The following is a 72089-nucleotide window of genomic DNA, read 5'->3' on the forward strand; positions in this document are numbered from 1 at the left end:
CACATCACATCATAAGGTGCTGAGATAGTCTAATCTTACATCACATAATCAAGAACTAACAATGTGTTGGCATAATGTTTAGATAGGATCACAACACGTATCGCCAAATAAAGTGCTGACATAACGGCTTACTAATCACGGTAGAAGAGTTTGGATATGCAGTTATGGCGTTCCGTATTTATTTTACTCCAGTGGCATGTATAAAGAGTAAGTAAACGATACGAAAAATTAATCCATTAACTAGAAGTAAAGTTTATGCAATTAGAGCCGAACGTGAACGAAACTTTTGTTTTATTCATATCTATAAATATTGCATATGGAGTTTCCTATAAAATATATTGTGGAATGGATGTTTTAAAAAAATGAAATTGAATTTTGTTGAGAATCGATATCAGTTTTAATAACTTTACATAGAAAAGCTTTCCCAGACTGTCTCCTGAAAGCTTCGTGTTAAAATTTTGAAATTAAAAAGTACTAATTAACTCTGAATTATATTTATATCCAGCCTAAGATACCTTTCCCTCGCAAGCTTGTGAATTCCACAAGGATTTTTGTAAAGTTCTTCTAGATAACATCAAATAATTTCTCAGGGCTCTGAAATGAACGTTTTGTCGCCGAATGGAATCGATACTAACAGTGTCGCAAGGGTATACTTTACAGTCATTGTATAATTCAAACAACCCTTTTTAATACACATGCAGGGATCATAGACAAGGCAACTAGATTAAAGACATACAAATACATTAAGCTAAACGAGAGTTCATCGTCATTTTGATCAGCAGAGAATGGTCCATTTATGTATATATACATCATTAGATATTGAACAATTCATTAAGTCTGTACTGGCAGACTCAGCTTCAGCGGCGACAAATAAGCTTTTTGATCATACTTAGGAAAAATAATCGATTCCGAATTTTATTTTGACGACATCTGTTATTGCGTAAGTCTGTTTATATAAAAAAAAAAAGTCGTCCACCCTTTCAAATATACATTCAAATTAAATATTAAATATTCATGTAAGAATGCTATTATATCGTTTGTGAGAAGCCCGAATATGGAATCGATTGATTTCATCGTCACCATAAAAGAAACCTCCCAAACACTATCAGGAGCTCTGAACAGTCAGTCAAGCAACAGACAGGATTTGTGTAGAGGCTCGCAGAAAAGGAATTCCTAGCTGTGGAAGAATGTAGAGTTTTTGTTAATGTCATATTTTTCGATGTGAGTTGTTAAATCGATTCACAAGGAGGAAACAAATGAATTGTTAAATAACAAATGCTGACGCAAGGTATTCCAACGTCTGATTCCTCACCGGTCAGACCCAGAACCCCCGCCTTGTCCGAGTTTGTCTGCGGACCATGTAGTTTCAGTCGGATTTATTCGAGAGGGACGTTCTACTGCCCCGTATGTAAGGAGCTCTTTTGTCACAATTGTGCCAAGCTCCATCGAATGAAGGAATGGTCACAAAATCACGCCATAGTACTTCTAGACAAAGCTAATTCAAAGCAGCTAAAGGCTATCGCATCGCAAAAAATTTCAAAATCCGAACGGGAATCGTCACAGCGGCCACAGCGGTGGGGGAGGAGGGCACCACTTAACGAAGGGTTTGAATCCAAGTCCAAATATCTGAACGCCTTGGCCAGTAACCACGATCACGAGACAGAGGACTTGGAGAATGAATTGTACTGTCCGGAGCATGATGTTGTCTTCTGTCTGCGCTGTAAAGACCCCCACTCTGAGTGTAAAGGGACGGTTCCTATTGTTTCATTGGCAAAAAAGATTGAAATCGCTCAAGTTATTTCAAACTACAAGAGATGTGTTAAATTCGCGGATATCATGTTAGAGGATCGACTTGAACAGAAGAAACAGGTCGAATCACAGAGAAGCGAGATAATTCCAAACATTCAGTCTATGAAGAACCATTTTGGTAACATGATAAGTAAAAAGGCTACAGTGATAGAAAATGAAGTTTCTATCAAAATAGAACAAAATATTAAGAAAATTCATCAACATATGGAAAAATGTAAGCGTGTGAAATACATGGCACAGTCTGATCTAGACAGTCTTCTATCTACCGTAGAAAGAGCAGTGCCAGGACCCATTGTTAAAGTGTATCTCCGACTGAAAGTCAAATATTCGGTCTTTGAGAAATATCTTAGAGAGTTATATAACGACACAGAGTACGTATCCTACCAGTTTGTGCCAAATGAAGAGATAATGACTCTACCAAACATCATCTCATCTATTGGAACTCTGAAGGAAACCAAAAGTTCCTCAAAGTTACCTCCCTTTATGTCGGTAGACAATGTCAAACCTTTCAAAGAAAGGTCGCTAACTTATCGTAAAAACGGTGACATTCGGCTGTTTGGACTCGGTGTTCTTGGAAAGGGAGGAATCACATCCATGCGATGTACGGCAAACTATATAATGGCAGTGGCTCGGAGCACGTGCGAGTTTCGCGTGTTCACGTTACGTGGCTGGACCTTTGCCCATTTAACGCTCTCATCACTGCCATGGGATTTTACTATGATATCTGAAAAAGAGGCTATTGTCAGTCTCCCTGGTGATAAGAAATTGGTGACCTTGACCATTGATTTCACACTACGTAGAGTAACACAGACAAGGGAAATTATTCTGGATGAGGCATGTTGGGGATTGACAGAATTTAAGGGAAAGTTGATCGGCACATTCTTGCCTTTTGAATTAGACGCTCATTTAAGGGTCATGACCTATGACGGAACCATGGAGAGAAAAATTGAAATCCAGGATTCTCCAGTGGCGTTTCGAGCACCACAATATGTGTTGTATCATGAGGATAAAGTGTACATTTCGGACAGTTATTCACATGCACTGATTATCATTGACCTAGATGGACACGTAACGTTTGCCTTCAAAGTCGCCGAGTTCGAGAATCCGGCGGGAATGACCGTTGATGATCAGGGGAACGTTTATGTTTGTGGGAAGACGTCACATAACGTTTTCCAGATCTCGAGGGAGGGGGAAATCCGGGAAATTCTATCCCAGGAGGACTGCCCCTCGCGACCTTGCTGTATTGGTCTGCTGGGGGACGGATCCACTTTACTAGTAGGATATTCAAACTCCAACGTGTTAAAATCATTTCAGTTTAAATAATGGATTTTTTTCTTTTACAATATATAAGTACAAGTATTTTGTTACATGTATTTATAAACTGCCACTGGCATTGTGATACTGTGATTACCAGTTGGCATACATAGTTTATTTTTAATGCAATATCGCCGATAGTAAACGCTGAACAATTTTTTGTGTTATTTTTACAGTCTTCTATTGGAATATAAAGAAAAAATAATAATACTGCCCTGTACATTTTCAGGCAAGAGTTTTTTTTTGGGGGGGGGGGTTAAATACTTTAAAAGTATAAACTAATTAGTCAGGATCTTAAAAATGATAAAAGGCAAAGTCCCAATAAATGATGTTAAAAAGTCGATAAACCATTTGTTACTTTTTTTTAAATCTATTTATTTATTTATTTATTTTTCTTCAAATTTTTAAATTTTTTGCCATTTAATTTCCAAATCTTGCCTATTATGATGTAAACTTTAAGTTCCTTCTAGTAAATTCAAGTGATTAAAATGTTGTCTAATCCGGAATGTTGTAAAATCCAGCCAATTTCTATGGAACCAGTAACGTCCGGATTAGACATGTTTCTCCGCTCTGTTTATCCCGCATAATCTGGTAACAACAAGTTGTTCCTAAGACTTAAGAAAGTATCAAATTAATGTATTATTTATCCAATAGTATTATTAACATAGACAATAATTTTATATTTATTTATTTTTTTCTCCACCCCTTTTGTGTAGGAAAGCATGTTAAGCCCCTGTCAACCCTTAATAAAAAATATTTACAATTCCAAATATTTTTCCATAAGATTCTTTGCAAATTAAAAAAGTTCATGTTCTCATGAACTACCGTGGGATGAGTAAGAATATTTCCATTGTGATGTGACTGAAGTCAAAAAATAGTGCAAACTTTTTTTTTCAAACATGATCGTTGAATGACAAAAATATGTGGCAAGTCATCAGAAAAATAATGTAAATATAAGATATGAATTTAATTATTGAGAATTCATGAGGTACATGAACTACAACGCTTCACTCCACGCCTGCATATTTATCATGAAGCGCTAGTTAACACGCTTCATGAAATATGCAGGCGTGAAGCGTCATAGTTCATGTCCTCATGAATTCTCAAAAATTAAATTCATCTCTTAAAAGGTTAAGATATAAGGACAACCTTTTAAAGGTTGCGATGATTTCAATATTTTACCCTTAATGTACGTAAATTACCCATAATGTAAATAAATAAATTACCCTTAGTGTAAGAATCTGATCACACTAAAACAGACAAGTGCACAGTATTCAATTAACGTGAGGTATAGATAGATTGGATATGTAATAAAGCTTGATATATATATATATATAAATATATATATATATATATATATATATATATATATATATATATATATATATATATATATATATATATATATATATATATATATATATAGTCAAATTAAAAATGCACTTAACAGTGTAGAAGTACAAAGCCTGTGCAGGATTAACAAAACCTATTGCAATTAATGCTGATGGCTGCTATTTGGAGCTTTGAAATTTGCATAAAACCGTTTGAACTATAAATAGACTTTCATTAATTTCTCTGATGACGCAAATTGGAAAGCCCATGAGATGGGAAGAAATTATCTTTAGGGGGAAAAAAGTTTCAGAAATTTATTCAAATTATTTTGAAAATCTGTCATTCATTGTCTTTTATCTCCATAGCAACCAACCAACTGTGGTAGATTCCTTTGTTTGATATTAAAATTTGTACATGTATTTACTGACTAGAACACAATTTCTTTAAAACAAACCAAAAAATAAACCAAATTAGAGTTTAGCTCTTACTTAAAGAAACTATTCAATATATTTTATCGAACCTTACAAGCTGATACATACTGGTGAAAACTATTTAACTTCATCAACTTTTTTTGACCTTGACCTTTCCTTTGATCTTGATCTCACTTTTCTTAAAATAGTGTTAAGCTCAGTTTCAAAAAAAAAAAAACTATTCAAGATATCAATTCTATCGTGCTTATACACATTGGTAAGAGCTGTTCGACTGCATCATTGTGTTTTACTTTGATCTTTCCTTCTATCTTGACTTCAAATTTGTGTTTAGCTAAATTTCAAAGAAACTATTCAAGATATTTTTATCAAACGTCAAATACTTATATATATATTGAAGAGAGCTATTCAACTGCATCAGCATTTTTGACCTTGAACTTCACTTTGACCTTAAACTCACTTTTTTAGATTGTGTATTTAGCTCAGTTTCAAAGAAACTATTCAAGATATTTTTTATGTAAGCTTATGCACTGATACATTATTTGGTAAGAATTTATTAATTGTGTCCAATTTGCTTTTTACCTTGACCTTCCCAATGACCTTTGACTTTGCTATTTATTGTGTATAAAACTCAGTTTTAAAAAATATTCAGGATATTTTCATCAAACTCCATACACTAATACAAATTTTCATGTTTCATTACTAATGAATTTGAGCGGGGCATTTGTCCTATGCACATATTTCTAGTTTTTTGTTTTTGTTTGTTTGGTTGGTTGGTTTTTGTTTTGTTTGATTTTGTTTTGAACTCATTCACTTTTATATCTAGTACTGTACACGAACTCCATTCGTTTTGTGAACTGCTGACTTTAAAGGTGCTTGGACACAGATTTGAAGTTAATATTTTCTCAAATTTTCTGTAAAATTTCAAGACTTATATGTTGCTATAGCATTTCATACTAAAAAAGAATAAAAATCTTATTTCATCTCGTAGTTATTGAAACTTCAAATTTCTGAACGCGTTTGATTGACACATCCTTGCACTTTCACAAATTTTAATTTTATTCTTAATACTTAAGAAAAGTGGCAATTTTGTTGTGTATTCATGAAAAATATTTAAACTATAATCCAGAAAATTCAGAGTAGAAATGTTCGAAAGCAAAACCCACTCACAGTATTGTCAGTTCGTGCTCAGTGGTGTGTGCAGACTTTAACAATTGAACACACCCGGTGAATCGTAAACATTAACAATAGCAGAGCTCGTGCCCTGTTTACAAAAACAGTTTACGTTTCACGGGTGTATTCAATTTGTTAAACTCTGTACACAACACTGAGCACGGGCTGACGATATTAGTGAGAGGATTTGCTTTCGCACATTTCTACTCTGAATTTTCTGGATTATAGATGCAATGTTTTTCATTAATATACATACATCAAAATCGCTTCTTTTCTTAAATGTTAGGGATAAAGATAAAATTTGTGAAAGTGCAAGGATGTGTAAATCAAACGCGTCCAGGAATTCGTAGTTCCAATAATTTCAAGATAAAATAAGTTTTTAATTATATTTTCGTGTGAAATGCTATTGCAATATATAAGTCGTGATATTATACAGAAAATTTGAGAAAATATTAACTTCAAATCTGTGTCTAAGCACCTTTAAACTAGACTATTGAAAGCCCTGTAACATCAACTAGATATAAACTAAGCTTCAAGGGCAGAATGGGACTGTTAATAAATCATGGATTTACTTTAACAATTTATTGCTCTCTTGTAATCCTGTAAATTATATTCACGCCAGGTATAAATGATGATTTATCAAGGTTAGAATAGCACTATTAATAAATCATGGATTTACTTTAACTATTTATGGCTCTCATTATTTCACGCCAATTATAAATGATGTCCTTGACGTACTGACGAGGGAAACTCTAAAATGAGGAATCCTCCCTTTGGGAACTCAATACACATTAAAATTAAACATTAATAATCCTAGACCAATCACAGACATGAAATATGAAATATGGCGATCACGAACAGTATTCAAGCTCAAAGTCCATTTAAACAATACAAATCGGGAGCAGAGCAAACATGGACCTCCAAAATCATCAGAGGGGGATCAGGTGCCATTGAGGAGCGAGCATCCCCTGCCGACCGGTCACACCCGCCGTGTGCTCCTTGTCATGAATGGGAAAACGGAAAAATCCGTAGGCAATTAAGTGTGTTAGTAATGGCCTAACATTAGTATGAAAAAAGGTCAGTCAGCATTTGACTTAAGATGGGTTGTATTTGCTGACAAGGTCATTCTATCGACCATAAAACTTGTAAAACGATGACTTCAGACGAGATTGTTGATATCCTTGTTTCATCAACTTGTTTGTCAATAACTTGCCTCGTTTTAGAAATTGTTCATACGTAGAGCTTGCTCTTGCCTATCGAATCAACTGGGAGACAAAAACCCCATGTGCAGGTGATAAGGGTATATTGCTATAGAAGTAAGGAAAGTTGACGATTGAAAAATTGAAGTCATCAAGTTTGTCATAAAGCTTTGTAGTTAGGTTACTATTAAAGTCTTTTTTCAAGTAAAATATCCAAATATGAAACAGATGTGTCAGACTCTGTGGTATCTTTTATTTCAAGCTCACTGGGATATATCGAGTCGACAAATGAATGGAAGTAACTATTGTTAATTGATAATACGTCGTCGATATATCTAAATGTCGAGTTGAAGGCCACGACAAGTGTTTTCTTCTTCTCATGTAGAAGTTTTTTTAAAAATAAATTCTGCTTCATATGAATACAAAAATAGGTCTGTTAACAAGGGGGCGCAATTGGTACCAATTGGAATTCCAGCAGATTGTTGAAAGATCTGATCTCCAAAAACTACATAGATCGTCGATCAGAAACTCAAGCATCTTTTCAATATCAGAGTACTTGTGTGTACAATCAGAATGCTTTTTAACGAAATAATTTTGCAAATGACCAATGAAAAGTAAGTATATTTACGAGTTCCATTTTTATTGAAAAAGCAGCTGTCAGTGATGTCAAAAAGCCTGGACTTTAATTTATTGTGGGGAATGGTTGTATAATGTGTTGAAAAGTTGTACGTTTTGATGTTATTGATTTTGTTAAAATTTTTTGATTTCAAATTTTCTAAAAATTCCTTGGAGTTTTTAAGTATCCACATCTGATTTACACCACTTCTCGAATATACTGTTGCACAGTACTCTTGAAGTTTCTCCTTCAATGCTGTAAATATTTTAGTGAGGAGTAAAGAAAGAGGCTTGGTAGAACATTTACTGAAACCTGCTATGTATCTTTGTTTGTAAAGATTTTATGGAGTTTTGGAATCCAGTATCGGTATGGTAATTCAAATTCATTTTGATTGTTGGGAATATTTAAAACTGATATATTGTTTTTGAAGAATTTCCTCCTTAGAAAGTGAGCTATGGGTATAAGTTGGATGACCAATTGCAGAATTAAATCCTAATTCCTCTAAAAAACAATTCAAATAATGAGCCTTACAAACAAAGACAATGTTGTTAACTGCTTCGTCACCGGGGACCAGTGCATACTGATCGTTTAATAAATCTAATTCTTGTTTCACATCTGCATTGTCGAAGACAGAAGGATGGATGGTTGTCATATTGCCCCTCAGTCGCTTAATCCGCGATTTCAACATACATCTGATACATTTAATCCATTCTGACAAAGTGTCAAGGTCTTCTTTTTCTTATTTAGTCCATCGCCTGGCGTAATCTTCCACTGAATTTATAATATTTATGAAATTATGACGCCAGTTGAAAGATCGAGGTTCCCTAAACTTAGGCCCTCTTATAATTACTATATTTACGTCATCAGTAATGACGTGTCCAGAAGGACTATAGTTGTAGGGTGAAGGAGAATATGATCACGTTGGAGGATTGTGTTTCAGATGCTCGATATCTAGGCACTGTAGAGTTTTTTTTTAATAATTAAAAAGTTTGAAAGCAATTGTCGATGTATATTTGTTAGAAATACAAGGTGTTGACTTCAACTTGAAATATGGTGGAATACAAAACTGTACCTTTTTGTGATTAAGAATATTACTTATATTAACTGCGTTAATTCCTTTCTTGGTATATTGAAGTTAAAGAAACAAACGGGTTGCTTGATTGGTTTAAATTTTGGTCCAAAACTCTATGTCCGACTTATAGGCGAGTCCTAGAAAGATTGGTATTTTTCTGGACGGCGAAATATATATTTTTAAAGAACTCTGATGATTACCGTTCACAAAAGTCTGGACTATTATTTTATTTTTGTATTCTAACATTATGCATAAAAGTACGAGCATTGCATAATACGCTAGCTAGCTTTATATATATATATTAAAAAAAATATGCCAGACTATAGTATATTACTCACATGCAATTAAAATATGATAGGATATTTGTTAATTAAATGTGTTAAAGAAGCATTAAATATTTAAGAAAACAACGTTGTGGGGTGTTATTTACGAAGGATGACTGATCTTCGGTAACTGTGATGCATTATCTTAATTAAAATGTCATGATCTTGAATGAGTTAGAAGCACGAAATTTCACCATTTGTATTGTGTTGTGTTATACTCTGATTAGGATTGACTTGAAAGTTACAGCGGTTTCTATCTATTTTAAAATCTCGATTCAGTGACAGCATAAGTAATAGGAAATATATATGAAATACCTATAGTGAGTTATTCCCAAGTTATTTCTTCAAAAAGCGACTTTATTTACCAAACTAAGATCCTTTAAGAGTAACGAACTCATTACTACTCATCACATATGATTTTGGGCGTGCTGAGAATAGATCAAAAACAATTGTTCAATTCAGTTAGAAAAAAAGAGTATTGTCTAAATATATCAAGTTGTCTAGGTGCTATTTCAATAAATAAATAAATAAATAAATAAATAAATACTCAGGTATGACAAGTTCAAAAATATCGCACACTGGAATCGTCCTTTCTTTTGAAGTCGACTCAGAAAAACAACAAAACGAGAAAAATATTGATTCTACCATTGAAGAAACAGCTATTCTGTGTTGTTCTTGAAAAGAAAATTCAATTTCAATTCATTTTGCTGCTCTTTGAAATTAATGAAGACGGATAAAATATTGTAGTTCGCGTTTAGCTCTTAGATCAGTGAAGAAAATTTAATTAGAGAAATTTGCCTATGAAGCCTGTTTCTTTTCAAGTTTTTATTCCGCGAAAGCTGATCCAAAAACTCTCTGAATACCAGAACTGTTGGGAACGCGAACAATTTTCCGTTGCGAACTTGACGGAATTTATTGTAGTGAATTAAAATCGGAAGAATAACAAAATTCAGTAGCCATTCATCTCCTTCCTTTCAGGCGAATGACTAATTTACATGTATTGTCTCCATAGTGCATCATTTTACAGTTTTACAGGGAAAGCATAAAACATGACATATTGGAAGCTCTCAGTAATCATTAGAATTTATTTATATTAGAAGTGCTTGATATCAACTTTCAAGTTTTATCCCGAACAAGGAACTGTTTATACATGAGAGAGAAATGGGTAAAACATTCAGAAAGTTTCCTGGTATGAATTGTTTTTATCAATAAAAAAACACGACAAACCTTTATAATGTAAAAAGACGTTGCAAATATTTAAATGAGAGACCTCAATTTGGAAGAGTTGCCAGGACAGAGTGGGAACAGGGATAGATACCGGTAATTAGTTTAAATCTGCAAGGCTATAATAAGGAACATGAGGCTCATGGGCCACAATGCTCACCTAACTAACCTGGGCCCGACTGTTCTTCATCAAAAGATTTAAATAATTTTTCTCCTCCTTTATTCACGTGAAAAATCCTTACCCATATTACCCATGTGTTCATTACATATATCCTTACTTGAATTCACACACTCTGGGGGTGCTCCACTAACTTTAATATCATTATAAATAACATGGTCTTACTGTTCTGCATGAGTAGTAAACATACATTAGTAAAGATTGTTCAATAATTTTAGCCCTATTATAACCCTATGATCCATAATTTGAAAAAAAAAAAGAATTCACACAACTTGAGAATGTTTCGAGTGAATTCGATTCGGTGCGGATCACCTATTGTTACCCTACCCAATGGGAACCATGATTAAATAAATTTGAATCTACACTACCTGATGATGATTGCATATTATCAATAGGGACTAATAATTATGGCCTTGCTGATCTTGAGAATATTTTAAAACATTTTTTCCTTTAGATTCCCTTAAAACTTTGATCCCTATTGTCGCCCGCCTTACCCCGGGGACCATTCTTGAAATTTGAGTCTGCACTGCCTGGGTGATTGCTATTTGATATCACTAATCATGTCTAGAAAAGAGGATTTTAAATCATTTTTTTCTCTATATATATTTCTAAGTAAAACTGAGATCCCCTTTTGTGTCCACATCTTACCCGCGAGGTCCATGATTTGAATACACTTGAATCTGTACTATCCGAGAATATGCTTGTCTCTTAATTTATGATAATTAAGTTATAATTTAAGATGCAATTGTCATGTTAAAAAATCTCTGTAATAGAGGAAATAAAAGATGAATGAATGTAAACCCTTCCCCCGATTTCCATGATTTGAACAAACTTGAATCTGCACTACCGGTGGATAGTTGCATCTTAATATCACTAACATGCATGGTCCTTCTTGAAAATTTTTGACAATTTTTCCTATATATTCCCAAGAAAAACTTGGATCCTCTTTTGTGGCCCCACCATACTGCTGGTGTCAATGATTTCAACAAACTTGAATCTGCACTACTTGGGGATGATTGCATATTAATATGAACAATCTTTTCGTATACGAGGGTTGTCCAGAAAGTTCGTGGACAAATGCTTAATTTTCTTTATAAAGTCCGCAATGGCAAACATGTACGATAAAATCTTAATATAGACAATGATTGAGTAAATGTACAAAAAATTAAAACAATGCACACTATTTACTGAACATTACAGGTGTAAAGACTTTGTATATGCAAGTCGCACGGGCCAGTCTGACGTAACGGTTATTTCATGATAACGTCAGAAATATGAATTTTGAATTTTTATCGCATGTTCATAGACGCACACTATTTTTCTTTATTATGCCACATTGCCAAACATGGCCGTAGGAACCGGGGGGGGGGGCACGGGCAAAATATAGCTTTTATATGCTTGTGCCCCCTCAATAATAACGTCTGATGACCTTTTCTTTTTTTTTTTTTGTTGTTGTTGCTTGTCAAGAAATTTTGGTAGTTGATAGTGCCCCTCCAACTGAAAATGTATGGTTGTGCCCCCTCATAGTGAAATTGCTTCCTACGGGCCTGCCAAATGTGTGCAATAATATTTATGTATATATTATAATTAATTTAAATTTTGGAATTCAAAACAATACACAATAATTTACGAGCGTCATCAATATTAACACTTCGTAAACACAGGATGCACAGCCCAGCCCGACGGCGCTATATTTACAACAACGTCATGAATAGGAATATATCCTACTTTCATCAAATAACAGTGGTTTTCCACTTCTTGTAGTGTCTCCGAAATTTTACACACCGTTGAAAAATCGTATACACCAATTACAAATCACTAGACTAAATATTTTCCAATAAGTTTAAGTTGTTTGAATAAATATTTTGTTTTTGACGACGTTTCAACCATATTAACCATAATTGTATGATTAGACGCTGTCCCGTTCGGATGGCCGACGTCGCTTTTTCTGTCAATTTTTGAAACATACTTCTTGCGGTTTTCACTTAATATTTTCATTGTCTATTTAGTAAGCGATACTAAAGGTATCAGAAAATGGCGATAACCGCTTTATTTGTGATATATTAAATTTTTATTCCGCTTTGACTCGTTTAAAAAAGAAAATAATCATTTCAATCAGATCACTTTATTTAAAAGTTCATGGCATTTTAACCCTGGTCCGTGCGCACTATCGGCGACCTTTAATGACCGAGATTTTCACAAAAATATTAAGTTCAAACAATAAAAACCAAACTATTCTGACTTGGATTTTCATAACTAATATTTTGGTATATAATAAGCATATCTTGAACCATTCATTTTGACAAAAACGCCATTGTCCACGAACTTTTTGGACAACCCTCGTACACATGTATATTACAATGTATATTTTGCACCAATTTTACTTCGGGGGCCATGGTTTGAACAAACTTTGAACCTACACAATGTCAGGAAGCATTAATTAACTACACTTTTTTTTTCATTTCATAACCGACCAACACGATACACACTTAGCTGATCTATGTAAATAACGGGTTAGCACGACTAACACGATGTACACTCAGCTGATCTCTGTACATAACGAATTAGCACGACTTTCACGATGTACAATTGGATGTCCTCTGTAAATATCAACTTATTGTCTGCTTGTATGTTTAACGACAATGGCCGAAATTTAAAATACAGCATTTAAATCGTGGACTGAATACTCGTGTCGTTTTTTGTACTTTGTTTCGTTTTAGTTTCTAGATTGGGTATCAGTTCTGACTAAATAATGGTTTGGAAATTAATATTTAATTTTCTTTCAAGACAATTCAAAATTTTTATGCTGATCGACATTAAAAATGAGGTGGAAGCGTTCGTTTGGGACACGCAAGAACCAAGTTCGAACACAATAAATTAAAATTGAACGAATTTTTTTAAATCCAGATCCATTAGGTTTGTCCCCAGATACCCCGGAGAATAAAAAGAAAGATACACGTAATGGTATTGATTTAATTAGTTTGGTATGTCTATAGCTTTTATAAAATCATAAGATAATACGTTAATCCACACAGCGTCAGAGGTCCTAAATTCACTTTTGGCCGTGGACCCTGACGTTGTGAGGATGAAACGCTCTCGTTTATCCATGCATATTAGATAGAAACGATTGTGCTGAACAAAATCATTAATTAAAAAAGAATACTATTAAATAAGAAACTTTTTTTCATAGATTAAAAAAACTTTAAATACTCATTTGGTCCTCTCTCTATGCTTTTTTTTTTAACCGAGCAATCTATAATTGATATTTTAAATTTGAAAGAAATACTAGTACTTTAAATAACATGAAGCGGAAACCCAAATGGAAAAAAAATTGTTATGCAAGCAGTATTTCAAAATGGGGAATTTTAGTGATTAAATGCTTTTTTTTCTAGGTAAATACATTCCGTATTGATATTAGCATGTTGTAATTTTAAGACAACTATACTGATAATAACTAATCATTTGCTCACATTCTCATTTTTCCACCCTTGTGCATATTTCCCTCTTATTTGCCCATTGTTCTCCACAAAATTCGTGCATAATTTAAATTTCTTTGTTTATCTCTAGTTCTCCAATATCAGTTTGCATTAAATTGATACCGAATAAGCGTAGATCTTTGAATATAATGCATGATCGTTTTTATATTGTTATGTGTAATTTGTAACGGGGGAGGACTTATTACTTCATATAAATGCTGAATGCCAACTAATTATGAGTGTCAAATGATTATCTATACCTCTAAACTTTCATATAGTTTAACTTCGAATATATATACTTGCTACATGTATATATTTATGTATTTTGAATTATTATTTGATAAATGATTTGATTTGATTTCATGTAACCTTGTGTTTTGTGAATCAATAAATGAAATTGAATTATTCATCCCCCTTTTTAATAGGTACATTCAGTGAATAAATATTTAATTACACTAAAAAAGGGGGCAGGCAATTTGAAGTGCAAACTTATTTGAAGAAACATTGAGAATTTAGACTTCATTTTTATATTTAAGCAAAATTTATATCAAATATGAACCAGTGTATACCCAAGTTAATATTCTGGAGACAATTTTATTTCTGAACATTTGAAAGCCATATTGCATCAAGATAAAACGTTATTACAGATATACATGTGTATTTGAACATCTGTACTGCAATGTGATTATTCACATTCTCGGGTGATTCAGAATGCCCGATATTGCTTTTAAAAAATATTTTGGGGGGACTGTGGTAAACTCCCATCCAAAAAGAAAAGGGTTGTACCTGCGACACTCATTACGTCAGAATCTATTCTGATTCGAAGAAATGAATCTTTTCTTCGCAAAAAATAAATTACAGAACGAAGTCGTAACCCGTCAAATTATCTCCTTTTTGAAGAGGAGAGATAGTCCCGGTGCGGAACACGTTGTCTGTCTGTTACAACAATATACTGTAACTTTGTTGGGCGGAGTAATCTAAATAATTGAATTTGAATGTAGGCTACATGTATAACCTAAAGCAAGGAAAACCGCTAAATACTCATTTCAATATTTTATTCACTGTACCCATCGATTGTTGATTTACTTATTGCTGATCTTATTCGTGAAGGAGATGGGTGAACAAGTCGTGTAGAATGCCTATAGCTTCAGATATGTAAAAATTATATTCAATTTGCGACTTTGTATTTAGAGTAAAGTTATCTTTAATGAGTTTCATGAAATTATGATAAACAAAACTTTTCTGACCAAAATTTTCTCGACAAAATTTATTTGGTTATTAAAAAATAATGTGGTATTCGTGGGGTTCGAACCCTAGCAATAAAAATCCAAAGTATAAATTTTTCTTTAAGACTAGCACGCTAACCACTACGCTACACAGCTCTTGCTGAAGTGTGGCATTTAAATCATGTTTGTGATGTGATCTTTGACTAAATGGACTTTTTCGGAAGATGCGAATGTTGCTTCATAAAAGTGTATTTTTAAAGTATAGTGGGTCATTGCTCCATGCATGTTTTTGTTATCCAAAAAAAAAAATGTATATCTTTACGCAGACTTTGAGAATAAACTTTCCAAAAAAATGGAGCGAAGACCCACTCACATCGAAAAATTGTGTTAAAGTATGAGAAAATTATCCCTTTCTGCCCTCTTTAGTGTGTGTATGCTATTTCATAGGCAAATAATTTCAATCTTTGTAAGATCTTTGCAAATTTTGGAGATTTTACATAAAGTATACTTTAATGTTAGATGAAGTATCAAATAAATTTTGTTATAATACAGATTTAATTTTTCACCTTCATGTTTGTCGCACTATAGGCTCTTCGCTCGCCTTGTTCGCCCATCTTCTTCACCTTATTACATGTACTCCCAAATCGGAATTTACGAAAACTCCAGAATTGATAAGGCAATATATATAAAGTATTCACATGTATTCATTTTTTTCTAATGACACAACAAATCGCATTTTATGCTCTAAAGAAAAAAAAAAGTCAAGGGACAGGTATCCTCACAACGTCAGGTCCTGAGTCCAATCATGACCGGGTTCCACGGACACTGGTGGGCTGTATAGAGGGCGAGGTGCAGTTAACCCCATTGGAAGTTATTGTTCAAATAAACTCGCATCTCGCAAGCTGTCTATTTAAGGTTCAACAATACTCTGATAAGCGAGATAACTCTTAATGACGAAAATGTTTATTATTCCTTTTAGATTTGTCAGGTTGAAATGTCTTTTTTTGTCTAATTTTGCCCCGCAAGCTGTGCTATGATTGTTTGTATTACATGTATACTTAAAAATTACATTTCTTTTGGAAAATTATGAATTAAAGCAACATTTTATATGAGTTAGCAAATGGTTTAGGAACCTTAAACGAATGGACGCATATCCCGTGGCTTGCGACAATGATAGAATCAGTAAAGTGAATACCATTTAATTCCATCCAAGCAAATTATTTTGCCCGGGCTAGACCTTGACCACAACCTATGATATTTGTAAAGAGAAAATTCAAGGAAGAGGATCAATTATCAAACACCAAAGGAATTTACTGACGATGGTGGTATTGCATATAACAAACATATCAATATTTTGAATCAGTTCCCAATTCCAAGTGTACTACCCGCTTTAAAAACATTTTAATGCAGTTTTGTGTCATTTAATTATTGAAATACAACAAGCAAAATCAGCAAATTTTCTATGTGAACATTCTTGATGATAGATTTTATCTATAGAAGAATGTAAACCCTAAATGAATAGGAAGCCGATTCTACTTATTAATTTTTGTGTGTGATGAAGAGATCATAAAGCTAATATCTAATGTAAAACCTTAAGGTATGAAAAGAACCATTGAATTGAAAAATTCAATCCTGTTGCATTGCCAGAAGTCGAAAGTTAATTAGAAACAAAGTCAATAAACCCTTATATTGATTACCCAAGGGAAGGAAGGAAGGTGACTACAGTAATCGATTCCAAAAATATAAAATATTTTGTGTTAAAAGCTGATATCGAGTGAAAGAGAAATACTAATCAACTAATATGTACGTCAAATTAATTCAAAAGTTTTCCTTGGCAACTCAGTTGGATACAAACAATCAACACTGACGTAAAAATCTCTGATGACATTGCAACTATTTTAATCATTAGTTGTAAAACAAAATAACGGGGAGAAAAAGATGAGAAAATTTTAATTTTACCGTTTGAGTTGAATTATGTTTAGAATTTTAAACGTAAAATCGAATTTGTTTCAAAATCTCTGAACATGGGCACATAAAACTTGCTGACAGGATATTGTTTTTCAGCAGTAGAGATGCCAATACAGATAGTCTCATTTGATGCAAAATCTATTAAAATACCATGCAATAAATTCCATCAGTCTCTTGATTACATTTACAAATGTAAATGCTTTTGTTTATTGTTCTTGGTGCATGGAACAAAATCAATCATCCTTCACTATATAGCTGTTTTTAATCTAGGAGAAAAAGTTAATATTCAGTGGCGGATTGAATTTGTTTGGGGGAAGGGTGAGACCCTAAGGGGGGAGGGCACGGGAGGGGCAGGACAGTACAACGCGGTGGGGGGGGGGGGGGGGCAAGGGGACCCGGCCCCCAACTTTTTCTGAGTATAGTATGTTGCTATAAATTTTCATTTAGATGCTGGTTCCCCCCACCCTCCCCGACTTTTTGTTTCTGTAAGGTCGAGCACTGGCAAATTCTAGGATTTTGGGCAGTTAAGGAGGTTCTTTTTTTTGCTTTTCAGATTATTTTGAGAAGTTGTCCCCCACTTTTTGGACAGTTTATTTCGTTAGATTTTTTGGGAGGTTGGCCCCCACCTTTGAAACCGTTTGCTACAGGCCTGGAGGGGTAACCCCACCCATTTGTGGGGTGGGGGTTGGGGATCTCCACCGATAATTTTTTTAAAAAATGGCTCCAAATGTTGCATTTTCCAGCATTTTAGATTGAATTGGTTAGTTTTTGCCTTTCTTTCTTGCTTTGACGGGGCCTCTACTGGACATATACATTTAAGTTATACCACAATTCATTATACAAAGTTGTAACCGTTGAATTTTTTTTATAACATCATTCAACTGTAATAAAAAAAATATTTGCAGATCTTTTGCTTTTAAAATGTTTATTTCAATGTAACTTCCATCTACACAAAAAACACTATTCAATGCAATTTTATTTTACTATAGACTTGACCCTTTCGGTACAGATCACAACGTAAACCGTTAGAACTGGGGGGGGGGGGGGGTTTACTTTCTCGGTAGTAAAGCTAACTTGATTGGTAAAATACCGGTATTTTATTAAACGTTAATTTAAGTTTTAAAAAAATGACACTTGTAAAAAACATTAGGCGCCCCCCCCCCCCCCCCCCCCATACACACACACTTATATTGAAAGAGAATCACGGGTTTTTATATTTTGTGTCGAACACTTTCTCCTGAAATATTTATAAACGCTTATATTCCATATGGCAACTGGTATAAAAAAAATTGTGGCCACATAAAAAAAGTCATGAAGTTCACAATTTTTATCACAGGCCAACTGCTCATTATAATCATGCAAACTTTTGCATGTCCATGAATAAAAATGGTACTCATTAGCTACATGTATAATGTATTTTCAATATAAAATGAACTTTGTCATCCTTTGACCCAGAAGACTTTAATTCCAACCTCTTACAGAGAAATACCTGCTCATTATATTCATAGAAACAGCTAGCCTGCTAATATCTTTGAGTAAAGAAGATTTTTAAAGCTGTAAAGTATTTTCAATATGCAGTCAAACCTTATTATCTCAAATTCAATGGGACTGAGGAAAAAATTCTGAAATTTCCAAGAGTTTGAGATATTGAGGTTACAATACATAAAGAAAAACATGTTTTGGATTACCAACTTCAGTATTTCCATGGTATTCAAGATATTGATGTTCGAGAAACTGAGAGGTATGACCAGTTTAGCTCCAGATGCTTGAACCCTTGACTCATGGCCGGGATATGAATTTCACAATTATAGCAGAGTCTACTGCTCATTTCATAATGTGGTGCATGAACTATGCCTGGATTAAAGTATCAGGTCATAGCTTCATGAACTTTCAAAACTGAAATATATTTTATTGTACTTAATTGTCCACAATCTCTGAGATTTATGCGTAAAATGCTCAGCATCTCCAAAAACATCTTTGAGAAACATGTCAAAAGGTCCTCCTTCAAAGGTCTGATGTTAAATATAAATAAATATTCAAATATTGTTCTCAATTTTTTTCTATTTATTTGCATTTATTTGAGCAGTCCATTCATTACTTATTTCCTTTGGCAGTTAAATATTTTTCATACATAAGGATATTCTTAAAGTTGAAGTAATACTCCTCTACAAACAATGATACAGGTTTGTCTACATATTCAAGGAAGTTTCTTCTATATGGAAGTAAAAAGTTTCTAAATACAGCACATGGTAGATTGACTGGCCTATAAGGGTGTACTTATTGCTTATACACTGTAGACTGAATATTAGTTTACAGTATTGGGTTATATCTAATAGATGATTAATTCTATATAACAACTTCCCATGTGTTATTTGTTCGTGTTATTTGTTGACACTAAGTTCTTGATGGTCCACATCCTCATTGCTGACAGATTCCCATATCAATGTAATATCCCCAGATAAACACTGTACTTTTAACAGAGAATGATTCATTGTTTCCTCCCCCTCACAATCCCACTAGCTCCTCCTTAGCGATCTTCCTTTTGTGGCTGTTATGAGTGTTATAATCTATTTGATCTACTCTACAGAACTCTCCTGTGTCCAGATTTTTGGCCATCAGCTGTTCTGGTGCTAAGTTTGGGGTCACATGCTGGATATACACACTGGAAACACAATAGTCCTGTAAATCAAAATAAAAAAAAGTTTATCACTTTTCCAAACTGAAAAAACACCTGGCAGTTGTTTACTGTAAAGAAAGATTTTTTATGCTGCATTATTTAGTAGTCTAGTCAATGTGGTAGAGTCATTTTCAGCATGTTCATGCACTATGATACGTAATCTGTGATTATAAAAAATCTACCCAGTTATTTTTCTGTGGTTACCAAAAGAAACTTATGAAAAGTTGTAAATATCAAAGTAAGTCTAATAATTAAAAATAGTTCAACTTTTTTTATCATGAGATAGTGTAGAGAAGAGGTAAAATAAACAATGTTTACAATAATTACTAAATATTAATGTTGATAAATTGTACAAAGTTATGAGACTCATAATACCACTAGATAATGCATAGAAGTGGTGTAGAAAGATTACCTATAGATACTGAACAAAGTATACACACAGAAGTATGTAATATTACCACTAGATACTGTAGAAAAGTGGTACCAATAGTAATTTGTATATGATACCATGAAACACTGAAGAGAAATGGTACAAATAATATACATGTATTTCTGTACAATTACTAGTACTATAAGTATTGAGAAGTGTTGCAAACAGTATTTAAGTATGATTACCACAAAGAAATGTGAAGAAGTTATATTAATGTGAAATACTGATAATTTCTGTAACAAACAGTTATTTCTGTATGATAACTGAGATATAATGAATTCTCTATAAATACCATGAAATACTGTAAAGTAGTGGTAGAAATCAGTTTATCAGATACTGTAAATTAGTGGTGAATATCTCTCTAATTACCATCAGATATTGTAAATTAGCAGTAGATATCTTTATAATTACCATGAGATACTGTAAAGTAGTGGTAGATATCTGTTTACAGCCATTCAGGTAAATCTCCTCCAGGTAGGGACAGTTGTTGGCGATACAGAAGATGGATTTATCTGTGATGTTGTTCACTCCAGACAGAACAAGGAAAGCTAAATCCTGACAACTTCCACTCAAGGTGCATAAACCAGTGTCTGTTACCTGTCAAGTATATAAACCACTGTCTGATACCTGTCAGTTATATATACCACTGTCAGATACCTGTCAAGTATATAAACCAGTGTCTGTTACCTGTCAAGTATATTAATTATAAACCAGTGTCTGTTACCTGTCAAGTATATTAACCATAAACCACTGTCTGTTACCTGTCAAGTATATAAACCATAAACCACTGTCTGTTACCTGTCAAGTATATAAACCATAAACCACTGTCTGTTACCTGTCAAGTATATAAACCATAAACCAGTGTCTGTTACCTGTCAAGTACATATACCAGTGTCTGCTACCTGTCAAGTATATAAACCATTGTCTGTTACCTGTCAAGCATATAAACCATTGTCTGTTACCTGTCAAGTGTATAAACCATAAACCAGTGTCTGTTACCTGTCAAGTACATAAACCATTGTCTGTTACCTGTCAAGCATATAAACCACTGTCTGTTACCTGTCAAGTGTATAAACCACTGTCTGTTACCTGTCAAGTATATAAACTACCGTCTCTTACCTGTCAAGTATATAAACCACTGTATGTTACCTGTCAAGTATATAAACCAGTGTCTGTTACATGTCAAGTATATAAACCATAAACCAGTGTCTGTTACCTGTCAAGTATATAAACCATAAACCAGTGTCTTTTACCTGTCAAGTATATAAACCAGTGTCTGTTACCTGTTAAGTATATAAACCATAAACCAGTGTCTGTTACCTGTCAAGTATATAAACCATAAACCAGTGTCTGTTACCTGTCAAGTATATAAACCAGTGTCTGTTACCTGTCAAGTATATAAACCATAAACCAGTGTCTGTTACCTGTCAAGTATATAAACCAGTGTCTGTTACCTGTCAAGTATATAAACCATAAACCAGTGTCTGTTACCTATCAAGTATATAAACCAGTGTCTGTTACCTGTTAAGTATATAAACCAGTGTCTGTTACCTGTCAAGTATATAAACCAGTGTCTGTTACCTGTCAAGTATATAAACCAGTGTCTGTTACCTGTCAAACACTGGTACCTGTCAAGTATATAAACCAGTGTCTGTTACCTGTCAAGTATATAAACCAGTGTCTGTTACCTGTTAAGTATATAAACCAGTGTCTGTTACCTTTTAAGTATGTAAACCACTGTCTGTTACCTGTCAAGTATATAAACCATTGTCTGTTACCTGTCAAGTATATAAACCACTGTCTCTTACATGTCAAATGCATATCATTTTCCTGTTACCTTACTATACATCCTCCCTGATATCTACACTCCTGAGTCTTTTTTTTTACCTTACTACATCCTTTGATTCCCAGCCTCTGGAGTTTGGGAGTGTTCTGAGCCAGCAGACACAGGAGATTGTCATCCACACATCCAACCCCTCCCAAATCTAGACTGCACAGATTATTACAATAGGTAGCAGCTGCACACAATACCTCATAGCTTATCTAAGGCAAAATAAATTGTACATGTAGATCAATCAATATTATTATTCATACATGTGTATATAATTATTTTCATAAGATTTTTATTCTAATTACCTGAAAATTACAACTGAAATTATTAAAATAAATTCAAATTTTAATTGTTCTCTAAAAATGATTTGCTACACCTCATCTTGAAACTATATCTTAATGATGAGTTTTAAATGAAATCATATTATTCCACACTTTAATTGTTTTAAATGACACCAAATTGCTACCTTTCTGGAGGACAGGAATAGCTTGGTGATGTGCTGAGCCCTCTTTGGGTCCTCTAGTAATGGTAGGAGAGACTCCCCTGTAAACTCATGACACATACTGATGTTGAGAATCTCCAGTGAGGTGCAGTATTTACTGATGGACCTCAGGCCCTCATCTGTAAAATCTTTCTTCCTCATGCCACTAAGGTCGATCTCTACCAGGCTGGATCCTCTCTTCTCCATAATCTAAAATATTTCATTATAAATAGCCTCACTTATACAGTTTCTCAACTATGTCCCATTTAGAAATAACAAGCAAAGCAATTTAATAATCTATGTGTATGTGATATTTTAACTGCTCTTTTGGCAAATTGTAAATTTAACGGGTAGTTATTTTACAATAAACTTGTTAAATCTTACTTCAGTGTTGCAGAAAGGTGCCAAGAGAGGTAACTCTCCTTGCACAATATATAAAACATTCAAGTGAAGTTGATACCATGTTTAATTTGGCTAAAATTTTACAGATTCTTAGATTTTCTGGTACATGTAATGACTCTTGATGAACCTCTATTCAGGAATGTGATTTACCTGAGTAAATGTGTCATCATCTAGACAGGGAATCCCACAAAGCCGGACAGACTGGAGGTTCCTCAGTCTCTGCAAGGCTTCAACCAAAATCTCCTTGTCCTCCAACATAATTCCACATAAGGAAAGGGTTGTCAGGGTAACTGGAAGTGTCCATAGTGACTGGTTGTCTGGACTGTGACTCAGCTGTACACAGTAAGACAAATCCAGGTTCCTCAAAGAGGTACAGCCTTGTGTTAGCTACAATCAGAAAAACAAAGAGGTACAGCCTTGTGTTAGCTACAAACAGGAAAACAAAGAGGTACAGGCCTGTGCTAACTACAGTAAAACAAAGAGGTACAGCCCTGTGTTAATTACAGTAAAACAAAGAGGTACAGCCTTGTGTTAACTACAGTAAAAGAGGTACAGCCCAGTATTAACTACAGTAAAACAAAGAGGTACAGCCCTGTGTTAACTACAATCAGGATAACAAAGAGGTACAGCCCAGTATTAACTACAGTCAAACAAAGAAGTACAGCCCTGTGTTAACTACAGTAAAACAAAGAGGTACAGCCCTGTGTTAGCTACAATCAGGAAAACAAAGAGGTACAGTCCTGTGGTAACTACAGGAAACAAAGAGGTATAGCCCTGTGTTAACTACAATCAGAATAACAAAGAAGTACAGCCCTGTGTTAGCTATAGGAAAAACAAAGAGGTACAGTCCTGTGTTAACAACAAAAACAAAGAGGCAGCCCTGTGCTAACTTCAGAAAAACAAAGATGTACTGTCTTGAACTAACTACAGGAAAACAAAGAGGTACAGCCTTGAGCTAACTACAGGGAAACAAACTATAACTATAGAAAAACAGCGGTACAACCCTGTGTTAACTACAGGAAAACAAAAAGATAAAGCTCAGTGTTAACTAGAGGAAAACAAAGAGGTAAGACCCTGTGTTAACTACAATCATGAAAACAAAGCAGTGAGAGGGGCACATCTCAAAAACAGAATATTCAGGGTAATAAATCTCAAAAACAATTTATTAAGAAAGGACTTCTTAACAGAACAAATGATCACCCTTCCTCCTTAAATAAGAGGTTATCTACATAATAATTCTAACTGTTTAGTTTTAAATAATCTTGAAGCAATTATACTGTGTAAATTTAAAATTTTTATCCAGTAATTTTTTTTCTTTGAGTAAACGTAAGATAGTTAACATAGTTTACCTTTAACAGTGAACCTCCCGTTATTCTGGGACATCCATAAAGACTTAATCTGGAAAACACAATTCATTTGCATTGTGACACTTTAGTAAGATGAAAATGACAAATACTTTGTCATGGAATCAAACACTCCTCATACATGCATGGTTTGTAATAAAAATAAAAGATGCAGTTGTAACTTTGACAATGTTATTGGGTCCAATTCACCCCCACTCCCTTTGATCCACCTTCTAGTTAATGCTGAATGCTCATGATCAAAATCCTGTACATGCAAAGTTTGATATTTTTTAAATTACCTTAGTGTGTTGAAAGTTTTTATTACCAATTGCTGATTAGCCTTTAAAAATTAAAAAAAACTGATAAACAGATAGTGTGGCAGACAGCCATGTTTAACTAAAAAATTGTATTAAATTTGGGGAAAAAACAGAGAGTAATGAGATACTTACACTTGAAGATTGGGACATCTGGTGGCTAAGACACACAAGCATACATCACTGATTGTGTGAGGGGCAAAGTGTAGCTCCTTCTGTAACAATAAAAAGTGTAAGAATTAAAAACCTGAAAACAAAACACAATAATGCAGAATAGTTTTCAGAATAACACATTTAACAGTTTATTTCTCTTTTGGTGTAACCAGGTTGGGAATTCTTTTGATAGAACATAGGTGTCTTTGTGGTCTGCATCCCCAGTAGAACTGATGAAGCATCCAGGGCATGAATAAGACTAATTATTGTTGGATGAACCAAATGTTTATAACTTTGGTTTTGATACCATCAAACTGACTCAACTACTAATCTCAAACATGCCTTTACAGAGACTCAAATAGACAGGCATATAATGTGATTTCACTACCTTTCTCTTTGTTGTTAGGGAACGGGGTATGAATAAAAACTACAGCTTGATGCTAAATATCAAAACTATTACTGATATAAAGCAAACATACCAGTGTTGGACCCACAGTCTCTGCGATATCATGAAATAATAGATCATCATATTTGTGGTTACCCTGTCCTGCCACACGGAGAACTTCTATGCTGGGATTATTCTGTAAGACGGTGAGAACACCTATAAAGGATAATAAGATCATGTCACAACTGCTGCTGACTGTGTGTATTTTTTCAAAATTACTGTTAAACATTTACAGACTGGGGAATACTGTACAGTAGAATTAAAAAAACCCAATAAATTGGGTCTTTTGCATGAAATCAGTACAGAATTATAAATCTGTTTTTATTTTTTGGTGTTTTAGGATAAGTTTGTGTTTGTTTGAATTATCATTACTGAGAATAACCCACCTTTTGAATTCATCTGGGAGCAGCCCTTTAAATTAAGTGTATGAAGGACTGGAGATTTAACATTTCCCAAGCCTTTTTGGGTCAAATGTATCAGATACTTTAACACCAAGGTCTCCAGGGACTTTTGTTGATGAGTCACAGCTAAAACTCCAACATCTGAAACAAAGCGTCAACAGTTAAAACACATCATGCACGTGCATAGCTAATAAATGAATGACAGAAAAAAAAAATCAGTTACTGTAAACATTCTAGACTTATTTTAGGGGTTATCATAATCTTGTCCTGCTTCATGTCTGCTAATTCATGAACACCCTAATCAATGATTTAAACTTATATTTGCCATTTTCAGGACTCAAGGACTTACTCAATCTAATTTATAATTGCACTTATCATTTTAAAGGAGAGATTGGGCTAAATTTTTAGTGTACTAATTTATGTACGATTACAGTATTTTTACTCCTATTCATTATATCTTGTTTTATTTTTCTTGATATGATAAAACTGAGACCTGAGACATCACACTTTTCTATGACAAGAGTCTTTAACTGTCTTCGAGAATCAGCAAAGGATTTCAGGAACTGGTCGTTAACTTGATCACAGTGGTAAAGCTGAAGGTGCTGAAGTGAGGTGACAAACAGTTGCTGCTTGACACACTCCATGACATTTGGGGTCAAAAGGCTATGTTCACTGAGGCGCATCAGTAACAGTTCCTTGTAGATTCGGGGGAGTTTCTCCTTGATGTGGGGTATGTCCTGGATACTGTTCATAATACAGTGAATACATGTGTCCTCAAGAGATTTCATTGTCTGATGTGATTTGTATTGCTTCCTGGGATTGTCTGGTAGACTACTGTACCATTTCCTTTAAAAATACTATGATGTTTATTTTATATATTTGTATGGTTAAATGACTAGTTCTAGTTGTAATGCTTTCATTCACAATACAAATGGCATTTGAAATGCAGTAGTGTGTCTGTGCATTGGTAGTTCACTTTTCAGGAGATAGGTGAATTACATGAAGAACATCATGGTTATTTCCGGAAGCACCATATACTGCTCATATTTTAAATCTGTGAAATACAAAATAGGATAGACCATACAACAAACAGTTAACATTAATGAGTACTTGTGAACAATAGGCTTAATACAGTTATTTTTTAAAAATCCTATCATTTTTGTCAGTTGTTTAAATGAAACCCTATGTACATCAAAATCGTATTAAATGTAGTAGTGTAGGCAGGCAGGCTCACATTAATTAACCTATTAGTCTCCAATGTAAACATTGTACAGTGTAATATTAAACCTCATTTACAACAAATATTGACCTTTCATGACATACATTAGTTTCTAAAATAAAGTAAAATCTTTCAACTTTTCATTTTCAAGGCACACAAAATCTTCGGAAAAGGGTGCTTACCAGGGTCAATCCTATTAATAATAAGATTGTGTAAACTGAAAGTATTTATAGCTTAGCCAACTCCCGTTACTATTTATAGTTCTGATTCAGACTTCCGATCCCGATCTTTAGAGTTACTCAGATTATTATTAAAGATTCTGTACTGAATATTACCTACTCTGCGTCACAGGAATTTAGATTCATGTGAACAATTAATAATATTAGTTAGCTAAAATACTCTCATAGCGACAAAATAAACGTTATATTTAACTTTTTCCCCATATGATAATAGGAGACAAATTCAAACGGTAAAAAAAAATGTGAAATACATCTAAATAAAATAATGAAATCTTTTGAAACATAATCGAATTTATGCAGATGAATAAGATAAGATCACAATTGAGAAAATATGTAAATAGACTGTTTTTGATTTTGATATAAGGCCTCATCTTGAATGTGCGACAGATGGACAGATGGAACACTATTGATTTTTCTGTGCGTTGTAAAAATAAAGTCAAGCGTCACATCATTTTGTAGTCAAACTTTAAAGGATTGCCTAGAGATGTTTTAATATAACAGTAAGTTATTACTTGTTACTTTAATCTTAAATGTGTATTGACTTTTAATTTTAGCGAATCTCAATAATCAAGATAGATCTATTTTAATTTTGCATTGCTTGTAATATAAATTATTCCAATCGATTCTCAACCCCCTTTTACCTACAGAAATTGATTTCAAAGCAGGCATATATTTTATGAGAAAATGATTTTATGATATAAATACTCAATTCAAAGGTTGGTTGTACGAGCTTATGCAAGTCCAAAGTGGAAGGGGGTGAGGGTTTTCCCTCCTTTTTTGATGTAGTTTTCCAAAAAGTAGGTAGATATGGCCCCTACCCCCTTGTAAGCTCTTGTACACACTACGGCTAGTCATTATAGAGTTCAGTTTATAGGTTATATGTGCACATTAATAACATTAAAAAAAGTTAGAGACATGATATTTTGGTTTTGTGAAGGATCTGGACATTATCTCTCTGTTCCATTTTCTTACAACTCCACGTTTTTCCTTTTTAACAAGCATTATAAGATCAGAAGTGATGACAATTTGGTTCTGCCTTGTTACTTTACTACATTTTAACTACACGATAAACACTTTCATAGAAATAGGGGAAAAAAGATCAAAAAAGCAGAAAAATGGGGTCAATTAGAATCAAAGTTGTGTAATAGTATAAAAGGCATTGCAAATTTCCCTTTCGGTGTTAATTTTTATATACATCCCTGTACATCTTACTTGCAGACAAATACAATGGATCGTGGGACTTCCAGGGGACGGGCGGTGGAGAAGTTTGCTGAGGTGTGCCGGGATGTCCTGACTGAGCCTGAACGCCTAGGCCTGTATAAGCTTCTCAGCGACTATCACAGGAGACGAAGGGTTGAACGACTGGTCCCTGGACTGTTCAAGGTCATCAGGGAGGAAAATAGGATGGAGGTCATCCACGTCCTGCGTCAGCTGATTCCATACGCGCACCTGCCAGAATTCGACAGACAAACCCGTCAGAGAAGGGCCAGGGGTCAACTCAAAACCTTCTTTTGGGACGACGAAGATGATGGGATAGGAACCACAGTCAGCTTCAGCAGTGGTGGGTATTTTTTGTTTCGTTTAGGGATGTTTCAGGGTTGTCTTGATTAATGGCGATAACATTTTTAACCTAGATTTAAGACAAAGCTTTGCATCTAAACGTTATAATATAAATCCAATAACTATTGCTCCTGTCCTGAGGATGATACCAGAAATTATTTTGACAATTATTAGGGTCTCCTTTCGAAAGAAAAATTTAAATTTAGATTTCAAGTACCCATCAATATATTTAGAAGGCCCGAACGTCAGGGAAATACTTTTATCACTGTTGAAATTAGTGACGAAGAAAATTATATAGAATATATACATATAAAAATTACAAGTAGAAATATAACTGTATAAGTAGGATTTTAAGTTACAGAAAGAAATTCAGAAAAAGAAAGACAGTAATTGATTTCATGAAAAACTATTCACAACAATGTGTTATTTTAGGAAAAAGTAGTGTTGCAAGTATATATTTCAAACTAAGCAATCCTATTTAAAACTGAACCAAAGCTAGAACTAAAAAAATACATCTTGAAATCTTTTCTATAAGATAAAATACATCTTGAAAAATTTATCTCAAATGAAAAATGGCCACTTTTCATTTTTCTAATTTTGTTCGGAAAGGATCTTTTTCCTTCATCGATGAATAATTAATCACACTGCCGTCTTCGCCATTGTTTTGGCGTAGCTGGAGGGATGCATCAGCAGCATTACTTCCAGTATTGATTGTCTACCTTTTGCCAGGTAAGACACTCAGGTAAGGGGACATGCCTGGGGCATCAATCTTCAGGTAGGTGACATATGGACTTTGCCGATTAACATAAGGATGTCATATGATACGTACAGTGTGTAATACCTTTACCTATAGATATTTTACATTCATACTACGAGGGGTTATCAAAAAGTTCGTGGACTGACGCGATAAAATTAATAATATGTAGTCTTTGCTTACAAAATTTATGCGGAACATAAAACAACAAAAGTTTAAGAAATGTTGAAAATTTTAGCTTGATACGTTGATAATTTGTCAAATTATTCTAAAATTAAAAAGACTTTATGTGATTACCCGGTGCTGTCGCCCTTTAGTGTCATGACGTCCGCTTAACGTCATTGTTTCTTAATGTCCGCTCTCTCTACCTCATACACTTATCTTTATGAGATTACCTGGGGTTAAGTAAGGACTTAAACCCGTCTTATTTATATAAATTTACAATGTCATGAGCAGCTGTTTTCAATGCATATAATATTGTAAATGGATCTTTATATGGGGAAAGATCCTCACTTGATTATGCCAGAATACTTAGCTTGTTGGAGTTCAATTTCTACCACACATGATCAACGTCACTTTTCGACGTGACTGACCTTTGACACCCTGACTACATATCGACACTAACTGTGCATATTTCATCTCTCTGAATCTTTTTGGGCATTAAAAAACAAGTACTCTGGATGCATTTTATTTTTCTGTAGCCAGTTTAAACATTCCTTAGGTCAATACCAGTTTTTCCAGGAGCGAAACTCTATAGAGTGTTTGAAAAAGAAACCCCTCCCCCTTTTTGACGTTATTTTCAAGCCAATAATTGTTTGGACACTCCATATAAAATTTACGATAAAATTTCATAGAAATTACAGAATGGGGTAAAAATTGCAAATTTTACTGAACAAATGTTTCGTACCACATGCCTGATTTAACGAGTTTTTTTTAGGACAAATACTCATATCTAAAGAGTTTTTTTCAGTTACACTCAGGTAGAAAAAAACGTCATATTAGAGGTTGCGCCGCCTGGACATACCTTTGCTTACAAAAACACTAACAATTTATTAAAAAATAAAAATTATGATTTATGGTTTATTCTATAGATAGAAAAGATGATGCTAACTAAATGTGTAAAAATTCATTGATGTACCTAAAGCGGTTTTAATTTTCTGACGCTAGTCCACGAACTTTTTGATAACCCCTCGTACATACGTAAAATTATTAAAAAAGAGCTGATATTCTCTGTTGTATATGTAAACCTGCAGTGGCAGTAAAAACGGACAATTTCGAGTTTTGATAGGATATATGTTAAATAAATCCAACTTAAATAATCGTTATGTAAATGTTTTATTATTGATTTCAGTGGCAGCTTGTGAAACAACGTTGTCTAAAAAATACTACAATTTTAGCCATTTCGTCATTTTCTTGACCCTCCTGAGAGGATTTGATAGACTATATATATTAAAGCCCCCCCGCCCCCCCTCCCACACCCGCCCCGAATTTTGTAGAGATCTACCTATGTATCTACATGTATGCATATGTCACTATTTCAGATTCTGTGTTTCTAAAAGCAGTGATATACATTGTACATTCAATCTTTTGTACCGTGAAATAAATAATTCAGGGAAATGACCTGAATTTCCGCCGTTTCATAATAAAATCACCGCCCAGTATTAGCTCTGCAGCTGATATTTTCCACAAAAATGCAATTTCCCTGATGAAATAATTCATCTAATGCGGAATGAAACATGTAATTACAAAAATACTATAATCAGTGAAATACCACCAGCATTATGCCCCAAATGTAAATGTGATCGATTTGGATTTTGGTACTTCATCTTTTCTGCGACCAGAGAATTAATTGAAAATGTTAGCATAACAAGAAGAAACTTAGGTATTTAGATTTGGATTTCAAATTTATTTCAAAATTATATTATGACCCCCCCCTTTCCCCTCTTCCATATCAAATATGCATATTACGATGCAGTTGAGATTATTAATGATTTTGTTGAAGTTCTGTTTAAACTTCTATCATATCTTTCTTTTTTTACCGTTATCTCTTTACAGAGGACGAGTCGGAGGGTGAGAAAACTCGGGAGGATTTACATGAAGTAACCTTACATAGGGATAGTCCATCACAGAATCTAGGATTCAGTATCAGGGGCGGATCAGAGCATGGTCTGGGGGTGTATGTCAGTGAGGTAACACCCGATTCTTTAGCGGGTGAGTTGATTTTGTAGGAGTTAATATCACACAGTACTGTTTTTGTATTCAAAAACCTTGATTTATTTAGATTTTTTCACAGATAATTAATCACGACATTCTTGCATCTACAAATTTGATCTAAAATTAGCTTAACATTACATGGAATCTACGGAAGCAAGGAAACTTTTGTGTTACACATGTTAAATTTTATCCTATGATAAAATGCACACAAATGCTTTAAATTATTTCCTTGTTATTCAGAAAATTCATTAACATATCTTTCATTAGTATTGCAGTAGCCCTCCTCTCTTAAAATTGCATCATTTTGTTCCGGTTTGGTAAAAAAAAATCAGCCATTAAAAATATTTATAGTCATAAAATAATGTATATTTACACTAATCCTAAATACATGTAATTATTAAACCTATTGACACCAGATTGACTGAACAATTAATTGAAGGTTTTCAAAAAGGAACAAAAAGAGAATTTGTTTTTAAATCTTACTTCTTATATGGTCAGCTGGAGCAGGATTGGAGTTTGGTGACAAAATCTTGTCAGTAAATGGCGTCAGTCTAAAGAATAAGTCCAGCAGTATTGTGGCGAGTCTTATGACCAGCAGCTCAGATATCAACATGACACTGAGGATGACCGGGCACCTGCCAAAATGGCGATTATTCAAGGAAAAGACAGCATGGTGAATACAAAATATGAATAATTTAGATTGTATACAATTTCCATATCTAGTAAAATCCTCCTATACAATATAATAATCATAAAAAACAACAAAATTATATTTAGAAAGAGGTTGAAGTAGGATTATTCAACTGCCAAAAGAGACAGGAAACAAAATTATTTCAGGTTTGACCACGAGAAAAAGACGGTAATATGTGGGGAGTTTGAGAAATCTGGAGCTTCACACTACATAAAAGGTCTAGACATGGATATTCCCGAGCGAAGAGTGACATTGATCAATGATGGAGTTCTGGGGCTCAATATTAGGGGAGGGTCAGAGTTTGGCCTGGGTATTTACGTGTCAAGGTAAGACAAGGTATACACAGTGGAATGGCATCTCCTTAAAGTTCACTGACCCTCTGATAAGAGAGATAACTCTATTATTCCTTTATAAAATTGTCAAGTTAAAGGGACATTTCTGTCAATTTCCCCCTTTTGGTATGTTGAAATACTTTGCATTTTAATTATGATTATAAATCCTTACCATTCAAGACAAATTTTATGTAAGTGAACAGAGGAGTGATGGACACTGAACATTTTTATTTAAAAAATTCAAAAATGCAGATATGCTCAGAACTTAAGATTCATTAGACTAAATTTTAATATGATTAATAAAACTTTATCACTTTTTTTCAGCATTGACCCAGGGGGGCAAGCAGAACGCCAAGGGGTAAGGGTTGGAGACCAGATAGTGGAGGTCAACGGTGTTAAATTTGAAGACGTTACACATGCCAGGGCTGTAGATGTTCTAACGAGTCAGGACCACATAATTATTACACTGAGAGTAAGTCCTTCATTTAAAGTTACTCACACCACATCACTGAGAGTAAGTCCTAAACTTAAAGCTACTCACACCACATCACTGATAGTAAGTCCTAAACTTAAAGCTACTCACACCACGTCACTGATAGTAAGTCCTAAACTTAAAGCTACTCACACCACGTCACTGATAGTAAGTCCTAAACTTAAAGCTACTCACACTACGTCACCGTGAGTGAGTCCTCCAACTAAAGCTACTCACACTACATTCCTGTGAGTAAGTCATCCAACTAAAGCTACTCACACTACATTCCTGTGAGTAAGTCATCCAGCTAAACTACTCACACTACATTCCTGTGAGTAAGTCCTCCAATTAAAGCTACTCTCACTACATTCCTGTGAGTAAGTCATCCAATTAAATGTACTCACACTTCATTCCTGTGAGTAAGTCATCCAATCAAAGCTACTCACACTATGTCACTGTGAGTTCCTACATTTTAAGCTACATAACTTAGAGTAAGTCCTCCTATTGAACATTCACATCACATCAATGAAATTGAGTCGTTCATTTAAAGCTACTCACACTACATCGCTGAGAGTGAGTCCTCATCTGAAAGATACTTACTCTACATCACTGAGAGTAGATTCTACACTTTAAGCTACTCACACTACATCACTGAGAGTAAGTCCTCCACTTAAAACTACTCACACTATATCACTAAAAATAAGTTCTTTTCTTAAAGCTACTCACACTACATCACTGAGAGTAAGTCCTCCATTTGTAAGCTTCTCTAGTGATACTAGTATACAGATTCATCCCGTACATTTTTTAGCGAATGAAATTTGTTAAGAATGATATTTAAGAAAATAATTTATAAACGAATAAAAAAAGCTTTGAATTTTAAACAGGATGTTGGTCGATACCCGGCATTTAAAGAGGTGTATGGAAAATATTCTTGGATTCATGGAAACCCTAAAGTTGGAAGTACGTTCTCACAATATATCATGGCACTGTATGAGATGAACAGTAATTGTTGAGTTGTTGAATATAGTAATTGTTAATAAAGTAATAGAAGAAAACACTCAGATTTTGTGTTTCTTTAAAATTTAATGCTGCTTGCTTTGTTTCAATTCCATATAGCACGCAAAAACAAAGCACTGCATGTAAAAGTTCCGGTGGAAGTTTTGTCTCAGCGGTCACATGACCATAATTCTGACAGCGCATACAATGACGGACTTCCTTTGCAATCCGAGATTTATCTTCCAAGCACAAGCCAAGGATCAGGAAAAGAGAAAATGATAGTAGACGACAGCGATATGGACGATTTGGGGTCTGTCAACTTAGAAATGTGGAAACACGCCGAGGGGTTCCAAAATCCTGCTTATAACTCAGAGTTTCGGAAGGACGAATACAATTCTGGTGAGTCGGATTCAGATGAGGGATCTGGAATTCAAGGAGAATACAGTATGATGACAATGGATGCAAAAATGATGGAAGAATTCGAACTTGTAGATATTGAGCGGAAGGAAGATACACCGATAGACATTGAGAAAGAAACCGTGATCGATCTCACTTTGAAAGAAACAGATGACGAGGCGGTTTATATTTCAAAGACTTCAAGGCAGTACTCTTCGAGGAACAATAAAATTATAGAAGAAAAGATGGAGTTTTTGGAACCATCAGACGCTGAAGACAGTTGTTCAGCAAGTCTGAGTTGTTCACCAGTAAGTCTGGATTGTTCACCAGGAAGACTGAGTTGTTCACCAGAGACCAGACGATACACAGCTTGGTCCGACGAAGAAATATTTAAATATAATGGAGAAGATGAAAGTGTCAGCCCAGCGTCTTCTCGACGAAGTATGGGCGAATATTCGGAACAAGAATTTGATTCAAGGATGAACGCTCCAGATTTGAAGGAATATCAAACAAGTCGCCAATCATCTCCTTCGCCGGCATCGAGTGTTCGATATATTTCCAGGAAAGACAGTGATCACATTGAAGATGATATTGAAATTCAGGAATTTGTGGAAAAGAACAATGCTTCTCAAATTCAAAAAGAAGTAAATCCATATGCTTCCATCGAGAGACAATTAAGTACAGGTTTTGTAGTCAGTGATGAAGAGATTGTAGTCATGCGAAGTTTCGATAGACAGATAGGTGATTCTGAGGAGATTCATTCACTTCCAAGTGATACTGAACACTTAGTTCAAAATGAATCGGACTCGGTGTCATCATCCGAAAAGATAAAACATGAAATAAAAAATAGAAACCTTCTTAAGTACGAATCAACCAGCTTTAGAAGTAGTAAGCCGCAACTATCACCGTTGGAATTGCAGGAACAGACCATTTTGCTTCCTGTTAATCAGAGTAAGAAAGATGAAGTAGACAACCGACAAAAGGAGGACCACAAGGATCCAGGTTCTTCTCCGATGACAGAGATTTCAGGAAACTTAAAGATGCCGAAGACTCCGGAGAAAGACAAAACTAGAGGTACATTCTGAACACTAAAAAATAGGATATTACAAGATTTGTTGTTCGTTAATAAATTTTTAAAAAGTTAAGAATCTAAATTTGTCTTTCCCTAGACTTGGCTTCAAAACGCAGAGCTCGTGGAAACTGGAAAGTCTTAAGAGACAAGATTAAAGGAAGTTTACGCATTAAGCCCCTCTCACGTAAGCTATGAGCAAGCTCAAGTATTGTGCAATTTTTCAAATCACAAATTTAAAAACAAGTTACAATATTATACTGATGTTTATCTTTGCAGGCAAAGGTCTAGAAGAAAGGTTAAGAGGTAAATATTTAAAAAAGAATGACCAGAGAAATATATACAAGTTAGCTGTATTGCGACTATGATCTTTCGAAGAAATCAAAGCATAATTTAGAAAGCTAAGTTCTTTTTAGTGTATCTTCTAAAAGGATATATAGAGTGACAATATGACGATTTAATAACTTCTGTACTCTTTAAGAGATAGCAAGGGAAAATGAACAGTCAGACAGGCAAAGAGTTTCATCAAACAAGTTCCAAAAAACCACCGTGTCTTCCAACAGTGTGAAGGCTTTAGAGGAGGCATCCAAACGGTTTCTAGACGCACAAGAACTTTCAGACCTTCTAACACAGATCAGAATGGTAAGAAGCAAAAGATCTGTAGTAGTTCACTGACCGAGTTGTCTCGCCTGTAACATCGGCGAAAGTTACGTCATTCAAAGTAGAAATTCAGCGAATGAGTTATCTCGCTTGCTATACGCTGCCTTTCACTTTGTAATCTTTCAACAAATCAATGGTTCTACTTCAATTTATTATATTCCAAACTTCTATGAAATACTCTGACAAAGAAACTGTAATATGTCATTAAACTCTTTAAAACCGAGTGATAAAACTATCTTGTCATTACTCCGTTTTCTTCCTGAAAAAGAAATTTAATGTAATTGTATCATTCTTAAATCACAAGTGTGTAAATAAGGTTTAAAGTTAAAGATTAGGGAGGTCTTCACACGAGGATTGATTTTAAAATTACCCATCAGTTTTAGTTTGTTAAGATAATGTATCCTGAAGTGTGAAGAGCTGTGAAATCAAGGATAACGGCTTATTTAATTGGATTCTCATCTTTCTTTAATAGCGGTTGAAAAGCTGCAGATGCTTAATTTGAAAAGATATAAAATGTATTATTTGTAGCAGTCTAGTATTTCTATTAAAAATTGAAAGATAAAGTGCAAGAAACCATCAGAATATAGAGGGAAATTAATGAACACATTTGTACTCTTCTAAGAAGGTCTCGCCAAAAAGAGAGATGTAATTTAAAGTGAGTGAAAAGTTACAAGAGCCATTAATGTACTTTTATCTTATTTTGACAAGCTTATAATCAGAAGAGTTTTTTTTATCCACAGTGTACCTAATGATAAATTTATAGCAACCCCGTGCCTTAATTTGTTTGTCTCATCTACTATCAAAAGCTGTTCGTTACCCCTCTGCCTTCTGACAGCTGTTTTGGTTATGTAAGAATTAACGTTACGAATTTCTTCTCATCTCGATAAAAAGGTTCTACAAAAGACTTAATATTAGATTAAAGACACAAACTAAATGAGAAGATGGTCTTCGATGACTGTATAATGGACTATTATAAATAAAAAGGCTAGGAAAAGTAATCTATAAGATCTATCTAATTAATGGTAAGTGGAATTTACCCATCTCATTATATTTTGTGGAATCTAGAGATGAAAAAGACAGTTTTTATGAGAAATATATAAATGTAGACATTCCCTCCCTCGTTCACACGTTCTAATACAATCATTAAGTGCTCTATATTACGTGGAATGTGATAAAAGAAGATTTACAAACAATGTTTTTTTCTTCCGGCTACAATATACCAAGAGCCACAAAGTACGAACGGTAAATATCACCAAATCGGTTATGAAGTGCGAAGAGAAAATTAATATTCTATGCAAATGTCAAAGTCTTTTTAAGTGTGTTGTCGACTTAATGGTATTTCTTTTTTTCTGTTAGTACCATGAAAGTCATGATCTGGACCGATTGTTGGAGGTTCTATTAGCCATGTTAGATACTCCAGAGAAGATCTTATTACTGAGGGAAATAAGGTACTGATCCACTACCAAACCACTCTAGTTTTCATTAAATCCGAATACTTGAACTTAATATTTGACAAATTTACTTTTTTTTAATAAAAATTTTGAAGCATCTTTGATGCTAAATGTAAGTGAAATAGAAATAATAGATGTAGCGTTTGTCTTTTGTTACATAAAGTGTTTTCTTACTAGAAATGTTTCTCTCCAAAAGCGTATCTAGCAGAGCATTTTTTGTAATTTTCAGTGTAATTAATTAAATTTACAAGATAAAGTAGATTGAAAATAACTTTGGATCCGCCTTATTCACTCCCCAAAAGAGGAAACTATATACAGGGTCATTTTCGCCCCATTTTCCTTTCACCCTTGGAAACAATTTTGCCCCTTGTTTAAATTCACACAGACACAGTTTTAATTGTTGAAAAAATATTGCTGTCTTTTTTTATGTTTGCCTCGTCTTAAATTCGTTCACTTGCCACGATGGCGAAACCGACGAAAATATAACGAGGGCGAAAATTTCCTTGTATAGAGTATATCCCAAGATCTTTAAACAAGATATCTAAAAACCGTTTTATTGATTTTGTTTCGTTTATCATATTTTTTTTTTGAAAAAGGTATTTTATTGACTGAAAATGGACCCGCGCCCTTTTAAGGAAAAAATTATATTTATTTTGAATAAATTAGAATTGTTTGGTGGTGTTTTACAGAAGTGTTATCTTCCCTGTGGACATCTACAGATTCGAGCTATCAGTCAGCAGATACGAAAAGGAAGCTTATGAAAAATTGTCGACCAAACTACATCTTTATCTTAACCATGGCAAGGAGCGCAAGCCAAAGAAGCACTTGCTCCACACCGAAACGGGTCAATTTTTACTTTATTTAAACAATTTTCTTAGTATGTAAATTATATGATTTTAAAAAGACGATATAAACAAAAAGAAAAAGACGATATAAACCAATTATAATTTGTTGTAACTTATAGTTAATCTTAGTCATTCAGGTGACCTTTTTGCTAGCTGTTATTCTTTTTATGCATCGTCCGTAAACTTTTGAACCAATTTTGTTGTAAAGCATCTATGGGTGAAGGGAAATTTAATAGTGAATTCCATGGTCCTTGCTTCATCGTGCTTAAAAGGTTGGCCAAATGCAATCTTCAACAGAGGCCAATGGACCTTAACGGTCACCTGAGTATCTTGAGTTTTTCAAGTGTCACAGATTGTCGAACGGATTTACTTCTTTACTAAATTTAAATATAACTCAAATGCTTTTGTCCAGATAATTTACATATTTAATTACAATAAATGTACAAATACACAATATCCGTTGTTTGTCCTATAATGGGTTTTTGTCCTTCCGCGCCTTCCACTCCACCGGCTAGAGGAAGATCTCTAGGGCCTCTCTATTACACATCATTATGGGAGGGCGGACACACTGGAGGCACCGGGTGGCCTCTCCATACAGTCTCTACATATACTATGGATGGATGGAACCTGCTCCAACATACACATACAAACGTTTTACTAATAAGCTCTTGTGGCTTAACACAAATACATATTTTACTCATTATCAGATTTACAGATAATGTACACGTCTTAGATAAGACTTAATTAAACACACATGATATGTTTAACAGCTGTTTAAACTATACATACAACCCATACACAAATGCAATATTACGAATTGCTACTTTACAGACAAATTATTATTACGGAAATTGTACACCATACTTATAAATATTCAAATACGTGTTGCTATATATAGTAATCACATTAAACAACATATACATGCTAAAACTGATGAGAAATGCGGTGACTGGGTGTTTTAGGACAAATGAATGATACAAGAAAATAACTAAGATAAAATTGTAAACATAAACCTTACCTCAGAAAAGCTGGACCATTACACACACAAAAAAAAATACAAAGTAAGCCCTGAAAAACAACTGGTACTCGGTGTAACTATTAATGCTGGTAAGAAAACATATTTGAGAGGGGGTTAAAGCGTCCTCCTCTCTGGACTGCCGTGTCCAAACTAACTCGCACGGACTGGCGGGCTTTAAGGTCCAGTGAATTGAGGTTCAGGGAAGGATATGTACAGTAATAACACATTTAAAACGAAGGGGTTCCCCACGGGATATTTACATGAAATTTAAAATACATTACCAAAAATATGATAGGATGATTTTAATGTGACATCAAGCTATAGTCATTTTGGTCCTACCCATAACTGGAACTCTGGACTCAAGATACAAAAACTTCATGTTTGTTGAGGACCATATAATCGGTATCATATTCATGCACTTTGTTTCCTAGAAGTTTTGAATCCGGGGCCGTAAAACTTAGATGAGCTCACTTTTGATCTCGATCTCACTTTTCCACTGTTACTTCCTTATGGAAAAGTGAGACTGAGATCAAAAGTGATGAAGCTCGTCTAAGTTTTATGGTCCCAGAGCCAGGAGTAAAGAATATAAGGTACACTGTAGGATAAATTTCAATATATGACCAACTTAAACCCACACCAAGGCTTAACGCATACATGTAGACCTAGTGGATATAAATTGAATAATGTTTATAGAGGGCTAGCTGCATGATCATTATACTTATGCAAAGAATTCGACTTCTAGATGTCCATGAGTAAATGAAGATTTACGAGGATGTAATGTACTTTTAATACAGAACCAACTTACCCCACCTTTGGGCATGAACCATGGCAAGAGGCCATGAACTTCACAATTTTGATGAAATGTCATTACATTCATGCAAACAGCATTTTCACCAGATGTCCTTCAGAAAAGAAAAAAAATCAAAGATGTTATTTATTTTCAATATATTACTAAATTAGCTACACCCTGGGGCTTGAACGCTAGACTCAGGAATCACGAATTTTGGTTCTTTTAGTAAATATACACACAATTTGCCCACTAGAGTTCCATGAGTAAAGGATATTCAAAGATATAATTTTTTTCAGTATACAATATACAATGTATGATTTGCTCCGCGCTGAAGCCTGAACCATAGCCAAGGGGTCATAAAATCGCAATTTTGGTAGAGGGCAAAGTTTTAATTATAATGTTGAAAATAATGTGACTGCTAAATGTCCTTGGGTAGAGAAAACATTTTCAAAGATGTATTTTCAGCACAGAAACAACTAAGTCCTTACCTAAGGCATGAACCATGGGCCAGGGGCCATGGGTTTTACAATTTTAATATAGTTGAATACTCTTCATAATTATGCACCAAATTGTCTGTTAGATGTCCATTAATAAAGAAGATTTTATTAAATACATGTACATGTATATTGCAAATAAAGATATATGAACAACTTAGCCCCGCCATGGCATCTGAACCAAGGGGCCATCAACTTAAAATTATGGTAGAGTGCTCTTTGATTATTACAATCATGGTAACAGTATCACTGCTTGATGTCCAGGAATGAAGAATTTGATGGTTTTGGCTCCACAGTTTACGTATAACGAATGAAAACGGATAAAATCAGATAGCAATAGGTCACCTGAGTGACTCATTTGACCTAAAAGGCTCAAAAAGGTTCTCCTAGACATGTAACAGTCATTTTTTGTCATAATTATGATAATCAATAAGCACACTTTACCAAAATGTTCATTATCTCTCTTAAAATCTTCCCTTTTCGCTCTTTGACATCAAAAAGACAATATATTAGCATAATTCTAATGAGTACTCATTTTTTTAAAAACCAAAATTGAGAAATTTATGGCCCAAGGGTCCTAGGTTCAGGCCTTAGGGCGGAGCATAGGTGGAGATATATATTTATTGAAAATGCAATATTTTTGAAAGGTTTCTTTTGTACTCAAGGAAATTTTAACAGGCAAATTGTTTCTATGATTATAATAACTATTTCCATAATCCCAATACTAAAGTTTTTACAAAAACTGTGAAATTCATGACCCTATGGTCTATTAATTGAAAAATTATCTTAAAAAAAAATCTTCTCTACTCAGAGGTATTCTGAAATTTTTTTTCCAAGATAACTAGTGTAATAAACACTTAGCCCTTTACCAAAATTCTGGAATTCATGGCTCCTGGGCCTATAATTCAGGCACTAGGGTGGGGCAAAATTGGTCATATTAAAATCCATTGAATTTGTGAAAGTCTTTTTGTTTACTTATGGTCGTCTAGGGAACAAACTGTTTGTATGATTATAATTTACACTTAAATCTCCACCAAAATTTTTATGGCCCCTTGCCCCACGGTTCAGACCCCAGGTTAGAGCTAAGTTAGTTATATTTAAAAGTTCATTTATATTGAATCTTCAAAAATGTGTTTCATTTACCCATGGGATATAACAGGCAAATTATGAGCAGCTAGCCCTCTACAAAAATTATAAAATTCATGTCCCCAGGATCCAGGGGTCAGGCTTAAGGATCATGCTAAGTTTGGCATATATTGAAATTTATTATGAGGTGTATCGTTTCTTTTCTCATGAACTTTGAGGAGACAAGCTACATGTTTATGATAATTGATAATGATAATAGAGTCTTCACCAAGGTAAAATATTTGTCACATGAGACCAGAGTTACAGTTAAGGGGTCTAAGTGCTTAAACATTGTTTTCAATCAAAATGTATGAATTTTATTTCAAATAATCACGCACTATCAATATTTCTGTCTCTCTTGTAACAGATGCCATTCCGCAAATGGATTACGCAATAGGTATTCCATGTGTTGTGTAATTGTTGTATGACGTCATAGATATCGTTATCATTATCACATATGCCAGATATCGCACGCTGCGTTGATATATGAGAACATTAATTCATTTTATCATTCATTTTTTTTTTCAAATAAATAAAACCTAAAATTCGGTGCATTAAATGTTTTTGACACATTTATTATTTTATCCTAATGTTTTGATGGCAATTTTTGATAACAAATTTCATAAAATGATACAAACTACATAATGATAATCTATATTTGCACTATTATGCTAATGCCCATTCTTCAATTCAAACATAATAAAAATGATTTAAAGTTAAAAAAAATTAATCCAGTATATTTGGCATATTTTACCCTACTTTAGAAGGTTATGCTTATCTGAACGAATGAAAAATATAACGAAATTAAATATTTTTATCATAAAACTTTCTCAATGCACATATTTATTTGATATATTCTGGTGATTTTCAAAGAATTCTAAAAATTACTTTATGAGTCGATTTTTTACGTATGTTAAAGACGTCAGTTAAATTTTCATTAGAACTGCTATGTTAGTTCGATACTGTTGCTGAAAATATTTGCAAACAAATTGATATCCTATGGTATCTTATATTCATTCTACAGGAAGTATTTATTTTCCCTGAACATTTCTTCCCCAGATGAGCACGGCCATTTCTATGTGAAGTCCGTTGAACAGTTCTCAAGGGAACAGGAGCTGAAGAAGACGGTTGTAGAGGCCTTGTCTGGAGCCAAAGATAGAGATGATGATAATGATGGAGATAGAGAAGCTTATGGAGATAGAGATATTGACGTCCTCAGGCATGACTCTGGGCTCTGTAGCAGAACAGACTCCATTCAAGAAGACACAAGGTGCAATAAATAGCAAAATATAAGAAAATATTATTTAAATTGAGTTATTCAATAAATCTGACTGGTTGGTTTGATATCAAAATGCAAAATTTTTATTTTACGTTATTGACCTGAGTTGCTGAAAATAATAGGGAACATCCATAAATGTGTTTATAATGGTGAAAAGTCTTTAAAACAATTGTTTGTGTCTTATTTGTTCCAAAGAAAATAATATTACAAAAATCCTTTGATTCGGTCAATCCAAAAAAATATCGACTTCACAGAAAAACATATCGACGTTGCACTTTGCGGTCACTCGATCTGTGAAGTCGATATATCTATGGATTGACCTTATAAAAGGGCTCTATTGGTATTGAAATGCATGTACGTATTAAGGATTTACAACTTATCAGTTATCGTTCTTTTCTGTTTTTTTTTTTTTTTTACAAGCTTTGAAGTTCTATGAATTAATATTAACAATACTAACATTAAAATGAAAATATACACTTATATTTAAATAGTGAAACAAATAAATACATTTTTCTTTTAGAAGTGATGTGATTTCCTTGAAGTCTAGTGAGATATCTACAAGAAAAATAACAGCTAACATTTCCAAGAACAAACAAAACCTAGGTACAACGTGATACTTAAATCTTGCATGAATATTACAAATGTGATTTATAGAAATGATATGTAAACGAGTCAATGACTGATATAAACATATAGTGTAGAATATCAAAAGGAAATATTAAAATTGGTTAATCGTTTTCAAGATGTGTGAGACAGAAAAAAAGTATATAATATATGCATGAACTTTTTTATGATACAAACATATGAAATAAAACCATGTCAAACTCTTGCAGGTCTCTGTGTGTCGGGAGGCATAGAGAGTAAAGCCCAGCCTGAGATCAAGGTAGAACAGGTGTTAGAGGATGGGGCAGCAGCGGACGAACCAGCGATACAGGTATTTACTCCCCCTCACAACACACCAGAGGTGTATGAATTAATTTGCTTTATTATATGATTGAATAATTCTCATCTCTCTGATTGGCTGAGATCCAACAATGTTAGAAAAATATTACGTTATATTGACCTGCATGTGACCTTCCAGGTCAATATAAGGAATTATTTCCAGGTCAATATAAGGAATTATTTATTCTACATTGGACCAAAAATAGATAATCATATAATAAAACAGTTATTGCTGTTTTTTGAGGTCAATACGATGATTTAGACACCTTCGAAGTACAATATTCACCTCGCCCTTCGAGCTCGGTGAATATTGTACTCCTCAGGTTTCTAAATCATCGTATTGACCTCAAAAAACAGCAATAATTGTATAATATTTTCTACAGCGCCCCTTACTAATCACTTCTAACCAAAAACTGTTTAACCAAAAGCATTACAGGCAATAATCAGTTTCAAATGAAATTTAAGTTTGATCAGCATATTTTCGAATATTTTGAATTTAATATAATGACCTGTAGAACACATGTATGAGTATGAATACCATGTTCTGCTTCACAGCCTGGAATGGTCATCTTGTCCATCGATGGTCACAGTATGGTAGGAGTCAGACATTCTGTGGCAGTCAACGCTCTCAGGTCGTCCTTCAGCAACAAACGGAAGGTCAATATGACAATCGTATTAAAAAGAATAGATACCTGACCTTGGGACAAGGCCATAGTAACAGTTTAGTAAATAAATTTTCTTTGTTGCATGGTTCTACTCTACTGACCACAAACTTCACAAACCGTATCAACAAAGAAAGCATTAGTCTCGTAATTTGACTTTTTTGTATACAGTACTTTATATTTTTCTTTGTAATCTCATCAGTTTCCTGCTACATTATGTAGTCCATTATGGTATTTTCAATTTTTAGACTATTTATAAAGCGAAATTAAAGTGAATTTCTACCTGACTGAAATCTTAAATCTGGGCATTATGAGTAAAAACCTGTTTGATTATGAAAAATAAAGGAAACTTGCTTTTTTCAAACTTGACATTTCATTCTTATGATTAATGATTATCATAATAATCTTTTTTATGAATGTTTAGGCCTAACTGAAAATTTCCTTTTATGAACAGTTGTTGTTAACTCGTACTACTGTATAGATATAAAAAAATTATATTAGCTTTCTCACAAAGTTGCGAATTCACAAAACAGTGAAAAATCCGTATGTTAAAAAGATTGGGAACGTGTTAAATCAACCTCAGCGCTGATGTTGCAGAGGAAGAATAAGCGAAATTAGACGGTCAGACCCTATACAGTATGATTGTGTGATTATACATGATTCAGTTTAACTATACTTATTGTACAGTTTCTGTAACTATACTAATTGTACACTTCTCTAGAACTATACTTATTGTACAGTTTCTGTAACTATATTTATTGTACAGTTTCTCTAGGACTATATTTATTGTACTATACGTATTGTACAGTTTCTCTAGAACTATACGTATTGTACAGTTTCTCTAATTATACTTATTGAACAGTTTCTCTAGCTATACTAATTGTACAATTTTTCCTATGTATTGGTAAAATGTATACTTAGTCATTGACTGGCTTTCACCACTCATGCAATCCTTTATATATCATTTTGTTGAAATTATATCAATTATATATTTATATCAATTAACTTACATATTTTAATGTCATTTCTCTCTGTGCAGATATAGAGATGATAAATTTTAATCTATTTTTTTTTTACATAAGTGATAAGATATATGTTTGTTATGATAAACTACAAGCATGCATTATCTCAACATTAAATATAAATGTATATCTTTCATGCTTTTACGTGTCAATAAATATTTAAAAAATGGATTTGTTAAAAATTTATTAATAGAGTTCATTAGTGTATTGTATGTCAGTCGTCGTTTACTAATGTCCAGGTGAGAGTTTATTTTAACTTAGAGAATTTTTCCAATTTATCTCATTTTATTTGACTACTGGCGAGAACTCAAGAAAAGTTTGATTAAGCAGTTAAACTTTACTCTAAATGTTGCGAATATTAAGGGGAAGAATTTGTCTTGCAGTCGTCTGAGATAAATTACAGTTGAACTTCGGTACCTCGAACACGGATATCTCGAATACCATGGATATGTCGAAGTCATTTTGAAGTCCAAACTACTAATTCCATAAGATTTTTACCGTGGATATCTCGAATCCTTGGTTATCTCGAAGTATTTTCTCGGTCCTATGTAGTTTGTCTTTCACTCTTCTTAGTTTCTTAGTGTATTTCTGTTTGATTATTCAAGTCAAATCGTACATTTGTCACATTTTTCTGATTTCACCTTGGTTAGACCTTTTTTCTAGTTTATTACTTACTCTCTGGCAAATGGACCGAGTGGGAACAAAGCTAAAATGAATAAATCAACATTCATCTTTATCTGTTTTTTGCCAAATTTGCATCTTCATTCTTATTTCTCATTCATTTTTATATTTTTAATCAATTCTTCACTCAAATCGTCTAGTTTACAACTGTAATTTGACCTTGGTTGGCATTTAAACGCTTTATTTTCACTCTACTTTCCCCATCTTCGTCTCTTGTGTTCATGTCTAGATACTGAGTCGTTCGTGCTGTGTGAATGCATTCGAGGAAAAGGTTTGAACTGCCTTATATTGTCTGGCTATCCTGTTTTCCTGCAAATGGAGGTCAATGTAATCTTTGGAATGACATATAGACGTTATTATTATTTTTTTTATGTCGGATTGGTGCTAAGTTTTTTTATTTTCTTCTTCAGTATGTTACTATAGACTCCGTATACTGTCAAAGGTCCACAATCATCTTAAGAGCTAGACTCTGCGGGTTTTGAAAATTAAGGTTTGAGAAATTTGATTACATATTCCCATTTATTTGTAATGCCTAGGCTACAAGTACCTGTTTAACTATAAAGACATGTTCTTGGATTTAAGGAAGAAAGAGGTCAACCGAATCTGGAGTCAACTACTTTTACACTCACTATCTGCGAGGAAGAAGTGCACTTAATGTATTAATTATGAAGCTGAATGTTTCAATTTCAGAATTGCCAACTAAGCTTAATTTTTTAGGCAAATAGTAATACCCTCTCTAATTTAAGATTCCAATTACATATTAAGCCAACAGTTTAAAGCATACTTAAAATCTTTTGCACTGATTCATAACAATCAAATATAATGGCCGACATCAATTTATTTTCAAAAACAACATGCTGAGGCTTCAGTCACCTGCAAACAATTATAAAGAATTTACAGAAGAAGCAAAATGTTGTTGTGCAGGTTTATGACTGTAATAAAGAGACCAGAGAAAAAGCCCCTTAATGAGATTATATTGGTAATTACCACCAGAGCGCGTGAGGCTTTATACCTACATTATATATACACAGAACTGTCTAATGACTATAATTTACGTCTTTCTCTATGAAGCATAATTTGGATAATTTTCTTAAGAGGCCGATAAATTGTACAGAAGCTCTTCATTTAAGCACCCTATTCAAAAGCGTCAGGAAAGAGTTGAGTTAGTAGGCAGAGCGGTAATAGCACAATCGTCTTTTAAGTATAAGACTCCTCATGTAATTTGAAGATGGAGAAAAAATTGCGCCAAATTGCCGTTCCTTGATCACTTAAGCGCGCTGGTCTTACCGTAGACTGGGACATGTGAGGGTGTTACTCATGCCAACTTCTTTGATTTAATACATAAAATTCCCAAGTACTTGAAAATGAGGAACTTTTTGTAACTTAGAAATGTGAACAGAAGCCAAGTTGTAGATATTCTTTATCAATCATACGCACGTTCCTGAATTCAAATTTGCAAAACTAATTACAAAATTTGAAAAAAATACTTGTCGAAAAAAAACTCACTATATGACTCTTTTCCATCTAAAAAAATTTTTTTTACAATGTTTTGAACCAAATGAACACAAGTTGTCATCGTATAAAAATATTTTCAAAGATAAATAAATTTAAAAACACAAATGATGTATTGCAGCACTTAGATCATTAGTAAAGTGGGTTTCATTGAATTAGATATGAATACACAACAATGCCACACTCTGTTGTCCCATTCCAAATACATTACTGGGTAGACACCACAACTTTGTTTGTTTGCAAAACTTGCAATTATTATTTTTTTTAATCACGTGATTAAATCTTAAGAAAGTATAATGTTATTTCTGACCTGTACTGTAGTGTAAAGAATTACCCGTATCCACAAGGATCTAAGTAGTTTTATCAAGTAAAATATGCTCCGAGAGAAAAACACATGGCTTATTACAATGAATTTTATTTTCAAAACAATGAATCATCTAAAACAAAAACATAACTGCACATTGCTGTCATGGTACATTTATTCTTTCAACGGCGCTGGGTTTGCCGACAAATTTCCGGGAATCTATATTGTCTTTAAGAAATAATTGCTATAAAAATTTAGTAATCTTAAGGAATAAAGATATGCGAACCTAAGTTTTGATATCCTTCATTTACGCCAATTTGAAGCATAGTGATCTGGTGTCTTGCAAATTATAAACGAATTCTAAACCACGGGAGACGTTTGTATATAATCCAGAATATGATGTGGAAATTGTACAGTTGTTATCGTTAATGGGTTTTATCGTTCATCTTTATTTTTGGGTTAACTCCTATGGAAATTTAACAGTTATAACATTATTTTGACAGACCCCAGTACGATTGTCATGATAAACTAGTTGTACATTTTGAAAAGCATGTATGTTACGTTATTGGAAATGTATTGATAAATTCTGTCATATGAACTGACTTACTCCGAATGAATAATTTGGAGTAGTGGTGCTAATTTAGAATTAAAAGTAATCTACGGGTGAATGACGTCATAACGAAGCCTTTAAGATATCTTTCTTGGTAATTAAAATTTTTCCTATGAATAAAACATGCCTCCTGCATTAGCTACACTTTTTAAAAAAGATAATTAAGTTTTCCAAAAATATCTTTCATTCATTTCGACAAATATTTTAGCATAATGAACTGTTTTAATTTCCCTGGTTATAACTCATTGCTAAGATTAAATGACTGACATGTTTATAATTTTTCTCAGCTTAAATGCACCGATGAAAATGTTCGAAAAATATTAACACATTTGAAACTCCAATTTAAGAGTGATTAACCCTTCTAGGGGCGTGTTCGGCTAATTTTCTTGTTGACGCTTAGTCTGGCTCTGTTGTAGCAAACAGATTTATTGAATTAGTTCCATTCATCCACATTGTAAGAAAGTCATTTCAGTAACAGCAGGTATAAAATCTTCATTACTGCGAAGTCGATTTACCCAGCAGGACAATGCATTAAAACAGCTATTACAGGCCAATGATATTTTAATTTTTGAGAAAGTGATGTAAAATGTATCTCTTGTTAGATAAGTGATCTACCTCAGTGTTGGGAATCTGGTATCATGAAATCTGAAACATTAAATAGAAATTTTAATTATCGAATTAATCTGCTAAAGCTTTCATGGATATGAATCATATCTATAAGTAAAAATGATACGTCAAAATCAAAAATCTTCAGCTAAACTTAATGTTTTTTTCCCTTGAACTAATGAAGTAACCTCTATTCCTTTACAATTTACACAGAAAAATATGCGTGGCATTTTGATCGTACCTGAACCACCTTCAAAATCAGAGGGTTTAGAGATTTGTCGTCAGAAACCCTCGTGTCTTGTTTTAGTTCTGAACATTTCCCAAATGTACGAATTTCCTGTTTGAATCCTTATAGTATCATGCACATACCACTTTTATCTGTAAAGCAATATGTGAAAATCAATATGCATGCATTGCGTTACACGGTAATCTCATGGCAGTCTTCCCACTTACTAACGAATTTGCATTTGACACGAACCTTCTCATCAGCATCCCAATGTACGTAAACACCAGCATTTTTTTTTCAATTAAAATATTTTATACTATTTTAGTAAAGAAATTAAACAAGTGTTTTACCAAAGGTGTTTCTTTTAAAACAAATTAAGTGAATTTGTTGAATTTTGTGAACATTAAAGGGTCTTTTTTCATTTATCATAAAACTTTAAGCATAGATACGAAAGCGTATAGGTCACTTCACTTGTGTTATAACAAGGTCTTATTTCTAGGTGTCTTGTCAACATATGTATCATATAGTGTTATAGTCACTTATTTTTACATTGTCTTTAGATGTTTTTAAATAATTTTAAGCACCTTCTTTTATTTGATTGATTTTATTGCTGTAAATTATATCAACATAAAAAATATTGATTTGAAAGTATTGAATTAAGCATGAGGTTTAAAATATCGATGTAGTAATCTTGACATGCAACGATAACAATATATCTAAAATATTAACAGCAGTGAAGGAGAAACTTCAGGAGTACTTTGCAACAATATATTCGAGAGGGGTGTAAATCAGATGTGGATACTTAAAAATTCCAAGGAACTTTTGGAAAATTTGAAATCACAAAATTTTACCAAAATCAGCAAAATACTAGTAAAAACTTGCGACTTTTCAACTTTATATACAACCATTCCCCAGGATAAATTAAAGTCCAGGCTTTTTGATATCATTGACAGCTTGTTTTTTCAATAAAAATGGAACTCGTAAATTTACTTACCTTTTCATTGGTCACTTGCAAAATTATTTTGCCAATGTACACACAAGTACTCTGAAGTTGATATTAAAAAAGATGCTTGAGTTTCTGATTGACAATATCTATGTGGTTTTTGAAGACCAGGTCTTCCAACAATCTATTGGAATTCCCACGGGTACTAATACCCGTTATTAGCAGACCTATTTTCGTATTCATATGAAGCACAATTTGTTCAAAATCTTCTATGCGAAAAGAAGACATTAAGATATATCAACGATGTATTGTCAATTAACAATGGTTATTTCCATTCTAATGTCGATACGATATATCCCTTGAAATAAAAAATACCACAGAGTCTGACACCTCTGTTTCATATTTGGATATTTTACTACAAAAAGACATTAATGATAATCTAACAACAAAGCTTTATGATAAACGTGATTACTTTTCAATCGTCAACATCTCTTACTTATTGCAGCAATATACCCTTATCACCTGCCTATGGGGGTGTACATCTCAGTTGATTCGATACGCAAGAGCATGCTCTACGTATGAATAATTTCTAAGACGAGGTACGTTATTGACAAACAAGTTGATGAAACAATAATATCAGCAGCCTCGTTTAAAGTCGTTATTTCGTAAGTTCTATGGTCGATACTATGACTTTGTCAGGAAATACAATCTACCATTAAGTCAAATGCTGACTGATGTTTTTCATACTAATTGTTAGGCAATTATTTACACACTGAATTGTCGACGGATTTTCCCAATCAAGGAGCACACGGCGGGTGTGAGCGGTCGGCAGGGGATGCTCACTCCTCCATGGCACCTGATCCCACCTCTAATGTTTTAGAGGTCCGTGTTTGCTCTACTCCCGATTTGTATTGTTTGAATGGACTTTTGCGCTCGAATACAATTCGTTATCTCCATATTTCATATATGAATCAGAATTTATTCAGAAACTTCTACATTAAAAGAAGAAATCTCTTGCCGTGGCCTTTGATTCAACTTTGAGATATATCGACGACATTTTATCAATTTTATAAATATTCATTTTCATTCCTACGTTGATTCGAGATATCCCATTGAATAATAGATACCACAGAGTCTGATACATCTGTTTCATATTTGGATTTTTTTTACTAGAAAAAGACGTAAATGGTAACCTAACAACAAAAACTTTATTTACGTAGCAAAAAATAAGACAATGCACAACTTATATCACAACAAGTGTGGAAACCTATGCGCTTCCGAACATAGATTGATTGATTGTATGTTGTTCATTCGAGAATTTTTCACTCATACAGAGACGTCACCTTATATCGGTGAAGGGCTTCAAATTTAGACTGACACTCTGCACTCGTGCCAACGCCTGTCGTGACACGGGACCTCTGTTTTTAAGGTATCATCCGAAAGACCCTTGTCTTTCACTTACAGTGTCGGGCGCTTGGCGAAGGAACAATCACTACCTATGTTTATGGTCGCCCGCGTGGTGCAGTGGTTAGTGTCACAATGTAAGGAGTAGATCCTTACGTCGTGGGTTTGAATCCACTGCGGGACGTGGAGGCCGGTCCTTCGGATGAGACCGTATAAACCGAGGTCCCGTGTCGCAGTAGGTGCTGACACGAAAAAGATCCCTCACTGCTCAATGACCCTAAGTGCTGAGTATAGGTCAAAATTTTCAGCCCTCCACCGACAAGTGGCGGCGTCTCCATATGAGTGAAAAATTCTCTAGAAAGACGTTTAACAATAAACAAACAATAACAAAACCTATGTTTACGTCTTAGGTTTGACGCGGCGCGGCGAACGAGAATCAAACCCGGACCTCCTGCTCACGAAGCGTACGCCCTACCACTAGGCTTCCGAGACCAGTCTTCCGTATATAGAATGGTCATGAATGGTTTCTCATAAAAAAACAAAATGTATACATATATGACGGAACTGTTTTAATATATGTTGAATCTAAACTCAATAAAATGTCTACATGACAGGATTGTTTTTGCTGTGTCAGTGACTTGTAACTTTATAAAATGTCTACGTGACAGGAATGTTCATGTCTGTATCAGTGACTTGTAACTCAATAAAATGTCCACATGACAGGGTTGTTTTTATCTGTATCCTTGTCTTTTTATTTAACAAAATGTCTAAATGATAGGATTGTTTTTTGTCTGTATCAGTGACTTGTAACTTAATAAAACGTCTACATGACAGGTCTATTTTTTGTATATATCAGCAAGTTATAAGTCAATAATAATTTATATGACGGAATTGTTTTACAGGGGATGCTTATTCCTTCATGGCACCTGATCCCACATCTGATGTTTTGTTAGAGGTCCATGTTTGCTCTGCTTCCGATTTGTATTGTTTCAATGGACTGTTAGATTGATTATTGTTTATCTCCATATTTCATTTGCCTTATCAGTAACTCAACAACACGATATTAACTTTAAGATTTCAGGAGAGCTGTGAAACTTCAATAAATTCATATATTCTAATACAGTAGTGCACTAGTTTTATATTAGTAATCACGAGAAACAAAAATTGCGAACACTACTTCATTTGTGTGTTAATTATAAACAATGGACCCTTACATGTACATACGTGAGGACATGAAACTGGTTTTGACAGGATTTTACATGACCTTACAATGACCTTGTCAGGAAATACAATCTATCATTAAGTCAAATGCTGACTGACGTTTTTGATACTAATTATTAGGCCATTATTTAAACAATGAATTGTCTGCAGATTTTTCCGTTATTTCTTAATCATGACAAGGAGCACACGGTTGGTGTGTCCGGTCGGCAGGGGATGCTCACTCCTCCATGGCACCGGATCCCACCTCTGATGTTTTAGAGGTCCCTGTTTGCTCTGCTGCTGATTTGTATTGTTTGAATGGACTTTTGAGCTTGAATACTGTTCGTTATCTCCATATATTTCATGCATTACTTTGCATTACATGAGATGATTGCGCATTAATTTGAAAAGTTATTTCTGTGTTCATTATACATGGCAATTTCCATTATTTTCTCATTTAAAACTCTTGCTGTCCTCCTCCTGGGCAGAAGTGCATTAAAAAAAAGTGGGACACTTTTTTTTTATACTACAAACCCTATAACGCACTCACTCGTGATGCTTTGAAAAAATAAAAAAAAATTAATCTAAATACATTAATTATTTTTTAAAAGTTATTTGGAAAAGGTTTACAAACATCTATCTTTAATTGTAATCATCTGTTAGGTTTGTTTTATTTGAAAAAAAGTGCATAAACGTTTGCAATTCCGTGAATAATTTTTCCTCCGTTTTGCAAGAAATCTAATTTAGCAACAGAAATTTTTTAAACGATTTCTTCTATCTGCACATCTGCAGTTTCGTTGTCTAAATGATCATAGATTTAGAAATTCAATTTTGTATAAAGTATCAAGTTTTGGTAAAAAAAAGAAAACAAAGGAAAGAAGATGGCAGACAAATGATTATCATCTGATGACACTTCTTTTTCAAAGTGTCTTAAATCATGCTATTTGCACAAAAAATTACTGTTTTCTAACTAGAAATATTTCCATAGGACATGAATGCCCCGCCGAGGGTATATTAGTAATGCAACATGAAAATTTGTATTAGTGTATGAAATTTGATGAGAATATCTTGAATAGTTTCTTTAAAATTGAAATTGAAATCTAAAAAGTTGGATATAGATGATAAATTCTCGCCAAATTATGTACAAGTGCATAAACTTTCATAAATATATCTTAAATGGTTACTTTAAAATGAAGTAAAATGCAAATCTAAGAAAATTGAGGTCAAGGTCACAGGAAAGTTCAAGGTCAAATGTCTTTGATGCAGTTGAATACTTCTCACAAATACGTAACAGCATATTTAAGTTTGATGAAAATATTTTGAATGGTTTATTTAAAACTGAGCTAAGCACTAATTCAAAATAAATGAAGTTAAGGTCAAAGGAAAGGTCAAGGTCAAAAAATGTTGATGCAGTTGAAAAGGTTACATCAGTATGTATTAGCATATGAAGTTTGATAAAAATATTATGAATATTTTCTTTAAAACTGAGTTAAACACAAATTGATGAAAGTGAGGTAAAGGTCAAAGGAAAGGTCAAGGTCAAAAAATATTGATGCAGTTGAATAGCAAATCAGTATGTATCAGCATATGAAGTTTGACACTAATTTAAGAAAAGTGAGGTCAAGGTCAAAGGAATGGTCAAAGTCAAAAAAGTTGATGCAGTTGAATAGCTATCATCAGTATGTATTAACATGTGAAGTTTGATAACACTGTATTGAATGGTTTCTTTAAAACTGAGCTAAACACTAATTTAAGAAAAGTGAGGTCAAGGTCAAAGGAAAGGTCAAGGTAAAAAAATATTGATTCAGTTGAAAAGCTCTCATCACTCATCAGTATGTATCAGCACATGAAGATTGATAAAAATATCTTGAATGTTTTCGTTAAAACTGAGCTAAACACTAATTTAAGAAAAGTGAGGTCAAGTGCAAAGGAATGGTCAAGGTAAAAAATGTTGATGCAGTTGAACAGATTGCATCAGTATGTATCAACAAATGAAGTTTGATTACACTATCTTGAATGGTATCTTTAAAAATTGAGCTAAACACTAATTTAAGAAAAGTGAGGTCAAGTTCAAATGAAAGGTCAAGGTCAAAAAATGTTGATTCAGTTGCATAGCTCTCATCAATATCTATCAGCATATGAAGTTTGATAAAAATATCCTGGATAGTTTCTTTGAAACTGAGCTTCGAACAGAGCTAACGCAAAGTGTGACGGAAAGACAGACGGAAGGACGGAAGACGGACATGACAAACACTATATGCCCCGGCCATATTCATGGCGGGGCAAAAAAATGCAATTACTACATGGATTCACCGTGGTTTTTTTTTAGGAATCCAAAAACTTAACAAAATTTTTTAAAAATTCTAGAACTAGTGATTAAAACCATTTCTGAAATAGATAACTCTATTTATGTGCAATTTTATCTAACCGACACCATCCTAAAACTATGTTTATACATATTTGTGTAAGTCGAGTTTCATTAAAAAAACTATAACTTTTTACATGTTCGTTCGAAGAATTTTCTGTTGTTTCCTTAAAGAAGCATTTCGTTTACAAAGTTAAGTGAGATCAATTTAGAATACGTCCATCAATAACAATGGAATACTCTATTTCCATGTATTTGCATGACGGATCTCTTTTGCTGAGTAGGATGACCGTTTTTCTCTATTATCTTACGGAGTGTAAAATAAAGCGACCCTTAATCCACGAAAGAATTAATTAGCCTCAATTTGTGTCGTTTAGGTTCAGAATAACAAAGTCCTATTTTAGCAATTTGTAATTGTATGGACCGCAAAAGAAAGCTTATCCGTAGCACAAAAGCAATTTCAAAGACTGTTAGTTCAGTTATATTGGCAGTCGGTAGAACGGTTTGATTGCTATTAAATAGTTAATTTCCTATCAAAATATTACCAAGGAAGAAACTCGCCATTGGAAGATCTGTAATTTTATCATTAAACGACTTAGAGAAATAAAGGTAATTGCTCAATAAACGCCAGCCGTTTATTGAAATAAATCGTCTCGCGTGTTAGTAATTGTTCGGTCTCCAAAGTCTTAATCCGTCTCTTCCATACTTGAAACATCCCGGCCATTTCTCATCCATATATGACGTTATTTGATAGTGCAAGCCATTTTCTATAGACAGCCACAGTGTAATATTGGATTATCAGAGGTCGTTGATTACATTTCTGCCATTGGCTACGATGTATACTTCTGCAGGCAAGAAGTATATCACTCGTAACAAGAAAACCACTGACCTCAAAACTTAAGACACTGGACAAAATTCTACAAGGTTTGAAAGTGACAGTTTTTGTCCATCTCCTAAAAACTAGTGCATATCTGTCTATCTCATTTTCTTAACATAAATGAATGTTTTACATGTATATTCAGCTCGCGTTTTTACTGCTTTTGATGGCGAAGAAAGACAACTTTTAGTGATACATGTATATCGGAAACTGTTTGGAAATAACTGTTTTCTTTTTCCTTATATAAAACCCCATATTGGATCAATGATTAAAGAATGGATCAGAATGTTTCCTCTTGGTTAATTTTATCTCCCTTGAAGAAGATCTATAGGATCAAAGATGATAGTCTGATAAATGCTTAAGCATCTTTGTACACCTTTAAAATTTTTGAAGTCTTCTCCAAAACTATCTGACCACTTTCAACTAAACAAGAATAAAACACCATAGGATAACGGGAATTATTATAATTTGCTTAATTTGAACGTTGTGCCCCTTTCATGAGTTAATATTGAAGAACTTTTGAAATAAAGATTGAGTAATTTAGAAAATTTCTTCTCTAGATCTTCTGGATCAGAAATGATTAAATTTAATGAAGGATTCTTTTTGAACATTAAATAAAGATTCAAGTTGGTTCAAATCCTGTGCCTTGCTTCGAATACTAGGATGGGCCCACACAAGTAGTGCAAATGGTAAATAGCAATATATACCGAATACTTTTTTTTTTTTTTTTCAAATCTCTGGTTTTTGAGAAAAAAAACATAAATTTGATATAAAGTATCCTTACACAGAGAAACAATTCAGAAATATTTTCAAGAGCAAAAGCGTTTTAATTTGTCAAATTCGTATGAATTATAATTATAAAAAATCATTGATTGATTGATTGTTTGTTGTTTAACGTCCCTCTCGAGAATTTTTCACTCATATGGAGACGCCACCACTTGCCGGTGGAGAGCTGCAAATTTTGTCCTATACTCGGCACCTACAGCCTTTGAACAGTCAGGGATCTTTTTCGTGCCAGCACCTACTGCGACACGGGACCTCGGTTTATACGGTCTCATCCGAAGGACCGGTCTCCACGTCCCACAGTGGGATTCGAACCCGCGACGTAAGGATAAACTCCTTACTTCGCGACTCTAGAGCAGACGCTCTAACCACTGCGCCACGCGGGCGACAAAAAATCATTGAAACATATTTTTTATTTAGATATAAGATCTATCAGGCGTTGTTAAATATAAACGACTTGATATCAAAGATATATTTCAAGTAAATTCTGGATTATTAGTATAAAGATTGCCAATTTCTGTGAAATAGAATAATACCCACCTAGTATGAATTCTAAATAAAAAAGAAATATTTCATTTTACATTAATAACAAGAATCTACAGAAAAAGACATTTCTCTTTATATGTATCTACTTTTGTATCATGACAAGGAGCACGCGGCGGGTGTAACCGGTCGGCAGGGGATGCTCACTCCTCCATGGCACCTGATCCCACCTCTGATGTTTTGGAGGTCCGTGTTTGCTCTGATCCTATTTTGTATTGTTTAATGGACTTTTGAGCTTGAATACTGTTCGTTATCTCCATATATTTCATCAATTACATATTTTAATAAACTCATACTGTGATAATAGTGTAGAGATATTATCAAATACGCTTATTGCAACCGATAACAGTTAATTACACCCAAGAAATCCAACAATGTAGCCATAACCAAAAACGGCTACATGATGCAATGGACTTCTACGTATGCTATGTACCGGAGTCTTCCTGTATTTTGTAAAAAAAAAAAAACCCATTTTTTATTGCACTTACTTTAGAATACAAACATTCATAAACCCACATGATATAAAAGTACATTTTATATTTTCGTGCAAGAAATAATTCTTTCACTTTTGAAACGGAAGTTCAGATTTTCCTTTGAAACAATACTAGTAATTCGTGAATCAGTGTTTTAATAAACCCAACTCGCAAATTTAGATTTGAGGTTAAAGATAGTTCGTTCATGAGGTTATTAACTGTTCTAAACATTCATTACCATTTCTTAAAAGTTAATAGAAGGAGGAAACACTCCTATTACTTTTTTCTGATCCTTTCCTTTATTAAGTTATACTTGTTAGCACTACATCAAGACAAATCACTATATATCCATTTCTATAATAGGGTTTGGTACCGTTAAGGATGAAACGGTTCGATACCATACCGGTATTTTTTAAAACGATACGGTATTTTTAACAATACAGTACTATACCTTGATGAATGAGAATGAGGGTTCATTTTATAACAAATGTGCTTTCACTAATCACCAACCTTTCAATGTTATAATCTAAAATGAGCTTATAAACTATGTTTATATTTCAACCTTTAATAAATGATCAACAAAACAAATAAACTGAATCTCATACAAATTAATTTGACTACATAATTAGAAGTATACACGGCCTCCTTGGTCGGCCAGGACCCATTTTGTTTGGTCGCACTAAATGATGAAACATTTGAAAATGGATAGAGATGCACATCACATTTTTGCGACATTTTGCCTTTTAATTGACATGTACATTTATTATCATTTTTTGTTATTAAAATAAAAAGCCGATTAATGTGAATGTATTTTTTTTAAAAAAATATATGTATTGATTTACCTCGAATATCGCAGTCGAAAGCAAGTATCGTACTATGCATCCATTTTGTTAAATAGCCTACCATTTCAATGATTCAATGATTTTAGCGAGTCTGGAATAGTTTTTTTTTCTTTTTAAAAAATCTTTTTGAATGTATTAAAACGTTTCAAAGATTAAGAAATACCGTATTAGTACCAGTATTAAATGAAATTATATTTTACCGGTATTTTTGAAGTAACTATTCGGTACGGTATAGGTACCGCGTACCGGTATCCAACCCTAGACTCTATAAGGATGATTGTGAGTTCTAAGTCGAATAGAATGAGGGTAAATTTCGTTTTCTTTCCTTTACCTCACATGTAATCTATCATTTTCGCTGGTTTTCACGCTGAAAAACAGAGCTACATTTGAAAAACTGACACCACTAGTATCTTGCATTTTAAAAAAAGAAATAATCATGAATTACAGAATGTGCTAAAATTTTAGTTTTTGGCGAGAAAAGTTAAGAAATAGCACTAGTATTTTTAGATAATACTTGTTTTCAACAACGACTTTTAAAGAGAGTTTATTTTATATTCTGAAAGAAAAAAGTGTTCAAAATAGATAGAGAAACTAATAAAGGCATATATATTACTTTATATATAATTCAGATCCTGGAGAATCTATAGACATTGTAATTTAGAGTGATGTATTTAAAGCAATATGAGCTGCATTTTTGAGAATTTTGTTTTGCTGTTACAATGTGCTGTTATGATAATTCTGTATGTAATTTAAACTTTTATCATCAATTAGACTAAAATAAAGTATTAATTTTTACAGAAGAAAGGTTTCTGTACAATGGAATGTAAAGTATTATATAAGAAATTAATATTGTACAGGACGACAATAATGTAATTTTGCTTCAATCAAAGCTTATAGATAGTTCTTCCATCGCAAATATGAACAACAGAAGTATATAAATGTTCTTTTTTTCTGTCATTGAAATTGTTAATTACAATTTTGCCTAAAAAATTTCGGACATCAAAGTTGCAGCTCATATTGCTTTAAATGTAACTCATAGGACATAATAATTTTTGGAGAAGATATACAAGTATGTACATAATAAAACTAAGGTATTTAATTAAATGGTACTTACCAATAAGACTGATTTCTGTTCAGATCGACTCAGTTTGTACACTGTCCTCTATTTTTCGTCTCTTTTACATCATAATTGTTACAGAACAATGAAAGATTTAATGGTACTTTGAGTTTAAATGGCTAAAAATTAGTTTTAAAACTGGGTAATACAACGTTTTCCTCAGTGAGTGAAGAAGAACTCCCAAATATTTGTTTTATGTGTGTGTGTTAACTTTGTATATAATATATAGTAATTAATATACCAACTAGATCCAACCTCTGAAGTTACTGGTATATACATGTATCGAAGAATCTATACTTATAAATTAATAAATTTTGCAAATAAAATCCGAAACGGGTGCACCAGAGTTCTTACTTATTCCTCTAAGAATACACATGATACAAGATGATGTCTGTATGCTATATTTAGATTTCACTTGCATCGTAAGTATCGTACATTAAATTAAAAGTCTACTTTTATTTTCTATAAACAGCCACGAAATAGCAAAAACGTGAGTACGGTGGCGTTTCCGGTTGGCGGATCTAAGTTACTGGCAATTTTTAATAAAACTGGCAACAAGCAATCGTTTATTTATTTCATTAAACGTCATAACTGAATTATTCAATCAAAACTTGATTTAAATGATATAAAAGAAATAAGTTGTGATAACCGATTGTAAAGGAAAAAGTGCAAATTATTTTTGTCATTCACCGATCGTAATATTGACGGAAGCTTCTAGAACATCATATAGCATCGAGCCCGATGTTAAAAAGAAAATAGCTGCTTTAACATAAAAAAAAACTTTTGTGTGAATGGTCATTGAAATAATGGTAAATCATTAATAAAACTGTAAGTTGTGAATATATTTATATATCGAAAGACTATTACATATATTTAGTAGGTTTTCCTAATAAATTTATCGGTAAAATTTGTATAACGTTATATTCCTCACTGAGAGCATCGTGGCAACGAACCCGAAGTACAATTTGGACTTAATTCGTAATAAACATGATAAACCTGCTTACATGAAAAGAGAAAATTAATGAACAAGGCATTGTTCAAATACAATTATGCTGTAAAATTTTGTACTTTAATCAATACATTTCTTTTTTTTCCGGAAAACAGTCTTTTGTATCAAATAATGGGCCTATTCCAGTGGCGGATCTTTCCTATTCAATGAAGTTATGTAATTCATTTCATATTCTTGGAAAAAATAATCCTTCTATTCAGTCTTACAGTTACTATGTGAACAATGACTTGAAACATATTTCATAAGGTTTAATTGGCTATATTTCTTCATGAAATATAGAGATAACAAACAGTAATCAAACTCAGAAGTCCACAGAAACAATACAAATCAGGAGCAGAGCAAACACGGACCTCTAAGAGCATCAGAGGAGGGATAGGTGCCATGGGGAAGTAAGCATCCCCTGTCGACGAGTCACATCTGCCTGTGCTCCTTGTCAATCAGGCAAGCGGAAAATTCCGTAGACAATTTATTGTGTAAATAATGGCCTAACAATGAGTATGAAAAACGTCAGTCAGCATATGACTTAATGATAGATTGTATTTGATGACGAGGTCATTGTATCGACCATAGAACGTACGAAATGAAGACTTTAAACGAGACTGTTTATATTCTTGTTTCATCAACTTGTTTGTCAATAACTTACCTCGTTTTAGAAATTGTTCATACATAGAGCGTGCTCTTGCGCATCGAATCAACTGAGAGATATACACCCCATATGCAAGTGAGAAGGGTATGTTGCTGCATAAGTAAGGGAAGTTGACGATTGAAAAGTTAAATCGTTTAAAAAAAGTTATCTAACATTTTGTTAGATAACCATTAACGCCTTTTTCTAGTAAAATATTCAAATATGAAATAGATGTGCCAGACTGTGGTATCTTTTATTTCAAGCTCTCTGGGATATATCGTGTCGACATATGAATGGAAATATCTATTGTTAATTGACAATACGTCGTCGATATATCTAAATGCCGACTTGAAGGCCACAGCAAGAGATTTCTTTTTCTCATGTACAAGATTTCGAATAAATTCTGCTTCATATGAATACAAAAATAGGTCTGCTAATAACGGAGCGCAATTGGTACCCATGGGAATTCCAACAGACCTGTTGTTGGAAGACTCGGTCTCCAAAAATCACATAGATATTATCAATCAGAAACTCAAGCATCTTTTTAATATCAACTACAGAGTGCTAGTGTGTACAATCATAATGTTTTTTTAACAAAATAATTTTGCAAATGACCAGTGACAAGGTAAGTAAATTTACGAGTTCCATTTTTATTGAAAAAGCAGCTGTCAATGATGCCAAAAAGCCTGGACTTTAATTTATCTTGGGGAATGGTTGTATATAGTTGAAAAGTCGTCAGTTTGTATTTTATCAATTTTGGTAAAATTTTGTGATTTCACATTTTCCAAAAGTTCCTTGGAATTTTTAAGTATCTGATTTACATCACTTCTCGAATATATTGTTGCACAGTACTCCCGAAGTTTCTCCTTCACTGCTGTTAATATTTTAGTGAGGAGTAAAGAGAGAGGCTTGGTAGAATATTTATTTATCTCCTTTATAATTATGCATTTACAGTGTAAAAGTTTCTTAGTTTCCGAAAATTAGACTCTCATGTTCTCTCTTGTTCCAGAGAAAAAGAAATTTGAAGGTTATAAAATTATTATTGTGGTTCCACAATACCTACAAAGATGTTTAAGTTATGAAATGTCATCTAGTCAACAAACTCTATTTGTTAATATAAGCAAAGAATTAATGTCTATAATTACATTTTACGCACAAGGCATAGAATAAGTGGAAAGGAAATTTTTATCATTTGAACATATAGCAAACAGTTCTAATCTATGATAGCATAGTTAAAAATACTGAACACTTGCAGGCCATGCAGCTTTAACTTTTCAAAAAAAAAAAAAAAAAAAAAAATCTTCCGTTTCAAAAGTGAACAGACTTCTTGCAAACTATAAAAAGGTAAAATTGTACTTGTTCAAATATTTCCATCTCCCAGTAAGTGCAATGAAAATACTCACTTTAGTATAAATTTACACAAATCAGTCATTGCACAGCAAACAAAGTGTATTCAGTAGTCCTTCTCTTCATGTGCGCGCAGATGGGCGACAGTAAGTACAATGTAATTTATTTATTATAGTGACATGTGTTACATTTATAAATACAAGAATTAATAGAAGTTTAACACCCTGACCACTGGGCCTATATGTCACCGTTTGACAAAAAGTAATAGTATGCACATGTCAGTTTAGAGTTCATAGCTACATTTGCTGTTAGCCTTTGGTGGAATCTACTGCAATTAGCCGCAGTCGATTATTTAAACAGTATACCCAGTACGGAAGTTTTCAAACTGAAGTATAAATGTTCTTAGATACATGAATTATTTCCATATGACATTTTTGTCTATAGTACAGAAACAAAATATGAAGGAATTGAGAAAAATTGGAAGCATTAAATTCATAAATGTAAATCATTTATGTAAAGCATGTAAGAGTGTAGTCCTTATGTAAATAGAGGATTGTTTATAATGAATATGCTGAATTATTCTTTTTTTTGTTTTGTTTTATTTATTAACAATTGTAATGCAGTATGTTATATATGTATCATTTTAGAACTAAATAGATATAGAAAAAAAAAATAGATAATTGCTTGCAGAGAGTCATGAATGGGATAAATTGTACCAAAATCTAAATTCTGTGCTTTTTAATTTGTAATCATAGCATACGCTATTTTTGATATATTAATTTTTCCTTTATTTCTATTTATGATTCTATTCAGTAAGAAACTGAGTTACACAAGAGGAAAATTAAATTACTGAAACATTGAAATATACCATGAACGTAAACAAGTTGCAAAACCTACTTTTACCAGAGATATTTATAACATTAAGGTAATGAGATCTAATTCCTATCAATGATGTTTTAAGTAGTTATTTAAATAGAAAACTCACGAGGAATACGGATTCACTTGGTGCTTTGAAGACTCTTACCTTAATTTTGATAATGTAGATATTCCTTCGAAACGCGATTAGGTTTTGCTTTGTCATAAGTTGGTCAAGTACTAATTCACTTTTTTCTCTCTATAGAGAACGTTTAATAAAATTATTCATCATTTTATCATTTACTGCCAATTAATTATGCATAATCGCAGTACTTAGATTATCTTTGAATAACATTGTTTGAGGCCATCCTGTTTGCTAATCCGAACCCGAGAGGGAAGTATAGACATGGAGTCAATTTGGCGACCTCGATCCCGACTAGGCGGAAGCAGTATATGTCAAGCTCATCAACGGACAAACAGAACTTGCCTTGGGAGAAGAATTAATCACTGGATCTTTAATATCAGAGAAAACAAAGACGTGGGTGAAAATCGTATTGCACTTTATTATAATTGTATGTTAATAATAGGTAACTAAATGTCGAAATTGTATAATATGTTAATATTAAGTTATTAAAGAATATAAATCATAAAAATAATCCACATTACATAACAGATAGTTTTACAAGTTATTATCATATCATACATACCAGACTTTGTGAAGATTAAATTATTATGAGGTCATATAAAAGACATAATGGTGAATTTATAGCCCGGGGAAAAGCATTCACAATTAATATCTTAGGTACTTATAATTTGATCAGGAACACATAACTTACTTGGAATAGAGCTGATCAATCAATAACACAATGAGTTTCAAAAAGAAACAAAACATAGAAAGAAGAATGTCCAGAATAAAAAATCATTGCTAGACTGATTTATGTCCTTTGATGATCATTTTTGTAATGGTAGCCAAGGAATTTTCGAACATCTGAAGGGCATTAAATTTTCCAAGGAATGAAAATAGCCCTTGAATCAAAATTATGAAATAAATGGAGTTGAACTCGTCAAAAGCTTTTGAAAGTTGACTGTGGGCAGCTCTGATGGAATATCTTAAAATTTTAAACTGAAGTTCCCCTTGATAATGATAATGGTGATGATAATGAAAATGATAATAATAATGATTTCAATGCATTTAAAAATTCCACGTAAAATCATTTTTAACCCCAATTTCTATAATCCTGAAATATTGTTTGTCTTTACCTTATGAATTTTACTTCCTCATACAAAATAGTAAATTTCTTTTCAAAATCTTCTAAGAGTTCCTTATTGAGGTTAGGTTTAGATAATATTAAAGCTATTGTTTTGATTTACTAGTATTTAATTTAGATGTTTTTCTGGTTGGGATTTAGTTCAATCATTTCATTTAAGTTTACAGAAAATTTTTAATTTCAAACCAAAAGTAGAATAATAAATTCTACTCTAACTTCCATCTTGAGTATGGAAAAACTGTTCACTTCCAATCCAAACCATTTTACTTGTAGTTCTTGTAAAATTAATTTTCAGAACAGATCAAATGCAAAACAGTCATATATCATTCATAGAGTGTGGTGATCGAAATGTCATTAGCATATTATGAAAAGTACATCCTTATCCATTAATTGTAATTCCGTTTATGACTTTTATATTTTGAATTAGAATCAGCACACCGTAAAGAAGGTAGGGTGATATTACGTCACCTTTCCTAAACCCCCTTTGAGGATACACGTCATCAGAAGTTATTCCATTTCATATGACATGATTTAATTCCTTTGTATAAAGTTTAAATATTTTTTTTTTCAGTTTTAAGAAGCTTTTTTCAAAGTCAATTAGCATTAATAAACTTGGAAATGCTTTGTTTTATTTAGTGCGTTAAATCATGTGTTGACCTTTTTTTTTTCAAGAATTTATCTTCCCTATACCAAACAATTTGGTTCCTATTTATTACTTTATTAAACATACTTTTCAAATTTTTCAGCAGTGCAACCTGAGATTATCTTACAGAACACATTTAAAGGACTGACTGGGAGACAGTTTTTTTTTTTAAAAATGTTTTTCTACGTTCAGTATGCAAGCCTCTTCTATTTAATAGATAAAGTAAAATGTAACAATACATAATATTCATTTATTGCTCTTGTAATGATATATGTCCTTCCAAAAGAATAAAAAAAATTATAGTTTAACCAATTAGATACAACACTTTTATTTTTTTTATATTCATAAGAAAATGAAAGAGTTCAAAGTTATTCAGTGGACCTTCAAGACTGTGGGATTCTTTTTTCTTGGTATGGAGACATTATGTCTATTCAATTATTCATGAAAATTACCTGATTCCATAGTTTCCCTTCTTTTATGAAGATTTTCATAAAACATCTTTATTTCAATCAGAATATCAATTTGCTATGAAATAATTGACCCATATTCCTTTTCAATTTTTGGTATAATTTTACTGAAATAGTGTCTGAACTAAATATAAATGGAATATTTTGTTGTGGCCTTTAATTTGATATATATATATATACATATACATATATATATATATATATATATATATATATATATATATATATATATATATATATATATATATATATATATATATATATATATATATATATATCAATTAAATCTATTTCTTTTCATTCATATGTTCAGGGCACATCCCCCCCCCCCCCAAAAAAAAAAGATAGAAAAATAAACACATAAAAATGGATGCATGAATTTGTCTATATTTTTTTGTAAATGCTGTATATATCAATGCTCTGAAATAAGAAATTAAGAAATTGTAGACTTTCTATGATATTCAAATTTCTTCATTTCTGCCATCACTTTTTTAAATCTATACAATTTTTACCACTTTATGAAGGACGTTACTAAGAAACTTTGAATGAAAACTGAAACGTTGTGGTTAAACTTATTCTTTTTACTTATACATGTATAAAAATAGATTTAGTTGTTATTTTAATGAGTTTTGAAAGAAAAAATTGTTTGTATCATCTTTCCTTAATTAATATGATACTTGTCATTATTTCCCACAGAACTCGAAATAAAAGACACCACAGAATCTGCTTAAGCTTCATATGTGGATGTTAAACTAGAGAAAGCCATTAGAGCAAATCAATTAAACTTTATGATACACGTGATAACTTCAAATTTTCTATTGTCAATTTCCTTACTTATTTGGCAAATGCCATTAATTAACACCTGCATATACCGTTTATGTCTCCCAGTTGATTCGATATGCAAAATAATGTTCTGCAAGCGATCAATTCTAACCAAGACAGGCTACCGACAAATAAATTGATGATAGAAGGGTATCAACAACTTCGCATATAGTCAGTATTTTGCAAATAGTATAGTGGTTTGCATATACACACTGTCATAGATCGAATGTTGACTGACGTTTGTAATGCAAATTGTTTGGCCGTTTTTTCATACTTACTGTCTACGAATTACTAAGTTTACCCAATCAAGACAAAGGGGTCACGACGATTGAGACCAGACGACAGGGGATATTTATCCTCCATGGCACCTGATTCCACGTCTGATGTTTTCAGGGGCCAGTGTTTGCTCTGCTCTCAATTCTTAGTCCTTAATTGGATTATCAAAAGGTTGATAACTGTTCCTTATCCTCCCATTTCATTTGAAAGTTTTTCACCTTCTATCCACTTTACCTTTGACCTGATGCACGGACCCTTAAATCTAGATCTGTTTTTTTTCTAATATGCTGTAATTCTTTATGTTTATTTGCTAGTTTTTCTGTAGATCATTAAGATTGATTTCTTTTTCTAACTGCAATTCTAGATTAGATTTTTTGGTTAGAGGTTGAGTAATGAATTAATTTGCCTCTTAAATCCATATATAATGTATCTAAGAATATATAGTTTATCACTTAAAGTAAATTGTATAGTAGTACTATTAATAATATCAATATTTTCAAAATTATGAACAGGGCAGACATAGTGTAATTTAATATGTTTTCTTTCGTAAGACTTACATATTCTGTGTTGCAAGTAAGAATTATTTAACTTCAAATACCCTCTATATTTGTTTTCATACCCATAAGAAATGGACATTGAATAATTTCCATATACTTTATTCTTGAAGACAAAGTTAATAATGATTCTGATATTAGGAAGTAGTCAAGTCTGTCTTGTTTGATAGGATTTTTTCTTCCGTACGTGAATCTCATTAAGTTTTGGACAGTTTTCATGATATAAATCTTTCAGATTTAATATAACTATTCAAGACTCCATTCTTTGATTTAAGATCATTTAGGATTTTATAATTCATAAAGTTAAAATTGAATTGATATCACCGCCTATAATTATATATTACGATGAACAATATTCATAAATCTTGCTATATATTTTTAAGGCTGATGCATTTACATTTGGTTCATATATTTACTCACAGAAATTGATCTTCTTGGTGATATCTAAAATAATTACCCCACAACTAACTTCATAGACATCAACTAACGTTAAAACACATTTAATTCTTTTCACTTCGAATTTGATTGTATAAACTAAAGAAAGTCTTTTATCCCCAAAATTTTCGTTTATCAAAAGAAAGTGTTTGTCCTGGAGAAAATACACATGAATTTCAATCCTTTTGAAATTTGGAAGAATTCTTCTCCTATGCCTTGGCTGTTTAATGTATGTATCTTTAAATGACTTTCTAATAGTTCAGAATGCCCCATTTAAATAATTGACCGTACACAGAATAATTATGTTCTTCAGTACCGAATTATTTAAGGGACAAAAATCCCATGAGGATGATAATGGAATATTGCATCATACGTATGGTAAGTTGTCGATGGAAAAGTTGATGTCATCCCGTTTTTATATGGTATTTATGTGAATTTGACATTATCTTTTATATTCAGTAAATCATATGCATCCGAATTTGAAACATATGTTGCAAACTCTGTGAAATCTTTTATTTCAATTTTATTTTTAGTTCAATGAGATATACAAGCATCGACTTCACATATAAATGAAATTAATAAGAGTTAATTGAAAAAACTTCATCGATAGATCTAAATGTCGAATGGAAGGTCAGAGCAATATTTTTCTTCTTCTCATGTAAAGTTTTTTTTAACAAAACATCAACAAAAAAAAAGGTCTAATAATGGAACATCATTTGTTCCCATGAATATTCCAACATATTGTTGAAAGACCTGGGGCCCGTTTCATCAAAAGTCGTAAATTTAAGACCTAACTTGGATGTACTTCCGGGGCTTACGCCAAAATTTAGTCGGGCGTAATTTGCGTTTCACGAAGTAGCGTAAGACTAGTCGTAAACGATACGCTTAGTCTCAGGACTAAGTCCTTGACAACGTTGCATTCCACATGCGCAAAAAACATAAACATACGTACATGTATTGTGTACAATGCAACATACAGTGTTGTTCTACATAACTTGTACACAATACGGTCACATATACATTAGCATAAATGAAAAATTACATGAATTTTTAGGGACCTTGTAGAAAACATGCATCTTAAATCTACTTATTATAAAATATTAACTACTTACAGCATACCATATGAATAAACTACAAAATTAAAGGTCTAAGAAAAGAAATAAATGTTCTTGTTAATGTATTTATCTTGGAATATTTGCATCCCCCGCCTCAACACCCCCTCGATTTTGATACAGGAAGAGAGAGAGAGAGAATCCGTTACAATTGAATATACTTGTAAATGTATGTAACTGGGCATATGATGGATTGGTCTACTAAATTATTGAAAAGAATAAAATGATACAAAATATGCATCATCAGGAAAAATATAGACTTTTTTCCTATTTCTTCTATGACATTACCTTGCACGCCATTCCTTTTGTTCCTAAAAATTGTAGTATTTATTTTTTTTTAAAATGCGGATTCGTTTTATTTTTCCCGGTAAAGAAAGGCAAGTACCATCGATATTCATTTTGAAATTTTCAGAAATTTATCATTCATTGTTTTAACATAAATATATTGTCATACATGGGCGTAATAATTGTAAAATTACAGTCATTTCCGAGTCAAGTTCCTCTGACAGCTGATTCTCAGAATCTACCGAGTGACTCTGTTGCCCCCTTGTTCCTTAGGTAAAATCCTCTCTAATTTGTATTCAATATCAGGAATAATTGACTTTCAAGTATATTTACGTAATCAAATGGAATCAACTGGAATCCTTTTCGTCTTTTGATTGTTAACAACTTTTTCTGGACGCTGGTGTGGGTCCGTGATTTTTTTTCCAAAGGAGAATGGGAAAGGGGGGGGGGTAGAGTCATCAGTAAAAAAAAAAAAATACATCTGAGAAACTTGTTGACAAGCTAAAAATCGTAATTTTCTTTCCCAAACATGAAAATCTTATTGCGGGGGGTGGGGGTGGGGTCCTTCCCTTCAATTCCTAAACTTCATAAATATGGTTTTTACTACCAACGTACTAAATGGAATCTTTAACAGGGGTCCAAGGTCATTTCATTTCTCACTTACCTTACCTTAGATTGGACGTACATAAATAACTCCACAATTTGCCACGAAGATGACTGGACCCTCCCTGACCCCCTTCTAGATCCATGCGTGTAAACATGGAGATATGGAGTTTTCGAGCAAGATAATTTTTTTGAAAAGCCTACTTGTTTTTACGATGAGTTAATATTTTTTTTAAATATAGATATTAACCATGCAAAGCTAAAGAAAATAACTTTGCTTTTGAGGAAAAATTACTTTTTTCCCAAATAAATATGTTGGAAAACATAGTTGGTTTTTTTTTTAATAAACATTTTTAATAGGTTTCTTTTCAGTGAATGACACAAAATGTATACCGTGTAGTGGATTTACAATACATCCTTATACTCAAAATACAACAATTAAATGCGTATAAATGGAGGATTGTCAAAACTTAAGAGATGGTGCTAAAATGAATCCCTAATAAGGCAATCATTTATGAAGAAATTTATTAAAGTAAGTTATGTACATGTAAATACTGCATGTCAACTACCTCCCGAGTGGGTGTACCCCCCTTCCCAATTTTCGCTCCCCCAAATCTTCATAGTTTGTGATATTGAATTATGCGCCGTTTGTATTAAAAAGACTGCTTAGAACCGTAATTCTTCTTAAAGAATGGCTAAATCGTTTTCAAATCAGTAAAGTCTTTTTATTTTATGTTTACGTCCGAACTTACGCCTACCCATGAGTAGACGTAAAATTTTGGCCTAACTTTAGTCCGGTGTAAAGATACGCTATATAATGAAACGCAAATCTTTGTGCTAGTCCCGACTTTACGCCGGCGTAGCGCTACGACTGGGCGTACGGCCTTTGATGAAACGGGCCCCTGGTCTCTTAACACTACACAGATTTTTGTGAATGAGGAAGTCGAGCATCCTCTTACATTGTAATATCAACTATAGATTGCTTGGTGAAGACACAAAATGATTTTTAACAACGTTATTTGTTACAAGTGAAATATGGAGAGAACGAACAGTAATCAAGCTCAAAAGTCCATAGAAACAATACAAATCGGGGACAGAGCAAACACGGACCTTTAAAAAGAGGTGCGCTCAGGTGCTCGGGAGGAGTAAGCATCCTCTGTCAACCGGTCACATCCGCTCTGTGCTCATTGTCATAATCAGGCAAATGAAAAAAAATCCGTAGACAATTTAGTGCTTAAATAATGGCCTAACAATTAG

General features: G+C 33.2%; 3 protein-coding genes across 3 annotated transcripts; 2 read left to right on the forward strand and 1 right to left on the reverse strand.

Annotated features, from left to right (window-relative positions):
* Positions 1-1275: 1275 nt before the first annotated feature.
* LOC133197795 (uncharacterized) lies at positions 1276-3132 on the forward strand. Its single transcript, XM_061334010.1, has one exon. The coding sequence runs from the start codon at positions 1276-1278 to the stop codon at positions 3130-3132; it is 1857 nt and encodes a 618-aa protein (XP_061189994.1).
* Positions 3133-19366: 16234 nt separating this feature from the next.
* On the reverse strand, positions 19367-27233 carry LOC133192756 (F-box/LRR-repeat protein 2-like). The gene is made up of 11 exons (XM_061328772.1): positions 27217-27233; positions 26309-26869; positions 25801-25956; positions 25449-25570; positions 24952-25031; positions 24509-24557; positions 23310-23546; positions 22743-22967; positions 22333-22488; positions 20857-21042; positions 19367-20017 (listed from the first exon to the last, which is right to left on the reverse strand). Exons 2-11 carry the CDS (start codon positions 26601-26603, stop codon positions 19844-19846), a joined length of 1680 nt encoding a protein of 559 aa, XP_061184756.1. The 5' UTR covers positions 26604-26869; positions 27217-27233; the 3' UTR covers positions 19367-19843.
* A 1261-nt stretch (positions 27234-28494) lies between these two features.
* LOC133192790 (uncharacterized) lies at positions 28495-46101 on the forward strand. The gene is made up of 16 exons (XM_061328801.1): positions 28495-28834; positions 31643-31798; positions 32300-32474; positions 32639-32818; positions 33149-33296; positions 34181-34256; positions 34413-35762; positions 35858-35944; positions 36037-36063; positions 36239-36399; positions 37774-37865; positions 38558-38712; positions 43200-43410; positions 43940-44022; positions 44253-44353; positions 44917-46101. Exons 1-16 carry the CDS (start codon positions 28501-28503, stop codon positions 45055-45057), a joined length of 3477 nt encoding a protein of 1158 aa, XP_061184785.1. The 5' UTR covers positions 28495-28500; the 3' UTR covers positions 45058-46101.
* The last annotated feature ends 25988 nt before the right edge of the window (positions 46102-72089 follow it).

Source organism: Saccostrea echinata, unplaced genomic scaffold, assembly GCF_033153115.1.
Source record: "Saccostrea echinata isolate AGI-Se365-2 ecotype Australia unplaced genomic scaffold, CSIRO_AGI_Sech_v1 ptg000001l, whole genome shotgun sequence".
NCBI lineage: Eukaryota > Metazoa > Mollusca > Bivalvia > Ostreida > Ostreidae > Saccostrea > Saccostrea echinata.

What these genes read in the sequence shown, in the direction of transcription:
- LOC133197795 (XM_061334010.1), top strand. Translation starts at nt 1,276, where the DNA reads ATGCTGACGCAAGGTATTCCAACGTCTGATTCCTCACCGGTCAGACCC.
- LOC133192790 (XM_061328801.1), top strand. Translation starts at nt 28,501, where the DNA reads ATGGATCGTGGGACTTCCAGGGGACGGGCGGTGGAGAAGTTTGCTGAG. An exon ending in TCTAGAAGAAAGGTTAAGAG is followed by an intron (nt 36,064 to 36,238) that starts GTAAATATTTAA and finishes GTACTCTTTAAG; the next exon opens with AGATAGCAAGGGAAAATGAA. An exon ending in TTATTACTGAGGGAAATAAG is followed by an intron (nt 37,866 to 38,557) that starts GTACTGATCCAC and finishes GGTGTTTTACAG; the next exon opens with AAGTGTTATCTTCCCTGTGG.
- LOC133192756 (XM_061328772.1), bottom strand. Translation starts at nt 26,603, where the DNA reads ATGAAATCTCTTGAGGACACATGTATTCACTGTATTATGAACAGTATC. An exon ending in CGGGAGGTTCACTGTTAAAG is followed by an intron (nt 23,547 to 24,508) that starts GTAAACTATGTT and finishes TTCTGATTGTAG; the next exon opens with CTAACACAAGGCTGTACCTC. An exon ending in TATTCCTGTCCTCCAGAAAG is followed by an intron (nt 22,489 to 22,742) that starts GTAGCAATTTGG and finishes ATTTTGCCTTAG; the next exon opens with ATAAGCTATGAGGTATTGTG.